Raw genomic sequence first — 72089 nt, 5'->3', positions numbered from 1 at the left:
AAAATTTGTTTAATTGAAACACGTAATTCGTTATAAAACTTTTTAAATTATACGAAGAAAAATCTTTCAAAAAATAGAAAAGTTAAGCAAAGAAAATTTTTTCAACCGAAATTTACGTTTCAACCGATATAATTTTAATTTCTTTTAATGACTCATTTTACATGACCAATTGTTAATAAAGTCAAGAATATGTAGTCAAATTTAACATATACTTCTGTAAATTGTCTCTAAAATCTCACGCGTATAAAATCTGTAAAGTTCTTTAATATAGTAATTTAATACAATCATATATGTATAATGTAGATGAAAAGTTTTTATAATTATTAATGTAAGCTTTTTAAAGAAAAGGTTATATAAAAGCAGTTATACAATGCTGATTTCCTTGAATATAAATAATATTATTAGAGTGATATGTAATTTACGATTTTTTAAATAATTATATATGCTAAAGAGAGCATTATACAAGCCGAAATATTTCATGTATTGATTATGCTGATTCTTTAATATTATTTTCTAAAAAAAATCGTATACGATTTCATAGTAAATTCATATATATTTAACTTTATGATAATAATTTTCAAGCATGAGAAAATATAAGAAATCAGCAATTGAATGTCTACTGGGTATATAAATTTGCCTTTATTTTTGCTAAATAAAATTATTTAATTATATTAAGGATTCTTCTATTGTAATTATTAATGATTTAAGTAAATACGTCTTTATTAGGCAAACAATTAAATTTTCCACAATTTTATTTCTATTTAAAATAATAAATTTCTGTTCACAAAATATTAAAATACACAGTTAAATAATTGAAGAATTATATAAAAAAATTTATGCTAAAAATATTAAAAAAAACATTTAAACAGTGGGGATCTCAGAAAATCTCTTAAAATAAAAACGACCATTTTTAATTCCCAATTATTTAATATGCATTGGAATAATAATACCGTAAGAAACACCTAGTGGCAAAGTAAAAAAAAATATATATTTTATGATTAAGTAGTCATGAATTTTTGTACCATAGAACTATCCCCTCTTCCTACTTTCAATTCTAAAACCATAAATTTATTCTTCCTTATGAAACATTTTATCCTCTCGGACATTATACTGTCCTCGCTTTTCTCAATGATAATTTTTGTATTAATAGTTTTTCGTCGAACCCATGAGCATATTTAATACTTGACTTCTAGATTTATTTCCATAATGCAAAATTTGTAAACAACGATGTAATTAGCGCAATCATTTGAATAGACAATGTTCCACTGACAATACATTTTTCGAGTATTTTTCACATAAGTTCGTTCTTTATGTTATTTCTATTCTAAATACATACACTTTTATATTCTTTTAGTTGTGCTTTTTTTACTTAAATCTTAATAAATAAATTTAATGGCTTTCCACCCATTTTATAGTTGATCATCGTGCGAGTTTAACTACGTGCGAAATATAACTACTTGTTTGACTAGAACTTTATGAGTCAGCACCACGCGGTCACTCTCTATGATTTAGTTTGCTACTCTTATGACTTCCTCTCAAACTTCTAGAATATACTTTTTAACTCGTGATTAGTGGTTATTTCAAAAGATAAAGATTACAAAAAAGAAGAAAAAAGAAACATTAGTTTAACGACGTAATTCCAAGACCAATGTTAAACTCTCATACGTAATTGTTATTACATTATAAAAATATTATATATAAATTAGATATTCCGCATCTTACAGATGTAATTTTTCTTGGCAAATAATAAAATATTTAATTATTGCAAATGCTATTTATAATGCATGGTAATTTTGAAGATATAAAATTATTTATAATATATATTATTATATAATTATTATATTTGAATAATAATATTTTTAAATGTCAGCCCCTATAAAACAAAAATATGTTTATTATAAGAAAAAAATTATTACCATGAATTTCTACAAAAGCTCATATGGAAAACCAAAATTTTTCTTTCTTATTAAGAGTTCTAATTTTTTAAGTCTAGTAATTATCGTCCAAATTGATTATATTATACGGCGATATTTCTTTAAGTAATATAAAATTACATCAAACAATTCGTTGTACTTTATAATAATTCTAAGATTTGAAAAGCAATCAATATTGAACATTTATCCACCATTTATTCGAAAATACTTTAGTGCGATGGAAAAGAAAAAGAAAAGAAAAATTGGAAGCTCTCGTTATAAACGAAAGAAATTAACAAAATTTCTGATCACATATCTAAAGCTTACTAGTATTATCGTTGCTCTTGTCATTGTTTTTGTTGTTGCGCTTGATATGATTCTTCTCTTCTTGTCTTTCTTCCAATGTCCTAAAGAATGGTATTTTATTTAACGCAGCGCCGTAAATGCAACGACTAATTTTAATATGCTCCCTCCCAATCATCTCGCTGTTACATTTATTATGCGAAAGCAGTAGCAACCAACCAACTCGAGAACCCACGGTAAACGAAACGCTTAAATTATTTCGCTAGCCAATCAAGCAACTGCGCACATAATCCATTTATATGAGATCCGTACAAGCGTCGTCTCCTCTACAAAGCCTTTCGACAGACCTCGTCGACGGCGATTACTCGTCACCGTCGAACGGACGCACCGTCGATTATCGCGACAATTGTCCCTCGGACGCGTCGACGACACGCCGAACTCCTCGCTCTTCGCTCGCCGGCATCCCCCGCCACTCAGCGATGACACTCGCTCGCCGCTGTTCTCGCACCACCTTCTCACCTTCTTCCCCTCACTTTTCCCCTCGCCGACCATCAAACCACGACCATGACGTCCTCCTGATCTACCTTGTTCACATCATCCACATCGTCCACATCGTCCACCTCATCCTCCTCATCCTCGAGCCTATCGATCCTGGCTTCGTCCCCCTCCCACTGATCCCGCAACCATAGCTCGCGCTCTCTCTCTCTCTCTCTCTCTCTCTCTCTCACTCTCTCTCTCTTTCTATCTATCTTTTTCCCCTTCCCCCTTCGACATCCCGCAGCCCAGACAGTCGCGATCGAGAGCGCGCCACCGGCGAGCCATGGTACCGACGCCGCACCTCGACTCGCTGCTCCCGCTCAGTACGGCACGACCGCGGCGCGGCGCCCGAGTCTAACGGATGATGTGAGTCAGCCAAAGCCGAGAGCGTGCACCTTTGCCCGCCTCTTTCTTGGCGTCCGCCTCTGGCGGCCGCAAAAGTTGCTGCTAACGAACCTCGGCCCTTCGAAGGAGCGAACGACCGGGAGGCCGAGAAGAGGAGTCTCTGCCTTCGCTATCCGTGCACATCAATGGTGAGTTTGCGGCATGTGACGACGAGGCGAGCGACGCGCGCAGGTCTCTACATGCCTGTAGCACATGTGTGAGTTCGTATTTATGAACCTTGTGGTACCCTAATGCATACGCACGCGGTCTAGGAGGGAATGAGCCGGTGAACGGAGGCCGCGCGTGGCCGCTCCGTTCTTCCTAAGAAGCCGCCATCTCCTCCGCGCACGCACGGACGGACGGACGCACACGCGTGGGTCTATTTTCTCCCCTCCCTCATCATTACCCTTTCCCGTCCCCTCAATCGACGCCACCGCCACCATCCGTCACGGAGGCTCCTCTACCTTCCCCACCCCTTCCTGCCCCATCGACTAATCTCGTTCGTCGAGTTTAATGGGTAGTGTTCGGTGGCAACGGCAGCTGGAGAAGATGAGGAGAGGAAAAGACTGTGAATCGAAGCGACAACCGTCTTCTTTGTAGGTTAGGCGTATTGTGGACGCACGCGAATTCGCCGTTGCCGGTGAACCATCCGGGTGAGCATGAGACTAGTTTCACCCGAGATTTGGTCGGTGTGCAATTGAGTGCCTGACCACGTGTTCAGACTTCTTGGGACTTCGGTGGGGCGATTTCACTCTCAGTGTCGACAAGCCAATAATGATAACGAAGCTGAGCTTCGGTCGTTACATGCGAATGCGGGTTCTATCGTTTAACCTTAGTCGTGGATCCGTGAATTTACGCTCTCGATTCTTGCTTTTGTCTTTTTCTTTCTTGTGCCGAATCTTTCATCTATGTCGAACGTCGCAATATACATTATCATTAATTCTATGTCTCATGATCCGCATAATCGATTCGTGTTCAGCTATTTTAATAAAATCTTGATTTACATATCGTTTGAGATTATATAAATGTTAAAAACTATATTTGAGACGTTCATTGATGTCGTGCTATCACTGCAACGAATACACCATTGATCCTTTTACGGGTATATTATTCAATACGATATTCGAATCATTGGTATATTTGTCGTTATAGTTTAAAAATTCAGCTATCGTGTTCATCCCATTACAAGCCAAGCCACCGATAAATACATTGTCATTCAGCAATGAAAGCATGTTTATCTTGTCGAAGAACATATTCAAGGTAATCGATAAGCAACGTAAAGCTACGTAAATTAAACCTTTGAAGGAAGAAAAAGAAGTGAGAGAAAGAGAGAGAAAGTTGAAATAATAATATGGATCCGTATGGGCTATGTATAGAAATGCAAAGTTCGGTTCTATAGTACACATTTTGTGTAAGATACTTAGAAAAGCGCGGTGGTGTTAAAAATTGTGCGCGGAAAATAATCAACGAATTGATGAAAGGAGTGCAGAAATAAAAATGAATTGAAGCAACGAGAAATGTAGGTGAATAGATATGAGAGTGCGAAGAAACGGAAACGCTTGCTTGTTTGTTTTTTCTATAGTTTTGTAACATTCGTGTATGGTTGTGAAAAATGTACGAAAGATAATGAAAAAACAGGCGAATGTAGGACAAATTTTCTTATTGATACTATTCGAGCTTTTGTAAATAAATTAGGAAAGGTGACTGAGCACTTCTTGATCTTCGAGTGTATTAAGCAATATAAAATATTTCAAATTCATTAGCTTAATATAATAAAACTATAATTATTTTTTACCTACGAGTCTCGATATTTTCATATTCTGTTTGATTATACTCATTTCGAGCTTGTCCGTGCTTTCTAAGCTTTACTTCGTATTATGATTTTTATCGCTAAAAACCCTTTTTTGTAGCTTAATAATGGTAAATATAATCTTCTATCGGGTTATTCTCTTATCCTTTATTGTGATAAGTCAAATATCTCATTGATATAGGCGTACTGATGGCGTATAAAATAAAATTATCTAAACATATCGATGGCATCTATAGCAACTAACAATTCGAAATCGAATTTGAAATTCCTATTCTTATACTTATGGACAAATTATATAACTTAATTAAAATATGGAGAAAAAAATATTCAACGTTTAATTTATCTAAATAAGCTTCATACATAATTTACCTACATTATATTTATAAACGATGATTATCGCGGAATTGAATCTATCTTTTTATAATGAAGTACGCATTATTGTACAATTAAAATAATATATTTCAAACTAATTTTTAAAACATCTAATAATTATCTTTCATAGTAGGTGTTACTATGAATATCTAATTTATATATGCGAGTTTATGTTTAAAAACAGTGATAATTTTGAAATATTAAATGAATAAAAATAATTTATTAAATCTTAGTCATTATTATCATATTAATAAGAATAAGAAGTGTATAATCTAAATATAATTTTTTTTTTATTAAATTATTGTTGCATTTTAAAAAGTTTCCTATCGCCAATAAAAAATCGAATAAAAATAAGCGTTTATTTTCAATGCAGTAGGCTACTAAACAAGATGAAAATTACTTTTAATTAGATTTATTTTATTAAGTTTATTTTATGTTTTTACAAATAAAAAAGATATTTAAAAAAGTTTCTTTAATACATTGTATTTAAAATGTTCATTTTACAAAGAATACAAAACAGATTGAGTTTTTTTTTAATTAAATATTAGTAGCGAATATTTAAATGTATTATTTTAAATATCTATTCGGAAAAAAAACTTAAATTTATTTATGTATCGTTTATGGAAAGAAATACCTTCATCCTTTGTCTCAGAAACAATATTTTATAAACCAGGACATAAAGTTCATAAATTATAATTTCAATCTATAGTAGAATAGTAAACGAGAGATAATTTATATAGGACTTTGCACAACCACACGAACATGTATTTAATGAAAATAAATACATAGTTGTTTATATATTTATTTAAGAAATATATATTCGCGTGCTTGTGTGTGCGCGTGTATGTGTGAATAAATAGGTATCTACAATCATTTGTAATTTTACAAATTGATACAGTTTGAAGTCAACCGTATTTATAAATTGTTATAAATTTTTCGCTTTAATCGAACATAAGTGCATACTTTATATACCTGTATACCAATATTTTATTCCAATATTTGAACCTATGAAATTATGTGATAAATCATATTATCGCATACATAGAAATAAAATCAAATGCACATTTCTATATAACATTAAATTTTTGGCATAAGCTGAAAAAAGAGTTTTAAATTTATTGAAGTTATATCATAACGATTTTATAATAATATTCATAACATTACTAGCAGAATGTAAGAATTTTATTTTTTTCAATAATCAAATATTATGAAAAATAAGGAATACATTCTTCGTTGCAATTCAAATGGCTATATATCAAAATCAAATCATTAAAATGGTAAAACAATATTTTTTAAATATCTTTAATGAAGTATAGTATAGTACTAAAATCAAAATATGTTATATTGGTCTGCATTTATTTCAATGTAGTATGATTATTTTTTATATAAGTGACATTTATAAAGATAATTGTAGTATTGTATTTATAGTATGACTAATAGAACGGACATTTATATTATATAGATTAGTAGAAATTTCTATTACCGAATTCCTTAATAGTATTTTGGGTCTTTAAAAAAATTATTTTTATTTAAAATGTTCACATCATTTACAACAATTTAAAAATAGAACGAAATATTAAATAATTTAATTTAAAGCAAAATAAATAAGTTAACATCAATAGAATCAATAGTTATACATACATAAATAAAATATTCTTTTCTAAAGTTTTTGCGAAATTTTTTTTCAAAATATTAGTAACGTTATTATTTTATAATTTAATGTCATGTAACATTGTATTCTTCAATTACACGTTTAATCCTAATATATTATAATAGTATGATGTTTTATCAAAATAACATAAATAGACATACAATTAAGTAATAATTTGTATTCAATTCATTATCATTGTTAATATATTAAAATGAATTTGTTAAATCAGTTTGTTGCATAATAAACGAAGTCAAGTGAAGTATATTGATTAAAATAGAATTTGACAAAAATATATAACACAAAATTTGTTCTATATCCTAAGGTTCAGAAATATAATGACAAATATATGAAATTCGTATTTAATGCAACGAAACTACATTTTGTATTAATAAAATATTTTTCGTTTATTGTATTTAAATAAGTATTAATGATTCGACAGATTCAGGAAATACAGGAAATTACTTTTGCGAAAAACTTATTTACATTTGAGCTTAAATTTTATATAACATTTGAATCATATAAATAGATATTAATTTTTTATTTCCAATTCATTTATCCAAAAAGTTTGTAAATATATATGCGCTTTTTATTCGCAATATTAAGTAATAAATGAGATGAATTTTCATGAAGAAGTTGCTTTTGAAATTAATCTGATTTGTTTGAAATCTTTAAGATAAAATAAGTGGAATGAATGAATTATGAAGTGTAATTAATAAAAGAATGTCTACGTATCGTGAATGTTCTATCATTCATTTCTCGTAATATCCTGAAAAAAATAATTTTTATGAGGAATGTTAAGAACCGTTATCTCTAAGACAACTTATTGCTTTAGTTTGACTGAGCGGATAGTGCGAAATCAGAAATTTTTATCGCCTAGTCATATATTTTCTCCAAACAACGTATACTTCCTAAAATACATTAATGATACAATGGCTTTCATCTGGCTTCAAATTCTATGAGAGTTTGAACTCGGAAGTAATTACTATTTCTCCGCTTCGGTAACACACGCAATAAATATGTCGAGGAAGGTAGCTGCTGACAACCTATACTACGATACATTTCTTGATATATGTCACGACCGCCACCGATTGAATGAACTTGTAACGAAAATAGAGGAGGACGTAGATGCACGCGGAGTCGAAGGTTATGCATATGAGAATGGCTGATCATCCAAGATCACTAACAATGATCGATATACCTTGCAAGAACACTGCGTTATAGCCAAATTATAGCTGTGTCGCGATGCGATCCGCGGAGCAAGGACAAAGGCTCATTTGCGACAAGAGCTGATTGAGTTGATGAGGCGTGTGCGCAAATGGCTCAAGGTCGCCAATTGAGGTGAATAGTAAAGCGGATGAAGAGGCGTTAGCGTAAGGTTACGGGTAAAGAAAAAGATGGGGAGGATAACGGCCGGGAATAATAATGACGTCGATATCGTCGGACACCTGAGAAATAAGCAGGTTTAGAAGAAAAAAAAACGAAAAAAGAAAATAAAACTAAATAAATTATGAAGTGAATAAGTAAATAAACAAAGCTGTCCGTATCATAGCCTTCGTGCAGCCCTGGAATATGCAATAAGTGTAGGGTCAATTGAGTATTGAGCTTGGCTATGGACTTATCCGAAGAGAGCTGACCCGAGATGTATTTAAGGGTGTCTCGAGTACTTGATCGTGCTCGCGATCGGGATTCCAGAAGATGCAGAGTATCTTTCGAGACAATCAAACGCTCCCCAATGAACAATGCTGCGTTAATTTTCTCTTCCTTATATTTGAGGCAGCAATATGAATTAGCGCTTGGTCACGAGCGAAGTCATTGCATTGACTTCCGACCCCCTTCTCTGTCTTTAGTAAATGACGTAACAGAACCATGTTTGACTTGCTGTGTACATAAAAATAACATTTTTTTCATTTTACGAATTCATTAGAAATCATTCTTATACAAGCGATTCTACTTGTGACTCATTATTTATTTTTAAACTATTTTCAGAAATTTTTTTTTCCTAAATCTTCTGACCGCATGTCAGAAAGAACATTATAATGTGTAACATCATTTTGAGAAAGTTTTCAATATTCTAAGAACCACAAACCATTTAGTAAACTATTAAATAAAATTATAACAGTAAGGATATGTGCGAAGGCGCAAAATTCTGTATTCATTTAATTAACTTTATTACGTTTAAAATATTAATTTCTTCAAGTTATACATTTTAAGGAGATTATGTATTAATTCGAAAATTTTAATGGAATCCTTTTATTTAGCTTTTAAACAACAACAAATTAATGATTAAAATAAACGAGAACATCGGCTATAATCTATCTAAATAAATATATGTATTCACAAAACTGTACTGTTTATTGAGATGATTTCGCCCTTTTTATTATCATTATTTTCTCAATATACAACTCGTAATAATTAATGATTTATATACCTTAGGAGATTAACGATACGAATAAGATAATATATCTAAAAACTGAAATATAATTTTATGGAATTTTCATCATGCAATATGAGCATCATACAAATCCTAATTTATTATTAGTGCCACAGAAACACGCAAATCAATGCACACATTTTTAAATATTAATTCAAATTTAACAGAGACAAAGTTGAATCTAAGCTACTTAATTATTTATGAAATAATTATTGATTTAAATTTTCCATTTTTGATTGGAAAATTATTTCAACACGGTTTAATATCTTTAGGAGGAATGGATCCTAAAGTTCATCCAAACACATTTTAAATATAAAAGTTATAAAATTCATTGTTGCAAAGCGATTAAATTTTAAATCATAACTGTAGTTTTAATTAAACCTTTATAAAATAGTTTTCTTTAATAATCATAAATTCAAAGTCTTAAATAATATTAAGAATTGAACCTTTTTAATTAACGTAGAGTTAAATAAAATATTTAAAATCTAAATGCTTGGTTCTGTTCTCATTTAACATATACTGCATTGCTGTTCATTTTACATTTAAATTATTGAGTCTGCGCTTAATTTTTCATTTATTATTATTTACCTAAAAAAAAAATGAGCCCCTAACATTACTAAGAATCTATAAGATTTGTTCAAAATGATAACGATTATTGCTCATGCTCAGCACAATACAATGACGTTTAAAAATAAATAAAGAATTTTATATATAAAATTTTATTTTTTAAAATTTGTTTTTATGTTTTAATTATATAATATGTAATTGTTTTGTTAATACTGTATTATAATTTAATTTAATTTAAAGTAATTAATACGATATTTTATAAACTAATTACTCGAGACAGATAATTTTTTATTTTTAATTTTTTCAATTATAATTAAAATTTTTTTAAATTAGTAATTAATTATACAAGAATATAAAATGAAAAATGTATAATATACAATCTATTATATCAAACTAAGTAATATAATATACATTGCTAATACAATAAATTAGTCAAAAAATATTTGTCTTCAGAGAATTGTATAATCTAAAATCATAAACGTGTGTTCGCGCGCAGGCGCGCGCGTGTGTCTATTGCTTATTCTTATTTCTCAACTTATAATATTTATCTTTTGGTCCTATTTAATTAGTTTCACTTAAGTACACTTACCTTAATCTCTACACAAACAAAATCTATAGTGTTTATAAAACTTGTTTATATAAAGTGTCATTTCTGAAATAGATTTATAAAATGTTTTAAGGACTTACAGTGCAAACTTATAACGAAATCTGTAATTATGAAATCAGTTCATCGAAAAAAATTTCCATAACTGTGAGCAAATTTATTTAAGCAAGTAATTTCCTTAAGTGAAAGTGTAAATAAGCATTCTTGTTTTATGATAAAAAAAATTTTAATAAATAAAGTAGGCTGACAGTTGCTAAAAATTATGTTGCAATACGTTTCGTTGAAAATGAAACTTTTAAGTATTTTTTAATAAATCTCACATAAATATTTTTTATTTCAATGTTTGAAAAAGAAAGCAAATCTCTGGATTTATTTATTAGATACTCAATGATAATGTCATCTATTTTTAAAAGGTAATTGAAGATTCCCTATCACGTCAAATACCATAATAGTATTTTATCGAGTCATTCGTAATATTACTTTTTTCTAAGAATCTTCTGGTTTTCGGTAAAGTATTAAAAAGATGGTTTACAACAGTGGAGTACATTCCAAATACGTATCGCTTTTTACAGAATGATCGATGATTTATAGAGACACATAAAATTTAATCTTTTCTAATTTGTTTAAATTTGTACTTAATGTTATCGTGCTTAATAAACCTTTTAATAAATTTATAATTCTGACAAAATAATATTTTTTATATTGACCTTCACTTGTTTTACATAATAAATTTATAAAATTATTTTACTTTTATTCCTTGTATTAAAATACTTTTAAATAAAATATATGACCAGATGTTGAAAAATTTACAATCAAAACATTAAACCAAATTTTGAAAATAAATTTATTATACATGAATATTTTTTATTTCCATTAAATGCTAAGAAAAATAGCTTTTACTTTTATATTTTAGAAGGAGAAATATTTAAATAGATTAATAAAATAGTTATATATAGATTAATAAATTATATTTTTTCAATAATATTATAAAATCGCGATTTCTCAATTTTAATAAATATAAAAAATTTATAGTTACACATAGTAATTTCATGGTCTAGTACAAAGTCATAAACTTATTCAAAATATAACTTAATCAGTATATTATTAAATTTTTCATTTGGTTATTACATTTTTAAACACTTCATTGTAAATCTTTTGATATTATTACATTCAAATTTTAAGATCTATAATATATGTTATTTTATTTGTTCTATTTATAAATATGTTATATCTACTTAGAATAAATTAGTAAAGTATAAATTCTATAATATGTCAGTCTTTAAGTATGAGTTTCTATTAATTATGAATGACTTTGTTCTTATGATTATTCTTCATATATATTATTAGAACGTAATAAAGAAAGAGTAGGGCACAGACACAGAAAAATGTAAATCGCAAAGTTAGTGACGTTATATATTCTATTGATTTCTTGCATATTGATTTATACATAACAAATATTTATTATTTAGAATTCAGTTTTTCCGTAGTTGATATAAGCTTAACAAAACAATTATATATAATTATTTATAGAATATTATAATTTATATCAAATTTCATATTTTATTAATGCAATTTTAATAGCATTATACATCTAAGTATATTTCATTGAAGGCATGAGTTAATCTAAATTATTTAACAAATTAATTTAGTAAATAATATAGATGAAGCAAGTTCTCTAAATTATAAGTATTTAGAACATTTATCTTAAAATATTTAGTCATTATTCTTTTAAATATTCGAACAAGGTTTCTATTTTGAATATTATCTTAAATTTATTTTTAGATTTTCATTTTCATCAATGCCATTATTAAACAAATAAAATATATATTTAAATCATTTCCTATTATTCTATTGAACTCCCTATTCTCCCTACGCATTCACTGTATTCGTTTGCAACTACATTTCCGTTTTAGAGAATTTCATATTAATTATATTTTCGCCAACAATTAGCTATTATCAAGAAATTAATACTAACATAAGTATGCATATTTTGTAATTCTTTCATCACTTAATGACTATTTATTTTTAGATTTTATGATTGCATTGTAGAATTAAACAAACAAATTTTCATCTAAATGTAAAGTATTTTTTCTATTTTTCTATCTAAAATAATATTTAAAATGATAATAATTCACTGTCCATTAAAAAAAAAAATTGTTATAGAGTCTTAATTGTTCTAATATATTATAGAATTTTATATTTATCATGCAATGATACAACGAGAAAATTATTAGTGAATTTATTATAAATGCGACATGACTTTATCAATGTTTTTTTCTATATTATTAAAAATAATACTGTAAAATAACATTTAATTTTTATGTGTTTTCTATTGTTGGTAACGAAACAAAAGATTTCAAAAGAAATTTGTTTCTACTTATATTATTTTATATTTAGATACTACAATAAATTTTGCGCTATAAATTGTAGCGTTTTATGATGAAAATTCAAGTCAATTTTTAACTTCAAAATAGATATAAAAGTTATCATTCACGACATTCTATATAATTATGTGATTCATTTTTTAATGTATAAAGTAGGCATTTAGATATAATAAATTATCAGAGTTAACGATAAAAATAAGATGAACAATTTCTTCTATAGTAAACGTGGTAAAAGAATCTTTTAATATTCTAATAATATATTACGCTGCGTAGAAAAAAATTGCTATAGCTTCTTACTTTTTGCTATATAAAATATGATGCTATTCACAGGAGGGAAATAACGTCGTAAATGTGGTAATCCAAAGCTATCTATTCCTCGTAGACTTGGATATTCATTATTCTACGTACATATGTGTATTTGTGTAACCGAAAATAAATCGGTGAAGGAAATCTTAGAAGGAAAATATGTATTCAAAGAAAAGATTGATACTACAATGATAAAGTAATAAAAATTCAAAAGAGTGTTGACGCAGTATTATTTATTCTTTGCATATATTATTACTTTCTCACTCTCTACTAATCTATCTTCAAGGTCTTTTGCTTTCTTACAACATCTTTAATACATTTAAATTTCTTTTACTTTATCTTGAACTTAATTTAGAAATTTCAATATTATATATTTTAAATCCGAAACACGCGGGCAATTATTATTAATATGAATCTATTAAGTAATGTCGACATATCCATATAACCATATTAATACTAAGTTATTTTAAGATAAGCTGATAAAAATGTTAAAGCTCAATTTGCTTCAAAATTATTTGTATATGATATATAATATTCTCTTTATATGACAAATTTAAAATGTATGTTATCTCAACATAAATATTGTATAGAATTTGTTTTGAATTATTTTAATAATTATTATTTCTTTTCTCTCTTAAAGAATATTTCCATTTAAATAATAATATAAAGAGTCTCATAAAAATATATATATTCCAAAGCCTTTTATATTCCATTTACATAATTAATTATCTGAATATTATTTTTTTGTTACTTTGTTTTATTTGTAAGAATTATAGAATTATAGGACTACATATATTTGAAATATACGTATTCAATTTCTCATTATTTTTTCAGAATATAATCCAAGTTCTATATTTTTTCTATTCTATATCAAGTTCTATATCTTTTACCTATGCTAATTTTTATTTATCAGTAGATAAATAAATATTTCCCTTAGGCTCATAAAAATATAATACCAATATATTTACAGAACAAATTGTGATTGATTTCATTTTATATTGTATTTTTTTAATTATATCTTATGTTGTAAATATGCATGATTTTTATGTATTTTACGTTAAGCTATGATATTATGTATGTGATTATGAAGAAAGCTACTTATTGATTCATTTTTTAAGGATATTTTACAAATTTTTTTATCTTTTTATTTAATAATAAATTTTTATATTAGATAATAAATAGTTATGTTAATTTTAACGTTATTATTGAGTATTAAAATATAAATATTTAAGATTTTCTATAAAAAATGTTATAAAAAATATTAATTGCTTCTTTATTTAACATAATTAAATATATAAAATAATCTTATGATTTATACTGAATTTATTGTTAATTCTATGCAGGAAACGTATTATCAATTAGAAATTTGACTCAGCTTTATGATTTAAATATAATAATAAATTACAATAAAATAAAATACTTTTCAATATCAAGTTAATAGGAAATTATAAATGTTGGTGTGAAATATTGTTTGTTATCTGTCAATAGGCAAATAAGTAAAAATTTTAATTCTGACAATTTTTTTTTTTTTTAACGAATACTAATATATAATTTTATTAATAGAACAAATGACATAAAATATAAAAAATGAAACTACTATTATGTTTTTTTCTAATTATTCAATCCATAATTATTAAATTATCTATTACCTTTATATACATTTTATATTATACTTTAAATAAATAATTTTTTAAGTATTGTGTATTAAAATGCCCATAAAATTTGGATAGTTATTTTTAAAAATATTATATTAATTTTTATTTTTGAATTGGATAAATAAATATTCTTGTAAATTTTACCTTAAATTTCAAGCATCTGTAAAATTTTTAATTGATGTAAACCTATATAATGGACACATAACCTACATATAACCTACAGAATTGAATTTGATTAATTGTAATTATTTATTAATACAGAATAAACTATGATCCTTCGGAAGAAATCAATAATTTAAAAAAATCTGTAATTCAAGAAAATTGTTTTGAACGCCGTGTAATATATACAAATGCATAATATAAGTTTTATTGAAAACTTATTACGAAAAAGAATGCTACTCACTATTATCTTTATTATACGAAAAATGATATTCCTGATAATATATACTCTATTCAAAAAAATGTTCTAGACAGTAAATTATTTATATATATCCATTTTTATTTATTAAATAGCGTAAAGTTTTTATTTTTATCTTCAATTAGTATTTGTTTATTATAAATTTTTTATTTCATTTAAAATTTTACTATTATATTTTGGTTAATTACCTATGCACACAGCGATTGATTATTAATCTATAATGTTTTTTAGAAACTTAGCTCTATTATTTATCTACATTTAATAGACTAGTTAGAAGTAAGTATTGAAGATATTGATCGAAGCAAATATTATATATAACCATCTAGTTATTTTTTATAAAAACAGGACAAAGTAATTTAATTTAGTTTATTAAATATCAATACCTAATTTTCTACTATCAATGAATATCTTTTTTTAATATTGTTAACTTTCAGTCTTTAAATAACTGTTTAGTATAAATTTCTGAATCATCGTTATACATATATATTAACGTTAATAGTATTGTTTTTAAATACTAATTTAACATTCAAATTTTTTAAATCTCACTATGTAATTTGATTTTTATTTCTGAATGTTTAAATAAATATGACAATGTTTTTATCTAGAATAATTTATTCTTTACGTAAGACTTGGAGCTACTATATTTTTGTTTTAAATACAAGCGAATTATTATCAATCATTTTTGCGTAAAAATAGTTATGATTATATTTATATTTGCCTTTTTAATTCAATTTCAAATGATATATATTATAATACATAAAATTATGTAGAGATATAAACCTAAAAAAGTAAGGTTTTTAATTAATCTAATTATTTAATATTAAAAAATGAATAATCTTATATTAATAAATTGAAAAAAATAGGAAATTGTAAACAGAAATTTTGAATAAACAGTTTTCCTTCTAAATATTCGATTAAAATGAAAAGAATAATTCTTCAGATTACTTAATGTTGCAATCACAAAATCTTCTTTTGTCTGAAAGTGCATATTGGAATGAAGGATACTGTATGATTAAAAAAAATAGCGTGATAAGGATGCTGTATATGTAAACAAGCTTATAATCTCTAAAGAAATGTAACAATTATAATGAGGACACAGGTGAAGCAGCAGAAAGTTCCGACCAACGCCGTTGGCGTACCTGTCTCTGGAAGATTGAGGAAGTGCAGACGAGGAAAACGTCTGTTTCGTGTCCAAGGTACTTAGCACCGTATCTCATGCTACATAATACTCTTTTACTAATTCTATAGTTTTCTTACACTAAAAAAAAAAAGAAAACAAAAACTTTCTATATCTATATCTTAGCTCGAACTCTCATCTGCCTATCTCTACATTTACGCCGGTGTTCGCTCTTTATTATTTTCTCAATTGAGACTACTCATGGACGTTTGACCTTCTTCTGCTTTATTCAACTAATTGAAAATAAAGGCGGAGGAAATCGATTTTTGGAAATATAACAAAGCTGATTGGAAAAGAAATTGATTTATTAGATTTGGAGACAGATGATAACTTTAATGCTTGTCACTGAATCAAATAATATCTTGACACTATTGTGAAAGTATTTATCAAGCCATAATTTTATTTATTACATAGGTGAATTGAGCCTATAACTAAGAATAAGAGAATTTTTATTGAAAAAAATGGTATTATGATAGACCAATTATGTTTTAAATTAATCTATGTATAGTAGTTGTGTTACTTTACGTTCTTAAAATAATTTATTATTTATTATTATTGTTACATATTTTCTTATAAGATTTTAATCTTCAAATATTTAAAATCCTTGTGTTTAATTAATATATTAAATTTACTTCTATATTACTAGATTCATAATGCATAATGAAAAAGGTAATGCCGCTACATATATAATATCTATTATTAGTGTAAATTAAAAAAAATATTTTTTAAAAAGTAAATAAAAACATTTAAGAATAGTTGGCAATCACTTACGTATGTAATATTTAAAATAATCTATAATGTAAGATAAAAAAAATTCAATAGTAACTGATAACTTTAAAAAATTAATCAAACCAAGTTTGATATTTCATTTTCATTTATACAACTATTAATTTATTCATCTTTTCGCGTATTGAAGACGCAATTTTCATCATAGGATCGATCATTCTACTGTTGTCTTATTTATTTTTTCAAATTATTTTTCGGTTCTGGACTGTAGCATACTATTTTTACATATAATTTAATTTCTATTCATTTAGTATTTCTATTCATTAGCCGTATTCATTAATTTTCTGCCTTTCTCCGTCTCTCTCTCTCTCTCTCTCTCTCTCTCTCTCTCACTCTCATTAATTTTTTTCATACATTTCTAATTTTTGAATTTTTTATGATAATTTTACGTATTAAATTTTAATTTTACAACTCAATTTATATAAATTTTGATTTTTCCGCCTAATTATGTAAATCTGCTTACAGACATTATTACAAGTAATTTCCTTTCTCTTTAGTTCTTCAAATCATAATAAAGAGGCATTTTATTTAGTTTCAACATATTCAATAATATTTATATACAAGAATTATATATGTATTAACAAATTTCAAAATCAAAATAAATAAATATTTAAAATTAATAATCATTTATCTTTTTTATATATTAAAGATTAATGGTTAATCGTAAGACATGATAGAAATAATATATATATATTTATAAACATAAAAAAAAATTGACTTTTTAAATGATTACTTTGTTCTTCGTCTGCTGATTCTGCCAGCTAAAGGAAGTAACTTTATTTTTGTAATGTTTTAATTTTTATTGGTGATAATACATTGTTGATGTAATTGTCAAACGTAGAAGTTTTCCACCATTATTTATGTACTATATTATTGCTGTATATGTAATTCACATTCACCTGATAACTACATGATAGAATAATAGTGAATTATATTAGAAACTCATAAAATAAATTATATAATAATTAAATCATTATTATTATATTAAAAATTATTTCATTAAAAAAATACAAAATCATAAATAGTATTAGTAATTAATAATATTAGTTATAAATATATATTCCAGTTAAAACTACGTGATATATACAATAAATGATATCACCATTAACGGATTATTTTATATTATTTAAAAAATAGTTTTTTTATTTCAAATTCTTATAAGACAATAATTTTGTTTATCTTTATAAAAATCTATTTCTGAAAATATTTTTCATTTCGGATCTACTAAAATAGCTTAATATTATACTTCAAAGAACAGCATTAACGTAATATATTCTTATTTGGGTTTCTAAACTTTTAAATAACTTTTTTATTGCGTTAATATTATTTATATTATTTTGTAATTGTTCAAGCAAAAATAAGTATAAAATTTTATTATTTAAACAATTAAATTGTTTATCACTTTAATTTATAAACAAATTGTATTTAGTGTATTAATTAAATCAAACATCATAACCATACAGATATAAATTCGCTGTATATTTCATTAATTAATAGAAACAAAGGGAACTATAAAAATTCACAATCTACAATTTTACAATAAGGACAATTAGTATTTTCAAACTTCTAAAGTATTAATCACAGATGTACTCGATCCTTCGATCTTTGACATCGTTGTGCACATGCGCACTAATTCTGTATTCATATAAAGACTAAGCAAAGGAAAGAAAGTAACTACAACAAAATGCGGAACATGCGCACTACTACAATATTCACATAAAAACAATACAAATAAAAGAAAGTACCTGCAACAAAAGCTCTTTCCGCTACATTGTGTATACTTCGTTTCACAACTTCATGTCAATTAATATATTTTCCGAAAGAATAAAGATTGACACTTTTTCATTTGCAGAAAAGTCACTTATGAGACATAATAAAGTCAAAGATATCTCAATTTTATAATAAAAATATTTTTCTTTATTATATTTGAATTTATCTTATAATACAAATTCTTGTATTCTAAAAATAATTATAAAGTTTGTTTAACTTAATAAAGTTCAATATTTTATAAATTACATAGATTACATAAGTGAATAATAAATTAATTTGTGACAATAAAAACTTGAAATTGTTTATGCATATTAGAATATTATTTTAAATATATTCTGATAATTTCCTTCCTTTTATGCTAATGAAAATAAGATTATAAGTGTATAATTTTATTATATAAGTATGTATAAAATTAAGAAATAACACATATAAAGATTTGCTTTAATCACATAAATTTTTTAATTTTTCTTTATATGAATTTTTAATTTTTTGTATATATTTATTTTCTTAAATTTTTTTATATAGTATTTTTTAAATTTTTTTAATTTTTCATTATTTTACATTTTATATTTATCCACAAAACAGTTTTGTAACGTGTAATTTGATTGAATAATCACATTTCTTTAAATATAATAAACATTGTTATTATTGATCAAGGTCAATCATGCGCCTTTTAAAACGTTTCCTTTAATAGTACCAAACATTTTTAATTTAATATTTGTTCAATATAAATTTAAATTTTATGAATTCCTAAAACAAATTATTACATAAGATTTTTTAATGTTTAACATAAATGTATGTCTATGTATATATATATATATATATATATATATATATATATTATTAATTCAGAATTTTCTATCATAATTTTATTAGAGCACATTATTTAAGAAAGAATCGATCATCAAATAACTATTTGCAATAAACACTGCTTTATTTAGATGTTAAGCATAATACTTTAATAACATTTTCTATCTTACTCTTTAATATTATTAGTAATAATAATAATAATAATGACAATAACAATAACAATAGTAACATAGTATAATATTGTACTTCACTAATGTTATGTATAAGAGTATATTAGTTTTTAAAAAGAAATTCTCTTTGTTTTTTTTTTGCAAAGCTCTAGACGTATTAAATTACAAAATATATATTAATAATTTGATGATATTAAATAAGTCAATTTTGTTATAATTAGAAGATATTCATATTCTATTTTTGTTCTAAATTCAAACTGTTTTGAAAAACATTGTAACATTGTTTAAGATTGTAGTTGAATATAATTATTTTTGTATTCAAATTTATTTAATATTTCCCAAATAGTTAAATTATACATTTTGCTCATAATACTCTATTTTATGTTTAGCATTTATAATATATACAATATAATATTGTAAGATTTACATTACAACTAAAATTATACTTTTTTGAAAATTAATAAAAGCTTTTCCTTATTACTATAAATATTTTGTTTTATAATAATATAAAAATAATCACTATCATTTCTAGTTTTTACATTAATTATGATTATAACAAAAAATATTTTAAGTATTCAAAAATTCCAGAATAAAGACAATAATTAATATTTTAATTCGTTATTCTATTCACAAAACTATCCGTACATTTGTGTTAAAATATTCAGTGCATACAAAATGATTTATGAAACATGAAAATTTGTTTAGATTTGAGATTATACTAAATTACCATCTTCTATTTAATGAAGAAACTAACTAGTATTTGAGATAGAAATTTTATATAATATAACTTATTTTTAATAAAAAATATTAAATGAAATTTAAAGCATATTGATTGTCAAGTTCATTAAGTTACAATTTGAATTATTTTGAGAGATTAGCTTTTACACATGTTAAAACGTATTGATTTATTATTTTATTTATTTTATATTCTTTAAAGTCTTTATTACATATTTCAAAAAGGATTTGAATATTAAAAATGAAAAGATATATTTTAAACATTGTAAGAAAATCGACGTAAAATTTCATTTTTATAAACCATAAAGCATGAAATCGATAATCGAATAAGTATTCAATGTATAATAAAAATCAGAACTAAAGTTAATGAACTCTTTAATGAGAAAAAATGTGCCAAAAACTTAATAACATTTTGATAATAATACATATAAATTATGATATTTTTCTCGTCGTATCGTTCTCTCTCTCTCTCTCTCTCTCTTTCTCTCTCTTTCTCTCTCTTTCTCTCTCTTTCTCTCTCCGTCTCCCTCCGTCTCCCTCTTCCTCTCCTCTCACTTTTTATCTATGTTAAATTACTCGCATTTATCACTCATCATTTGTGCAAAAACGTGACAAGAAAGGTAGTATTACTTTCTTTGAAATACAAAAGGCTTAAATTTTTTTTGTAATTCTGAACTCGTAAAGAAAAATTATTAATACTTGATTGTACGTACTAAAGCTTCTTCTCAATTTGTAGCTCTAAAAATGCTGTCTCAAAAGCATTCGGAGCCCGCTTCCGGATCGGAGTCAAGCGATTGTAAAAGCAGCAGCGATGGTGCAGCTGCGGGTGGCAGCGGCGCCGGCGGCGTCGCAGTCACCCTCACCTGCTACGACAATACTCAAGAGTTTTTATCAACTGGTCGAACGGGGCGACGGAATGCCATACCCGATATACATGGTCGACACGCTGATACCGACACTGCTGATCTACCCCAGAGGCTCGAAGCCCTTACCACAGGTGAACTGTTTATTTCTTACTACCAAACGATTTTATTTATCAAATATGAAAAGAAATAAAATCACCTAAGAACAAAATTTGTTTTTCTTTCTTCGGATATACTTTATCAAATTAAGATATTAGATATAACCCCATATCGATCTCACTAATATTCCACATTTAACAAAACAATTTTTTCTCCGTAATGTTAAATCTTATTTTTATTACGTATAAAGACGTAATATTACGTTCTTTATATTATTTTATTATTTTACTGTGTTTCTCCTAAATTTCTACTGAATAATAAAATATATCTTAAAAATTTTTTAATACGAAATTTAATATTAGAATATTTAACGTTGGAAACTAATGTAAATAATATTAATATTAATTTTAAATATTTAATCGTAAAGTGAATATCAAAGTACAGGTTTTCATTCCAATAGAATATGTATTAGGAATTTTGCCTATATTATTTTTGCACGGAATTACAAATTTCAATATAAAATATATATATATATATATATATATATATATATATTATCAAATTACAAAAAGTGTTAAATTTTATATACATTAGTCACCTTGTATCAAAAAATAAAGCTAAAATGAAATATCTTATGCTTTCTGCATCTATTTTTAATTTGGAATAAAATTTTCATTAAAAAAATTGAATTACTTTTGTTTAAAGAAATACTGAATAAATAATGAATAAATGTTAATATTATTAAATCAGGACAGGTATAAATTCAAATGATTAAGTAACTAATAAAATATTCTTTTTAAATCATTCGTTCAATTTTATTTAAAGTATCTTAATATCGAATTTTTATAATAGTATTATAATTATTAAATTTATTTATATTATTCAAATTATTTTCAATATTTCTTATTTTTAATAGCTTCTATGTGACATGCTATCTAAAATATAAAAATAAACTATAATCTTCGATACTTCATTCTTAATTTCCTTCATATTCTTGACTGGAAATAAATGAATTGTTTTTAATGCTATAATGTGAAAACTTGATACGAGGTTTTAAATATTAAATAATTTTTTGTACGAATAAAGTTATCAAATTTGTTGATTTTAAAAATTAGAAAATGTTTATTAAAACATTACTTTATATAATTAATGCAATTAATATTATTAGATGTTGCATCTGATTTTGTATGATTCCTATAGAACATTAACTTAATCTTATTATTTTATAGTTTTGTAACTGAAAATTATTTATGTACCACTCAAAACCCAATTTAAATAAATTAAATTAATGGACAAAAATATATTTTACAAAGTTTCTTGATTAATAGCACCATATAATATGCTATTATAGAATTTTACGAAAAAATAACTGAAATTATTCACACATCGTTTCATGGTATTTATTATTTTTAATATGATAGTAGTCTTAATTTTCATAATTTATACAAATATTATAAATATAAAAATATAATAAATAAAGAACATGTTTTCAACTAAACTACTGCAAACCTCGTAGTAGCATAACTCACTTATTGATTGACCTTTTTTCTAGATATTATTTCATTTCTTAAGATAATAGTACTGTCCTAACCTGGCATAATTGAATTTTAATAGTATTTTATATTAAGTTGATTACAGATTCATTAGTTTAATTAATATAAGAGCTATAATAAATTAAAAATAAAACAATTAAGTCAATAGTTAATTTTAATTATAGAGTTAGATTAATTTTGCTCAATATTTTATAGTTGGCTTAACTGTAGTTATATTATCAATAATTGTCCAAATTATTAAATTTTTAAAATCCAATAGAATCATTCACCTTATATTTGATTATAATGTATTTTTTATGGATATTTAATTAAAATATCTCATTCCTATATAAAGTCGTAAACGAAATACATATTTAAAGTTTTATTTGTTAAGAAATATGAATTTATGCTAACAAAAGGAATTATTAGAATTATATTACATTATATTAGAGTTGATTATTTATGACGAATAAGAAAATATAAAAGAAATTTTTAATATAATTAGTAATAAATTCTAAATAGAATAATCATATATGTTAAATTTATAATGCAAATGAAAAAAAAAACTTTCTGAAACATTTTGTATTGATCATTTTATAATATTTTGCATAACGTAATATTGATTAATATTCAATCGGATGTTTCATTAACCTGAAATATTAAATGATTTAGATTACTTAATTTACTTCTTATATTTCTGCGAATTATATAAATTATAATGTTAATTTAAGTTTTTATCAATTCATTGATAATATATAGTGAATATCATTACTTAACGTGCTATTATTTTTCACCACTTAAAAATAAAAATACAATTGTCTATTATAATTATAAAATTGTAGTAAAAAGTTTAATGTATATGCTTTATATATTAACTTTGTAAATAATGGTTGAACAAAAATTGATGATTTATCTACATACATTTTTAATTCGATTAAATTTATGGAATCATAAAAAAGAAGAAACATAAAATTTAACATTTTAAACGTAAATATCGTAATTATTTCACTATTTTCCAGTATTTATGTAAATAATAGAATGTATACCGAATGTTATTATTTTAAAATGATACAAGATTATTATTTCCTTATTTAATTTGAATGTTCGTCAATTAATGGAGTATAAATAACGAAATATATATAGTTTCAATTGGTTAGAAAAAATTAGTAGTTGAAATGAAAAGTAAAGTTAAATTTTATTCTTTAACGTATATCTTTGACGATTTAAAATACAAAGCAAATACAAGAGCTTTATACGTTTGTAGTAATATGCTTTTATAAAAATATTTAACATACATTAAGAAATAATAAAGAAACTTATAATTAAGTTTCTACTGCTAAAGTTGGCTCATAAGAATTTTTATGTAATAAAGAGCTGCAGCCAAATGAGCGTAAAGAAAGTATTCACGATAATACGTCGGGCGCAGATAAATGTAAAATCAATAATTCTCCACTAGCATGCGAATTACTAAAAATTCCAAGCCGTTCCTTTTATATAAAAATAAAAGGACGAACACACATGTATCGGGATAGAAAAACAATGTCTAATTTATTGCAGACTCGACAGAGGCGAACGGTACGAGAAGCCAACCGGAAGCCGAGCCTACGCAACAGAATGTCGGTTGACAAAAGCGATGCTCCACCTGGGGAATCCATTGAGTAAGCGTGGTCAGATCCCGGCCCAGGATGTTTCCTGTCTGGAAAATGGCGAGAGCGCAAAGGACGTGCAACCGCGAGTTTAAGTGTAAATAACGCAATCATGAAGAAACTCCATCATAATAATCCTTTATTCCTTTCTCCTCTTTTCATCTTCCTACACATCTCCTTTACTCCTCTCTTCTTTTTAAGACCATTTACCATATTACATTCCCTTTGCTCATGCGTAGCGGATAGTTGCACGGAAGCGCAATACTACAAAGTATTATTCACGAGATCTATATACATGAAGCGTATATATAAAGCCTTTGAGGCCTATATACGCGTGCATGTGCAGATGCGTGCAATGAATTTATGAGGAAGACTACTTTCGATGATTTTCATCTCTATGTTTATCTTGCATACAGTGCCATTTTGTCATCTTGAATCTTAAGACGATACACATCTGAAAAAAAAATTAAGAAATGGGATATTTGTCGCTTTTAGTACAATTAAATTTTTTTATTAAAATTTTCCCTATAATTACAGACCGGCATTTACTATATACAACTTCAAGAGCAATGTTCCTTTAATTCTGATCGATCACGAGAATCAGAGGAATATTTAATTAAATGCGGGGATCAATATTTTCCTAATATTATAAGCAATTAAAATCATTAAGACATCTGAAAAGATTTTAGTTCATAAGAGTTGTCAATTACACTTTGTGAACGTGAAGTTGTTCGATTATTAGTATAAGTATTGTATAATCATTTATATATTTTAGTAGCATATTTACATAAATGCATGTACACACACACGCGCGCACATCTACATTAATTTATTAATGCAAATTAATAATTAACTTAAGCTACTTGTACATTTTAATGCACAATTATTGATTTAATTTGTCGGGTATTGTTTAGATGACTGCTTTTTATAAACACTTAGATAAAATATATTTTTTAATCTTTAGAGATCTTTAGAGCTTTTTCTACATCTTTATATTTCTATTTGTACGAAATAATTTTTGTTATTTTCCTATTTTCCTGTATAATATATCAAATGCTTTTAAATTTTCTACATGAAATTTCAAAACATTATTTTTAAAATTTGTCAGTGTAGAACAAAGCATACCGGAGGTCATTTATATATAAATTATCTATGGTAATTTGTGCTAAAGCAACGAAAATAAATTGTAAATCGACATAAGTTTCATAACTGAAATAACAATTTGTGCACATTTTGGCTAAACCATTTTTTACATATTTTTCTACATGAGACAAACGAAATTTAATTACAATAATATAGTAATATAATAATAATGTCTGTTTTATTTTAAACTAATTAAAGTTTTATATATATAATTTTTTTTCAATTCTATTATAAAAACATATAAATATATGACTTTATAAAGAGATTTTGAACGCTTTATATTAATCAAAAGACAAACAGCTGATAATACAACTTTTAAAAATAGTACTTCTTTTTAAACACAGTAAAAAAAAGTACAGTTAGTATAATTGTCACTTTTGGATATATTAAACAATTATTCAAGCATAGATTCTTTATTTTCTCATTATTTCAAAGATTTAATACTATTAAGTATCGAATAATGTAAGTACTTGTTAATATTTTATACGTTTGGAAATTAAAATTTTTTCTCTTAGTAAATTTCAGTGTCATCTCTGTGATCTAAATCAGAATTTGTAATTTAATATTGATAATAATATAATAATATAACCAAAAACGTAATATCGTATATATCTTTATGAAATTTGAATATATACTTAATTTCCACGTTAACTTGAATTACTAATAACTATGTTACTTTTATCTTCATTATAGTTTTATAATATATTTTGCAATTAATAACAGATGTTTAAGCAATTTTAAATCTAGTGAGAAAACACATAATTTCATCATATCTTCATAATTGTCGTAAATTTTATCAATTTATTTTTGTTAATAAAATATATATTTTTATAGTGAATTGTTTTAAAATGTTAATTATTAAACTATTGTTGCAACACTCTGAATCTGTTTATATATATGTGTGTGTTTACATACATATACAATACAAACTTTGATGATTTTTATTTTATTGCTAATTACATAAAATTCTTAAACTAAAATTACCCTTATAGTAACAAATTTCTAATACATATATATTCATATATAGAACATCGATGTTATCATTTGATTAAACTGTTATTACATTTAATAAATTAATAAAGTTTATTATTATGCAAAGTTTAGTTTTATTATCAGCCATAAATAATTGAAAATGCATTTATAAAATTCAATGAAATATAATTTTTTATGTATCTTTGTTGTTGTATATTTAAAAGTATGTAAGGTAAAAAAAATTTTTTAATAAAATTTATAATAAAGATATATAATTAAATTATGAAATTTAAACTTTTAAAATCGCGTATTTTTATGAATGCAACATAAAATTTATATTGTGTACAAGTTTAATAAAATAAGCAACGATACGAATATTTTTTCTATTGATTAAATAAGATAAACATAAAAATAAAAAATATTATAGAAACCACTTTTGTAGAGAAATTAAGTTAGTATTATACTGATAGCCTATTCAAATATAAAAATATTATCTTTTATTAATTATTATACTTAGAAGTTATAAAATATCTAGATAAAATTTATTTAAATGTATTTGAAAAATATCCCAAAATTGTTAATATTCATTTTTATAAGGAACATTAATCTATTAATAATGGTTAAGCATAAATTTACTTTTAATTTAACATCATTCTTAATTCAATATTGTAATTGTCATAACATATTAACAATGTTTAATTTATCACATAGTGACAATTTATTATTACAGAATGAAATTAAATGTCTACACACAATTTTCATAATTTTCTTAAAGTTGTAACTCCTATAATAATTCATAATAGCTCTCTTATTTATTTGCTGTCTAGTTTCTGGTTTTCATTTTCCAATGTACATCCATAACCTAAAAGATATATAAACAAATACAATAAACATAATTAATTTACTTGTCTACAACTATAAATTTAATTTCTCACCGTATGTTAATGTCTATTAATTGAAATTATTATTATTGTATCATTAATGAAGGATTAGTTAAAATAATAATAATTTCAATTCAATAATAAATTCAATATATAAATAAATAAGTAATCAAAAATTGATTATTATTAACGAATATTTTTTGTATATGTTATGTGCATACATAGAATTTCAGTTGTCTCAAGTGGACTTAATTATTTATCCATGTATTTTAACATAAAATGGGTCAAGAATTTTAAACACTTATGTCTGTTCTATTACACTGTTATAAACTTTGAATTTAAGTATACGAATGTGTAAACAACTAGAGATTAAATTAAATACTGGTATATAAAATATTCTATTATATATTAAGTTATTACTAATATGCGAAAGAAATGTGATATTAAAAATGTCTAATATTATTATATTTATGCACGATGTAAAGTAATTTAAGTGTAGTGTATTTTAATAGAAATCTTGTTTTGTACGAAACAGTAAAACAATATTTATTTCCATCAAATATGATTCTCAGTAGGTAATAAATAAATGTAAATAATGAAAATAAATGTATGATAAATATGTAATCTAATTAATAAATGATGAATTTATTTATTTTTTGTATTTATAAAAGTATTTAAATAAACATCATTTAGGATTGATTAATGTATTGTATTTAAGATATTCGTTTTTAATGTTTACGAGTAATAGTATCATGACATTGTTAAATGAACAATCCAGATCTCTCTTCTCTAAATGATAATTATTAGAATTCTTTAAAATAATGACAGATGATAAATATTAAACTATAATAGTTCGTGCCAATTATTCGAACAAATTATTGAAGTGGTCTGGTCTTTTCACTGTAATGGATTAGAAAATTTAAAAACAAAATACTTTTTAATTTATTAAATTAATATTTATAATAATATGCTCATACATTTTTAAAATCATATAATATATTTGTAATAATATAATCAATTATTCAGAAGAAGTTTTCATATTGTTACAGTATTTGATGAAAAATATAAATGCCGTAAATTTAAATTAATTTTTTTTTAATCTATGTACACGATTTCGAAAAAATTTGTATCAAATAAAATTAATTTATGGCTAATTAGCTACTATAGAATGTAGAGTCAGTTTTTCCCTAATTTTGAATTAATAAAACATAAACTAATTTGAATAACGTACTATCTTTATAGCCTATGTCCACTAATAGTTATTATTTTGCATAAATGCACTCACTAAATTCGTGTTAACGGTGAAGAAATTTTATTTAAATCATTTTTATAGACTTGTTATTTCAACCGAAATAGACAAGAAAACTTTATGTAAACAATTTGTTTGGAAAATCGGACATTTTTTAAACATCACAGTGGTAAGGCCACAAAACATCAATAAGCGGCAGTAATTTATGAACTGATCCTGAATACAAAATACATCTATGACATCGAAATCATATTTAATATATTTATATTATTTAAAAGAATTGTAATTATATTTAATTTTCATGTTCTTATGAGTCTACTGTTCTATTGTTTATAAATGATAAATTGTGCGAATCGAAATAAATACTCAAACCAAACAGTATTAAATAATAGTACTAATTTCATCATCTCAATCCCAATCCTTCTTCAGAATTTTAGAATAAAAATTATTTTAAAAATTATTACTAATACAAAGGAAAGTTTTATTCTATAAAATTCAGAATGTGTTGGAAAATGGTTAATATTAAGCATCGAGTTTTCTAGATTGTCAGATGTTTTCATCAATCTACCAATATGCCACAACAAACAAAAAAAGCACTTTAGTGGAAGTTCCACCATAAACGATAAAAGAATAATATATTTATGCATATCTTATCTTAAGATAGTTTAGAGTTCAAAGATTAGTATTATAATATTATTATGACCCAGTACACATATAATTTATTTATAGTAATGAATTATAATCAAATCTCAAAATATAATAGATGTACAATGAAATAAAAATACTAAGATATTATAGAGTATCTGTACATGGCCAAACAAAATTCAAAGTTTTTGAACTGGCGAAGCTTTGATGATAGCATTGACAAATACTACCAGAGCAAAAAAAAAAAACGAACCAATAGATAAGTACAACTTGCAATTTGCTCGAACACTGAGTATACATTTAAAATGAACAGACACTAGATTCTAAACACGTAAAATTTTATTTTAAAATTGTTGTTTAATATTGTAAAATTCAAATTATATATCCAAGCTATATAGAAATCGAATTTTGATTAATTAAATCAACCGTATGATGGTTAATATTTAGTAATATAATACAAGACAATCACATTCTAATTTTATTTGGACTATCCTGATAAATGCATTAATACTGAATGTTAAAAAGAACTTCGTTTTTTTCGATTTATATTAAATTCTCATTATTAATGTACTACAATGTTGTTCTTATGGATATTTAAAACCGAGTGAAAAACAAATGAAATAAATGAATTAATTTAGTCTTATCCAAAGTTAAGTCAAAAGTGTAGTCAGCAATTCTAAGATGTGGACTTTAGTTAATACTACAAGGACATTGCTAATCAAAGTTTATTGACACAGATAATTGCTCAATGTTGAAAAAGATATCAAAGATAATTTTCACAGGTAAATGAGTCAAGAAAAATAAAACTTATTGGTATTATTAATCTTAATTTGTCATTTATCGCTGTATCAATTAAAATATTTAGTAAATTGAATTATCCTTTTATTAGGAAGTATCGTGGAATCGTAGTCATATGAGTGGATGAAAGATATCGAAAGATTAAATTACGAATTATTAGTTAATAAAATTATGCAATTTCTAATTTCTATATATTATTCTGTAATTATTAGCTATAATTTATATAATTTGATATTTATTTAAATTAAATAATGATATATTCAGTATTGATTCTGTTAATCGATATTTTTATTATTTTCATTTATTTTGTATTTTGTATTTTTAATAATTTACTGTAATAAAATTGATATACAAAATCATTTTTTATTAAGATATATTAAATATACAAATTAAATGATAATATACAAATAAAGTAAAATATAACGATTCCAAAAAAAAAATTTAATATAAATAATCGACAATTTCAGTAATATCTTATATTCTATGTAGATTTTTTAAAAAAACTTTTTAGCAAAAGATATGTGATACCGTATGTTATTTGAGAATATTTACAATTATATTATTTATAATTTAAGAATAAAACTAATATCTTTAATTATCTAATAATGCCAACAATCTTAATAATAAATTTAATTTCATATATTAAATAAATAAAAAATATTTGATAACTTATTTTATTCTATCCATTGATAAACAAGCAATTATTTTAGAAATTATTAGTCATTACAACAATTTATTAACTATGATTTTCCATTTAAATTTATATATGTAACAAATTATTCTTTACACGTTTGATTAAACTTAATACAAAAATAAATAAAAAAACAAATTAGATAAATGCCTATTCATAGAATATAAAACTTGAAAATTATTTTATGACTTAATTAACTTTAATATGTACTTTTTATGAAATTCAAATGATTTTTAATTTTCTACAATAATAAAAATTAAATAACTTGACTTAAAAATCTCTTCAAAATTAAATGAAGTATTTACGACAAACATTTTTGAAATACAAAATAATATTACAAATAAAATAATTAAATATAACAATGACTAATAAGTTATACTATCCTGTTGAAATATTCAAATTATTTAAATTATTCAATTTATTCAATTTAATAACAGTCAAATTAATTTTAATATATATATATAAAGTTAATTAACGCTCCATCTCTTCAGTTGAATCATTCCATAGAACTTCTGATAATTTGAAAGATTAATAAGATTTTTTTCTAACAAATTCAATTCACTGAATAATTTTGAATAATGTATGAAAATTATTTAAATATTTTATGTTATTAAAAAAAATCTCTATTTTTATTAAATACAAATACACTAAATTAACAATTCGAATATTAAATATAAAGTGCAAGTAAAAAGATTTATGTATTTTATTTAAAATATTAAATGGATTTTAGGTCAATTTAATCAATTAAATATTTATTTTTAAAGAAATTATGGTATAAATAAAGAATATTTTTAAAAATATATATTTTTATTGTATATGTTAAAAAATACAAATGAAATATATAGAATGAATTTCATATCACTCTAATTATAAATATGAATACGTATAATCTGATTGAATTTTTTAGTTCTGTAAATAGTCATATAAAACTAAATTTATGTATTAATATTTCGATTAATAAATATTTAAGAAAAAAGAAAGCTATTGATTAAAAATATTTGATATAACGTAATATTATTCTACTGTATATATACGTAATACTCAAGCGAAGATACTCCTAATTTTTCATTATCACAGCTTTAGTAGTTCCAGTTTAAGAATATGTAATTATTACTCATAATCTTCATTATATATTATATAATGTAACTGTATACAATATTATAAATTTAAGGAATTTTATAAATTATTAAATACAATTTAAAAATAAATAGTAAATAGAACTAAAAAAATATTTTATTTACTAAATTATACTAAATACTAAATACCTAATCATTTTTTTAATTCATGAAATTTCTACACTGACATGAGCATAATTAAAAATAATATTAGAAATACACTGTCAACTGTCCGTGGTATTGTACAAGTGTAAAAAGCATTAAACACTTTTTGAAATTGCAATATAAAACTAGGCATTAAATACTAATCATCGAAACTAATAATTCATGTGTTGATTTGTTTGGATTAATTTTTTTCAGTTAATTAAACGCACTAAATAAAGTAAAAAACAATTAATATTCCGTTAAATTTCTTTTAACGTTTCAAAATTCTATAATTTTACTAACAAAATTTTTATTTTATTTTCTCATTATATCAAGTATATATGATTCTTTCTTAAATTAATTAAGTCTTCAAACGATAATTCTTTTGAACAAAAATTGTTAACAACGCTCAAAGCAACAAATTAAATTATTCTTATATCCTGTTTATATCTATATATACTTGCACAATTTCCTCCGTAAATATATATATAATCCACCTACTATATCTTACTAATGAATCCGCTAAATTAATTCAAAATATAGAAAAACAAAAATAAGATTCTACTTCACTTTGTTCGTGTTACTAATTTCTTTTATGTTTATAGTAATATATTGCAATCTATTCATAATTAATATTATGAATTTATGTTGTTTAGAATATTACTTTAATCGAGTCTCTACTTTACTACAAATTTAATAAAAAAATGCTCTTTTTCTTTTTTTTAATAAATTATATCAATAAATAATATGAATTAAAATTTATGAATTGAATTTGAAACATATTGGAAATATATTGTGTATTTGATATGCTTGGAAAATTGATGCATCATACATTATGAAAACAATTATATAGGAAGATTCGATACAACAGATGAGTCGTAATAATACAAATTTAATAAAACAAAATAATTCATTTTGTTTATTTGAAATTGTAACTTAAAATTTTTGAAAATTAAAATTATAAAACTATTTAAAATGTTTTGAATTGTTTATTGACATGCGTTATGAATAATTATTATTTTAATGATGTAGAATTTACTTCGGGTTTAATCTTTATATTTAAACTTATGCAATTTGAATATCTATATTTTATTTGATAAAGCTTTATTAACTTTATATCATTTTTAATTCCAAATATAAGAAATTAAGAACATAATTTAAGTCATACTTTTTTATTGTCGTATTTTAAAAAATGTACTGTTAAAAATAATAATAGAATCGAATGTTAAATTTTCTAGTAATTAAATGAAATCATATTCTCTTATCCTTGAAAAATTTATAATAATTGATCTTGTGACTTATTCTACATCTCCTATTACTTTAAATTAACGAAGCGAGAAGTTACGAAGAATTGTAACAAAAAGGTAACTTTATAACTTACGTATCAATTCAGTCGACTGCGTGTCGTCGTTTACTAGATTATTATCACGACACGCGCACCATTACGGCAAACTCTAAATATTAATCAAATAAGCAGAACAACGCAGGGGCAACTGTTTGAAAATACATAGCGAAGCACTGATGACAGTCGATTTTCGACGTTGCGCCTTACTGTAGTGACATCAAAATCGCTACAAGGACAAGAGTTGACTCACTGCCACCGAAGAATATGAAATATGAAGAGGACTACATTGTGAAAATATCATTACCATTATGTACAAGTGTGAAGGTGCCTCGATGGATTCGTTTTTATCCTTGAGCATTTGCTCTCGTTAATCAGTAGGATTTAATTTATATAAAGTACAACGCATTTGGTAAAGTGCCTCTTCACGCCGATATTACTTTTTTTGCTTCTTGAACTCGATGATCGTTATGAATTTTTATTTTGATTACTACGTTTTTCTTATACATCTTACTGTAAAATAATACAGAGTAAATTGAAATATCGCCATGAAATGAATTATATTTTTAAAAATTAATTTAATAGTGGCAAATCGTATATTTTTGATGATTGATAAATTCTACATGAAACCAAATAAATAAATTCAGTTAGTTAAAAACAAAAAAAAATTTCGTAATAAAAAATAGAGATATATTAAAAAAAAATTTAATAATAGAATAAACAGAAGCGCATTCATAATCGTGTGATATTATAGAACAAATGAAAATTAATAAGAAATCAATTCACAATTATATGAATATCAAAGGTGATAACTTCAATAGACCAAAATAATGCTAAGTAAAACAAACGAGTGATTATCATTATGAGGTCATATCGCATTGGGCCCAATAAACTTTTGAATTCTCGACAATCCGTTTGGGCTATCACAAGAAAGTCTCCAATACACATGAGCTGCAGGTAAACTGTGATCCTTCTTTGAAAGAACTTTTGAGAAAAAATATTCAAATTAATCATGTACCATGCTTGTTGCTGCATAATAATTTATTGCAAGGAAAATTTATGAAAAAAAAAACGTACTCCATACACTAAAATCAAAGTCGACTATCGTATTTAAAAATGTTATTTATTATTCATTGATGAAATTTATTTTTTGAATTGATGAACATTATTCATCGTTCAAGAAATGATTTGATGCATTAATTAATACATATAAATTTATATAAAATCTAATTTAGCTAACTTGATTGAAATAACAAAAATATAATTATAAAAATAAAATTTTCTTGTAAATGTCTTATGCTTTTAATTACTAACGATCAAATTATAATTGATAATAGATTAGTCTATTTAAATATAAAATAATATAGGAAAAGTAAAAAATCATATTTATAAAATTATATTAAAAATATGTGGGTATCATGTAGATGTAAAATTATTTGTAACAAAATTTAATAATATATTGTATATTTGATTTAATATTTATAGTAAAGTATGTATTCAAAAAAAAATTTGTCAATAAAATCAGAAATCAATGATTTAAGATATTCAAAGTAATTTTGAAAATCATAATAAGCATTGAAAATCATATAAATGCATAATAGACTAATATTTTTATAAAAACAGTATGATATGTTGAAATTATTAATATGCTTATCCCACTAATAAGTGTAAACTTTAGTTAGAATTTATAAAGAATATAAAGATGTGATTTTTCAAAATTATTATTTCATGCAAATTTTCCAAAATATTAATGTTTTTTCAAAAAATTTTCAGCATTTATTACTGATTCGAGAGATAAATCTTATAAGATAGATGTTTATGGTTATTACGATTATTGTCATAACTTTACAATCCATAATTTTAATAAATTTAATATAATAATATACAAAACCTGTTTTACAACTTTTGTTATTGACGAAGCTATTTATAAAATTTTAAAATTATTTTATCTACTTTAACATACTCGTTTTTGTACCTAATGAACGATACTTCGAATTTATGTGTAATTAGTGTAGTCAGAAATAACAATGAAAAAATATTTACAATTTTCATTATTTATATATTTATAAGTATATGAATAATTATAATTTTCATACAATTACTATTTGCATTATACAATTACATGGATTTATTACATAAAGAATTATATACGTATTAAATATATAAAAGCTTAAAAACAATTAATTTTCAATTCAATTTCAAATATAATTAAACTTAATTGTATTTAGTAAAATATTATAAAGAAAATATAAAAAAACTTATAAGAATTAGTAATAAATTTGGATTTATTATATGTATTATTGGGGATTTTTGGTGATTGATTTTAACTATAGTAAGTAAAAATGAAAAAAAAAATCAAATATAATTTAAAATTTCTTTTTAATGAAATCCTTTATATATATATATATATATATATATATATATAATATGTTCGTATAATTAACAACTCTTCTTTGCATTTTTCATTAAAAACTACAGGAATTTCAATAATATATTTGTAACTAATTACAAAATAAATAAGCCAATAAGTAAACTCTTCACAAGCATAATGTCAAATATATAAGTATAGATAAGTATAGTGGCAAAAGTTACATCGCAATTTCTTTGCGATGAACAAACAGAGGCAAAAAGCTTAAAATAGATGTAAAGGGGAAAACACGATTGAAGCTTAAACAAGCTTTGCCTGTACGATTATGTTTGGTACGGTAATACACAGCATTAAATAAATAATCACGCGTACGAGTCTTTTTTTTCTAGTATAAATTGTCGTTTACAGCAATGCTTATTGAATCATCACTATTTACCGAGTTTTATATGATCAAACTCGAGATTTGCAAATATCAAGTTCGTCTTATACTTTCTACTGCTCAACTATGTGATTCAATAGTCTCTGCTTCGATTGAATTGAATTTTTTAAATGCTGATTTACGGAGTCGCTTGAGGAGACTTATAATTTCACGTCATCAAAGAGGACTATAGTGAGAATAACAATAATTTTCATGTGTCAATTATATTTCAGATTGTCAAAAATTGATTTGCTGAGGCGTGCAAAATTCAAATCCTGTAAAATGAACAGTGAGTTGCTTATAACTTATTGACTTTTTATTATACTTTGTAAGCTTTTGTGGTAATTAATATTCTATATTAATTACCGTCTGATTTTTAGTATTTATTTTTAATAAAATTTAAACTTCCTGTCAAGACATAAACAGAATTATTTTTGTAATTCTACTTCATTCATTAACTATATAAAATATTATATTCAAATATTTATATTTTGATTTTATATTAGTCAGTAAATAATAGAGTAATAGCAAGCCTTAAGCATATGTATAAAACGACAAAGCTTATTAATCAATATATATATATATAAATTATTTATATATTTTAATGAAAATTAGAGATTACTGCTTAGAGATTGTATATTTTCATATTTATACTTGTAGTAATATAATGAATGTAAAAATATAAAATTACAATAAGACGCTCCAAATTTAATAAATCAAGTCTTATGCTAATATCTCCGAAAATATAAAAATGTTGCTACGACATATTTAATATAATAAGAAACATATTAAAGAAATTAAAATATTAACATATCGATATTATAAGAATATATTCAAATTACATACTGTTTTCTGCTTTTAATAATTAAAGTATCCAGGCCGGACAAATCGAATATCGGTGCCAATTTTGTTGACAGAACTAGAAGTTTTCACTGTGCTCTAAGGCCAATTATCATATTGGCTCAATGTTTTGCTGTTTTTCCAATCAGCGGCATTAAATCAGACAATGCAAGCGATTTAAGGTTACTAAAATTATTAATATTTATGCTACTCCTTTGAAAAGAAAGTTTGAAATATTTATATATATATTATAACTATATATTTCTACGGTATTAATAGATTGTAAAATTTATATTATAACTAATCGCAATTGTTACAAATAAAACAAAATTTTGCGTAAATATTTAGTATTATTTGAAACCTAATGATTGCCGCAATTATAAGAATAAAGTAATTAATAAGGATTATGTAGTATAAAAATTACGAGAAAATAATTTGAAATTGAATCAATCCTATTTTATTTACTATTTCTTATTAATTTATTTACTCATAACATTAACAGATTCACATGGAGCAGTTTAAAAATCTTGTATTGCTGCATATCTACGTTAGGTTCCATAATTCTGACATTGTTTAGTGTTTATCGTTTAGCGACCAGCTCCATCACTTCTAGTAAAACAAGTAAGAATTCGAGAGCATTTAATCAATAATATTTTTCAACGGGTTTAAATTAATTAATACCATATATCTGTTTATGCATTGAATTATTTACATATTTATAGCTCTGTTTTAAAATTTTTCCTTCAGCCTATCATTTTTTAATTAATAGACATTCGTTAAAAATATTGTATTTTTTTTTTAAATAAAATTATACTTTATTATATAAATCTATATAATATATGTATATGGCTTTAATTACCTAAATGTATATAATTAAAAGAAGTGCTCACGCTCACATTAATAAATAAGAAATGAAACAAACAATTCAGTAGATATATTTTCTGTAGAATGATTTAAATTCCTAAACAATTTAAGAAATTTGTTTTAATATTAAATAAAATTATTAATTTCGAAGCGTTTATCGTTACAATTTCACTACACCACCTCTGTATATAAGTCATATTAAAAAGTATGAATAAATTAACTCGTATAAAAAAAGGCTTTGATTTGATTACTTAATGCTTATTCGAAAAAATAAAAATCTCTTCGGTTCGCCAGATCTCAAAATACATTTTAGTTATACAAGTAATTGTGCGAACGCTTAAAACGACATACGTAATTAATATAATTAAGCAAATATATCTGGGGATTCGCAGGCAATCTCGTATTCTTTTTCACGGCCGGAATAACGGCACTGCTCTTCCTCAAGCTCGCCCGCCAATGGCCCGGATTTGCCATCTCCTGGGAAAACATGGAGCGGGAACTGGCAGCGAGACACAATCCCCACCGGACCACCACACCTACCCTTGCCCTCAAATTTAAAATCTTAAGTATTATCGTAATGGTCCTGGCTCTAGGTAAGCCGCATATAATTATGAGCAAATTCGATTTAACTCCGTCCTTCGATAAATGTATAACCACGTGTTTGTTGTAATAGATCTCGACCCCTTCCCCTTCAACGTCAACATCTACTTTTTACATTTAGTCTTTGATTATAATAATTCCTCTTTCCGAGACTGTGGTATTTTATGAGTACGTCCCGATAATATTGAGTAGTAATTTAAAATTACTTCTAATTAACGGGCTAATGAACGCTCTAAAAAAATAAAACATTGATTCCTAGAGTTATAACCAAGAATTATGACTAAAATAAATAATTTAATTCGGAATTCAATAGACATAGTCAATCTGATCCCAATCGAATATCTTAATTCTTACTAAAGAGTACGAGTAACCTACAAAATTAAGAACACTTATGCTATTAAGCATAATTAAGCATAAACAAAATTATTTATTTTAAACCAATAAAATTTTTGTCATAATTTCATTTCCGTCTTTCCTTGAAATATATACATCATAGTGATAAAAATAAAAATACCGTCTCGATTAAAATTTAAGCTTTTATTTTCTCTTTCTTAAAATAATTTAATAGTATTGATAGATGAAATATTGTTATGGCACTAGCCATTATTAACAAATTAAAATTAGATTTACAAATATCCTTAACTATATATATATATATATATAATTTCAATTTCAATTTACGGTATGATCTGCATTTTCATTCGTCAGTTATATAAATTTTCCTTATTAAGTTATTTCATTATCCTCGTAACTAGTCTTGATCTTATCAATATTTACAAAAAAAAAAATGAAATTGAGCTGAACTTTAAAAATATGATCATATTCGTCAGCATAGATAATTGTATAATTATATCAAATTACAATCAATCAATTATATAATTAATTGTATAAATGATCACATGTCAGTGGAGCATACCCTCTCAATATTGGCTGGATATGTTAGTGCCTTGGAATGTGCAAATCTTCGTGGAGATACCAACATTGTTGCTACATACTTTGCGCTTCAATTTCCACAAGTTTGTAAAAAAAATGTTATATTTATTATGAAATTGCCTCTAATGATTTAAGTAATTTTTATTTTGTCACTCTTTATTAGATGTTTACAAACTCAAATTATGCATTTTGGAAAGGATTTATTGTTCAATTTGTTAATATTCTCAGTACGTTTTCTTGGAATTTTATGGACTTATTTCTTATCCTAATTAGCGTTGCACTTACCGACCAATTTAGACAATTGAACAACAGACTGTACTCAATCAGAGGCAAGGTATATCACACGCAAAAATATATTTTACCATATGTTTTAATTATCGACAATAATATCATAATGGATGTGTATACATTTCTTTCATAATCAGAGTGATTTAAATACAAAAACATTAGGTTGGATGTCTACAAAATATAAGTTGTTATATAATTTATGATCAATTCATTTTGCCGTACTAATTAAGTTTAAAAAATATTATACATTAATTTGTAGTATATGTATAATTGAAACTCATTATTATTGGTAAGGTTAGGTTATTTATTGAATCGATGAACAATTCTTATATAATATTCTAAATAGAACTTAATAATCACAATATAGATAATTAATAATTTGTTATCCTCATTGTTAGACTCCTTATAAATATTTACATTTTTCTGAGAGAGCATTACTTAACAGGATTATATGACGATAGTACTATTATAAATAAATAATGTTATATGAATAGAGTATAAAAATTGTAAGAAAACTGTATTTTATTTAAAAAATTTTATTATTGCAACGGTTAATTTATTAATAATTTATTTATTAAGTTTATTTAATCATGTTCCTTCTTCTTCAAAATTTTTACACATTTAGTGTAATTTAAATAATTATTAAATTCTGGTTGGATGAAAATATTATTTAAATAATTGAAAGATATTATCGATTCAATAACAGGCATGCATTTATAGGGAAAATATATACCGCATACAAATTTTAAGCTAATATAATCATAAACCTAGAGTTTAAGTACACTAGCATTTTGTGCGATGACGCACTGGCCCAACTAACATCAAAATTAGCATTGTTTCATTGTAAAGGCAATGCCGGAATGGTGGTGGGCCGAAGCCCGAATTGATTTCAATCGGCTGGCTACAGTGACGCGACGCATCGATTCCCAAATCTCCGACATCGTTCTGTTATCCTTTGCTACTAATCTCTACTTCATTTGCATTCAGCTGCTCAACTCTTTCAAGTAATGTCAAAACTTTACTTTTATTATACACACTTTGTTAATCATAGTCTCTTAAGATAATAAAACAAAATTAGCGTTAGACCCATTAGTCAAACAATTATTTTCTAAATATGTGCTATGTTAAACCTAAGTCATTAGAATGTACAATATTGAAAATACTAAAATTTAGAGTTTCCGATCATGTGCAAAAATTAAAAAATTACAAAGTTTTAATGAATTACCTACAAATCTTGATTTTTAATAAAAAAAAAAACATCCTAATTTTTATACTTCAATTTTATAATTTTTGTTTTTTAACATTGGTGTAGATTATGTTGTAAAACCAATTATATAAAAATATAAAATTTTCAAATTTTCAAATTCATTTCCTTCAAATTTTCAAATTTATAATTTTAAAGAATTTCCAATGACAATAATGATAGAGTAATTTTGTAGTAAAGTAAAGTAAAATAATTAAGTAAAATAATATTGATAGAATAATATTTTATATGATATAACTCTCTCTTTCTCCCCTCCCCCTCCCCATCCCTATTTCTGTGTGTGTAAATCAATCATATAAATAGTAGGTATTAACTGATATCTACATTTATTTTCAAGTTTTACGATTAAATAAAAATAAACCTTATTTTTTAGTTAAAGTGCAATAAGAGTGTCTTGTTCTCTTAATAATAAGAAAGCGAGAAAAAAAAATCGATTTTCTTAATCTATCAATGACAATTTTATATTGTAAAACTGAAATTATTGTGTATTTATTAATATTTCTTATCAAATGATAAAATGGGGTGTATTAATAATTACCATTGGTCTGTTAAGTGAATTATTCACCGAGTTAATCACATTACATATTATGCTGGATATTAATCATCATAAGAATAGGTAGCGTAAGATCTTTATAGATAAGTCAGAATAATGGATATTGTCTTATCCTAAGCAAAGACTGCTTTCATAATTTTACCACTCAATTGTATAATGAAATTTTTCAAATTAATCTTCGATTAGTTATTCTATTAGTGTACACAAACAGGAAATAAAAATCATTTTTTAATATATTGGATAATGTAGTAAAATAATTACTTAAGCTGTATTCAGAAGAATTTTAGCATTCTAGTTTGTGTTAAAAATAATTATCATTTGTATTAATCAGACATAGTTATTGTATTAGATAATTTTACTTTTCACAGGCCAATGCCAAACGCCATTCAGACTGTATATTTCTGTTTTTCATTTGGCTTCCTTCTTGCAAGAGCATCGGCGGTCTCTTTATACGCAGCCACAGTCCATGATGAATCACTTTTACCAGCTCCTATATTATATAGTGTTTGCAGTGCAAGTTATTCGACAGAAGTAATTATTTTACAATAATAAATTTTTAATCTTCAATTTTTACAAAATTTTTCATCTATTTTTTTCTAAGATCATGAATTACGATTTCTTTTCTATATATATATATATATATAATATTCTTTTTTCTTTCTTCTACTTCTATTTAATTTTCTATATATATATATATATATATATATATATATAAATTAATTACAAGATATTTAAATGTCATTTAGTTAAAACAATGTCCAATATTTTACTAAGCTAATCAAGTAAAATAATAATAATTAGGTTAATATAAAAAATATATATTGGTAAAAATAAAAATTTTGTTCAAATAATAATTATGACAAATTTGAATTATCAATTATGCGTGTATTCGATATTTATCGAGTAAATATTAAAATTAAATAAAGTTTTAGAAATACCAGAATAGTTTAGTAATCAAATATTGTAAAAATTAATGAAGATAATATTAATGTAGGTTCGCAGATTTTTAATACAAGTGACGACGGATACCATTAGTTTAACGGGAATGAAGTTCTTCTCTATCACGCGTAGTTTGATACTAACGGTAAGTCCGTTGAAAAGTACCGTCGAATATATTAATATTATTTAATGTTTAAATATATTTAATATATATTTAAAACTTTTTGAAACTTAATTTACTTTTTTATTTATAGTATAATTTTTTTCATGTTATCAATCATGCAATAATTTAATTAATAACTTATTTTTCAAGTTATAAGTTCAAAATATTCGCCTCATTTTCTACTTATTGCTTACATGAAAAAATTATTTGAATGCAGATGTCCTTAAACAAAATAATAATGTGTAAAAAAAATTCATTTTAATTTTAATTTGAAATAAATCATACAGAAAGGACATTTTTACAATTTGGATTTAAAGACAATTCAAATCATAATTTTTGTTCAATCTTATATTAACGTACCCTATATAAAACAGTTAGGCTATAAACAACTCGACTTGACTTATAAATGATATTGGTATTCTAGGTGGCCGGGACAATCGTCACATATGAACTTGTCTTGGTACAATTCAATGCTGTTCATGTTGATCATGAACCGAGTGACTCCAACATCACTAAAGTTTGTGAGGTGAAGCAAACATTTATATTCGAATAATATAATTTTTGTAAAATATGAAAGATATGCTGTAGCATCGACATTAATTTTATTCTTCTACTATTGTAATATAGCATTTCATCGAGCCATGACGAGCACATCAAACGATTCTCAACCACAATTTCTTCTTCTTTTTTTTTTTATCAAAGTATGAACATGAATACATGAAAAAAACAATTATGAGTCTATCAATTCTATTAAGTTTAATAAATTTATTCGCAGAACATATTGAGTGAAATGCTTGATTTCAAACTCAAAAATATAATAAAATTAATTGAAAAAATATATCAAAACTCAACGAATTATCATAATTATCTGTAATTATATTTATTCGTTTAATAGTAAACTTATTAAAATAAACGGATGTATAAAAAACGAGCGTATATATTTTATTAACCGAGTTATTAGTTAAATAAGTTTTTTTTTTTTTTAAGAATTCAGCATTCTATATATTATTGTAAGTCCGTTAAAAAATAATATAGGATAGGATTTTTAATTTTGATATTTGTAGTAGATTTTCAAAAGCAATTTATTATGCATATTTTATTTTTAATACATATCCTTAAATAAAAGATTTTAATTTTATATATTACATTAGTATTATTTTCACTAAAATTCTTATGATATATTAAAGTGCTATGTACAGGTAAAGAGACTTTTTCATTCATATTTAAATAATGAGTTTTTTATTGATTTCATCATTTGCTCGACCTTTTCTTTTGACTGTTTTGTTTCAATACAATCGTTTGACCTGATTTAAAAAACTTATATTAATAACATCATTCATTATACTTAAAAAAAAATGACAAACACTTTTTCGGTTAGATATCTGATATTCAGTTTAATTATTAAAACTAATTTCTTTGAAAAGTCTTATAAATAATACATTTTGTGAGAATAGTAATTTGATTGTATGGTCGATAAGTAATGAAGTACTAGTATTTACATACAACCATTTTTGTGACATTTGTATTATTTTTTACTTAGAAAAATTATATTTCTATATCTATAAACAAAATTACACCAAATCATGAAAGATACTTTCTGCCCGTTATTGGTTTCCCGTTATTAGTTATCAAAAATGTGATTCTTTTAGATTTGGATAATTATTCTTCATTTAATACCTAACAGTATATTATTTTTATCTAATACACTTATTGTTTGTATATTCGAATAAAAATATCACTCTATATTAGCACTTTTTTTTATAATTATACCTTTTATTTCTAATAGCTATTCTCTTATTATATATAATTATGAATTAAATAGAATTGATATCTTCTTTTAAAGAAGAACTCGTTTCAATTTTTTTTGAATTGTCTTTGAAATTATATTCGTGTACTCATAATAGAGATTTGAATTTCGCGTTTGGTAAATTATCTAACCATTCTAATGAATACGACATAAATAAAAGCATAATTGCGTTATATATAATATTAATATATAATAATAATTTTCAGAATAAAAGTACTTTATTTAATCAGGCAATTTATTATCCTATTATATTAAAATTAATAAAGTCGGAACTTAAGTAATTATCTTGAATTCTAAAGTAATTAACAGCTCACTAAGTTACATTATCAGATTTATAATTCCAAATCATATTAATGATCAAATATTTGCAATTATTATTGAATACATTCAATAAAACTTCTAAAAAATAATAATATTTATGGATAAAAATGTTTGTTATACTTTTATTTAATGTAATAAAGGTTGATTCATTAATAAATTTTATACACCTTATATTAATTCAGAATTTCGTTCGTTTTATTATAAAATAATTCTCAAATTGTATAACCGATTAGCTTGAACATTTTTTTTATAAATCGCCTAAAGTTAAAATATTATTTATACGACACAATAATTCTCATATATAATATAATTATTTATCTATTATATTGTCTAATTAAATCCGTTATAGGTGCAATTTTAATAAAAAAAAAATACGTAAAGTACTTACAAACCATGTAGTTGTAAATTATTGTCAAATAACTATTGTTCAAATTTCTACCTTACACACGTATGCATAAATATATAGAACTAGTAAAAAGAAAAGTGAAGTAGAATGTTTTTAAATATAATATAATAATTAAGCTATTTTATATACTTAATGTAATATGAAGTAATAAATAATTTCTTTGCCTATACATTTCATTAACTTTATTCAAAATCGTTTATTAAGTACTTTTAAATACATTTGCATAAGTATTTCAATTATTTCAATGTTAAAATTTCTTTTTAATTAAAATTTATTTGAATCATTAATTTTGCCCTTTTTAACTACAATACTTTAAAGGATATACACGATATAAATAAATGGATTAATGAAATTTTCCTTTTATATAGATAGTTATCTAAATTACTAATTAATGGTAAAACATTAATTAATGTCAAACCATATTAAATACTGAATCTATAATTATCTTTTACCTGAACATATAACATTTTATTTACTCATTAAAAAAAAAATGCAATATAATTAATATGAAATGTAAACTAACCTTAAAATAAAGGTTACTCAAATATTTCAATATTTGAAAACTACCATAATTGTCATAAAATAAATTTTTATAAAAAAATGATAAACGTTACATAAAATAAATAGCATTTTGAAACAAAACTGATAAAATTATTTTAAATACATTATTTTCATATTAAAATAAAATTAACGGTAATTTTTACAATATTTTCAAAATCAACCATCCATTCCTTACAATGCATTTCTTCAATAATAATCGTTAGTTTGATTTGACTAAAATACTATCGGGTTTTATTCCATAAAATAATATATATATATGCATATTTATAAAAATTATCGTACTATAACTTAAAAACACTCGTTTGAATATTTTCCAAATACATACGAAAAGTAACGTATTTTATTTAACAAATTACTTGAATCTTAAAAACCTCAATATTGCTTCTATCAAATAAAAATTATTAATTTCATAAAAGTTTAATTGTTCGAAACTTAATATATATTTTTTGTTAGATTTAGAAGACAAAAATTAAAAATTCATCAAAATCCATTGGCTTTGAGATTGAAATATATTTTTTTTATTTATACTATTAGTAATATTTTTTACGTAATATTTTAATTAAGCAATTATATATTGATTTAGATAAAAATTTTGTATCCATTATACCTTCATTTTAGGAAATAACATTTCATGTAATTTGAAAAACTATCTGATAATATATCCAATCGAGCATTTAATAAAAAATATGTTTTGATGGTTCATAGTAAAATATTCAACAATGAATGCATGTAAGTAACACCTATCAATGATGCCAAACTAATGAATAAATAGTGAAAGAATCTGTTTATTTAATAATTGAATACAAATCATTGCTGAAATTCTAGAATAATAATTGTTATTAAAGATTAAGATTAAGATTCTATTAAAATTTATGAAAAAATATATTAATAACTAAAATATGTGTAAGTCTTGTTATTTCTCTCTTTTCAACTTCTAATGAAATTCCGCTTTCAATCTCGTTGCAAAGCAATATTAAATTGTAATAAAACAACTTCATATGTCACAATAGCTCCAGCAACCTTAAGTATAAAACATAAAAGATATCTGTGATTAATATTATATTTATGTTTATGATTATACTTACTGCAAGCATAAAATTTCGAGTGATGGAAAAGAAACGATGTCCAGTTAGTGCCACGTCATCATTACAAATTTGATTTTGTAATCGCTGTGCCTTAAAATTACATTTAAAAATGCTTAAATTATTTTTATAAAAGAAAAGAATCACGATTTATTTTTTACCATTTAAAAATTTTTTAATATAATTTTATCAATGAAATCTATATATTATTAGCCTTTTTTGTAATGTATTTAATTGTTCCAATATAAGTGTATTATTCTATTTGTTTCCAAAGTTAAAATTTATATATAATTGGAACTTGAATACTATTTACCTCAAGACAATAATTGATCGATGGACAGTTATATAAAACTGGTAAAATAACTTTACATTGATCGTTGATGCGAGCAGTTAATAACGTTACAGCCGTTGTTCGCCCAATTAGAAATATAAATGATCCGAAGAAATAAATGGAATTCATTATTGGATTTTCTGAATTGTTGGGTCTTTAAAAAAATAAATACAAGTTATTTTTGTAATTAAACAAGATAGACTTTAAATACTTTTAAGAAATCTTAAATTTAAATAAAAAAAAAAACAATATCAATCTCATCAAACGGTCCAATAATATAATTAAACATAGTTCATAAGTATTTAAAAATATTTTACAGCAATAAAATTAATTTTAGAAAGTGATAATTGAATGATAGTTTAGACAATAATGTATTTCTAATGGTTCCTACTGATATAAAAGTATTTCCTTTATTGCCATAATAATCCATATTATTATCATTAGGATGTACTATTGTTTCTTTTTAAATCTAGTTACATGACTTGTATCACTTTATTTATTAATTAATGCTGTATTTCAATTAATTGTTTCTTATTCTGAATATAAGGTAATATAAAATAGGTTCAGAATTTACATATTTACATTGATTATTTCATCAAAGTATCTTCTTTTATATATTATATAAAATATATAAAATTTTATGTATTATATAAAATCATATATAATTTATTTCATTGTATCAAAAATAAATATTACGAGAAGTAGATTTTGATTGATCTAATAAAAGAATTTTAAGTTAAATGTATGAAAAACCAGTTAATATCATTACATATTATATCAATTTCAATATTTTTATAAATGTATAAATATACATAATTATAGTAAATTTTATTTGAAGAAAATTAAATAGAAAATTTTCTGTTTGTTATACTTACGATAAACCATTCAAAAGTTGAAGGCAAATAAAATATATATTATTAGTGAAAGATAAAAGCACAATTCCCGAAATTTCATTATCAATTTTTTTTACGAGAGTGCTCAATATAGCATAACTTTGACGAAATTTGTACCAATCAGCAATTGTTACGCGTTCTGGTGTTATTCTAATAATACGTTCATTTAAACATTTATATCTTTCAGCTATGGCTGTTGAAATCTGAAATCAATTGTTTTAAATAAAGAAATATTTTTATTTATTTTGTTAAACACAAATTTATCTTACTATCATTATAAATAAGTCTGTAAAATTCCACGTGAATGTAGCTATTTTACTAACCACGAAGATGAATAAGCCTAATAAAAAATTGTAGTCGACTGAAAAAGGTAATAGAATATGCTTTTTCTTAAAATAAAAAAGTTAAGATCTTATTGTTAATATTTTATTAACTAGATGATGTTTTAAAAGATTTAAAAGATTTAATTTTTATAATTCGTTTTAAAAGATACGAAGAAGTTTTTATAAGTACTTAAGAAAAAATTACATAGAAATTATAACACTTTCAACAAAATAAATGAATTATTACAGAATATCAATGTTAAAATGAATAAAAATGAAATTTTTTATATTTCAGATGATATAAAAGAAATATAATGCAAGAACCGGATGATAATCTGATGTTTTTGAACTTTTTTTTATATTGTACAGTAATAACTTATAATATTTTCGTCGCATGTAATAATTTATCGAACCCATCTTAATTTAAAAACACTAGATTATATTCTTATACAAATTTAGATTGATTTATCTCATTGTTAGAAATGAAATTTCAAATAATATTTATAAATATTATATATATATATATATATATATATATATATATATATAAATGCGTAACTACGTAATGAGAAAAAGAGAAACGGAGGATATTATAATATTTTTCACATTAAATACTTATCAGTATCTTATCAATTAAAATTTTTAATTTTATTTCATTTTAAGCTTATTTTTAATGTACAAATATTTGTTTTATTACTCCACCTTTAAAAATCTTATTATTAACAGTTACAAGCGACAGTATGACTGAATACATCTATTTTTATTAATAGTTAAAAATATCTTATACTAAATTAAATTATAAAGGTAAATTATATTAAGAAACCATGAACTTATGTACCTTATTAAATTGTCAAAGAAAAAATATAAAATTTCAGCGTTCTGATATTTTCAAGCACATTTAAGTAATGAAAGAGTAAAGGTGCATTGGAATAAATTTCTGTATTTCAAAGAATTTAAAATAAAAAGCATTTATACCTATAAAACTAAACAACTTTTCAATGTTCGCGATAACTTTATAAAATCCCATGTTTATAATTTATATGATGGAGTATGTTAAAAGCAGTAAAAAAGAATCTGTAAATAATTAAATAATATAATTTAATATACTGTTTTGTATGATGAAGTGATGTGACTTCTTTGTATAGACAAAAATAAAATCCCCGAAACTGTGGGATCCCCAGTCCGCTAGGGGAACATTTTTTACCATACTTAGAAGGTGTTCCAGAAGGGCGAGGCTTAGGATCGTCCAACTAATTATTGTAAATCTCCACCGTAGAGCGGGTTTCTTCCATTTTCTGTCTTTATTGCAACCACTGAGATAAGAAGACGATAATATAAAAATTCGAAATAAAATTAAAAGTTAGACTTAACTAATCTAAAATCTAACTGCATACTATTTCTATTTATCTTAGTATGTAGCACAAGTATAGTTATAAAAGTGTAGTTATGAAGGAATTGGCATATTTATTAATGATTACAAAAATTATACGTTTTACATAAAGCTTACGCAATCATTATTTTTTAACGGCATGTTATATTCTTTATATACAGACACTTAAAACTATTTTTAAAATTTTGTGGGCATAAAAATTTTAAAAGAAATGTATACAATAATTTTATAACATACATAATGATCTTTAAAAATCATTCCTAGAAGTAAATAAATTGATTTAATAGAAGATGAACCAATAGCGTATTTTATTCATGTGAAATACAAGCTAAATATGTTAAATCAAATCCGATTAAAATTAAAAAAATTGTCAGTTACTCATCAAGTATTTGCTCCATTGCTCTCCAGTCATATTGTATAGAAATCCATCTAGGACAGAGCCGCAAAAACATAATATTACCGATCAGGCTGTTGCCATAAAATACAGCTCCTATAGTAGCGTCAGATATTCCGCCTGAAAATAAATATGAAAATCTTATAATAAATAGCAGAAAAATTTTATATTGAAATTATTGAAACAAACTAATGAAAACTAACTTACAGTTTTTATATAGATTTATAAGGTACAAATTACATTGGAATATCATGATTTAAAATTATAAAATTATGGGTAATGATTTGTACAAAAATTTCATTTATGAATATTTTTTCACGTCAACTTATCGTTCTTCATTCGTATATTTTAATACCAAGGAAGTACATCTCGAAATAAAAAATTTATAAAGCAATCTCAAATCAGTCTTATTGATTTTAATTTTGAATGATATTAGATTAAATTAATATATATTATTTTAACATTTCTACCCACACATGAAACATACACACAATTATATTAAATTCATATGAAAAACCTAATTTTTTACTTTATTATTAATTTTTTTTAATTAATAAATATAGATGTAATTAAATTAAATAAAGGAAATTTTTTACCAACCTTTTGTTTGAAAACTATCGGTGTTAAGTGTCTTCAATAGATGTACAACAGATATTAATGTCATAATGAATATTGTAAAAAGTATGCAGTACGAATAGATAGTTCGAGGTGAAAACCTTTTGAATGAAAATTTTTTGATATTTACAGCCCGAATATGATTAATGGGCAGAATACCAAAAAATTGTGATAAAAATAAAATGGAACCTATTGCTCGATGGAAACATTCCGGATCCTGCAAATTTATTATCAAATTAAAGTTTTTACTTTTATGTAAATTATTTTAATTTATTAAGAATATTAGAGTAGTTAAATTGTTTTTATGTAAACCAAATTTTGCTTTTTCAATAACTAGTTTTAAATAATTAATTTATATTTACTAATTATTTACATATAAAATGATACATATGCTTGTGTTAACAAAAATTATATAACTTCATAAATAGAACACATTACCAAGTGAGAACCAATTTGTGGAAATGTATAGTAATTTATTATATTTGCAAAATTTAATGTATACTTTCATTTATTTAATTACAAAATAATTTAATTTTATTTAATTATTTTCACTTACGTTGTCGTTAGAAAATTCTTTACGATTATACTGCTTAATAGGATGAATTTTAAAAAGAATCGGTAATCGGGCAAGTTGAGGCTTCTTTTTCCTACCTCTGGCATTTCCAAATAACGACAGCATCTTGAGACCAAAATTAGATCTTATTTTTTCAAAGACATTGTTATAGCTTTTACGCTTCAAATTTCCTATCATTACCTTTTTGTCTTAACATTTAGAATGTTTAATTTATTAAACTATTTCCTAATCCGGTGTGTGATCTAACTTCATAGCATTTATACCACAAAATGACTTTCATACGTACTAACATTTGACATTGATGTTTCGCTTTAATTAATGATCTTTTGCTTTTAGTTGACATGAGAAACTCGAGTTACCTAGTACTGAAAAAATAAAAGGTTAAATATAACTATTCATAATCAACAGCGCTCGAGTATCAATTTATTATCTGTCAAGTAATTTTTGAAAACATAATTATTTAATCAAATATATTGCATTGCTATATTGTTATATATTATTTGAACCTAATAAGAAAATATATAAAATATATATATATATATATATATATATATATAAAATATAAAATATTTTAAAATTTATTAATTTTAAACTAAAAAGTAAACAACCCCCTTGAAACGTGATAAACCTATTTTCAATTTTTAATAGCTAACGTCGGTTATATTAATAGTAGTGTCAACTTGTAGAAATCCTTTAATTACTCAAATGGCTACAAAAAAAAATTGGTGTCGTCTGTAATTACATAATTTCCAATAATTATAAGATAATTTGAAAATAATTTGTTACGTGTCAAGGAATTAATAATATTCAACGTTAAACTAATCTTATTTTATTGATAATTCGATGATTACTACATAAAAAAAATTAAACGAAATATTTTTTTTAATTTATAGTTAATATGCATTTGTATTATAAAACAATGTAAAATGTATATGTCATTACAAAGCTATTTTTAACATTCTAACAGTCATTTTTAAAATCAAAAAATCAACGCTTTCTTAATTTATTGACAGAAATTCTTAAGTAGTATTGAAAATTTATGAAGTATATCAGCGAAAATTAAATTCATCAAAATATACTGTCTTATAATTAATAATTTAATTTATCATTAAATTCTAATTCTTTTTTGTAATGACTAGTATTTTTAAGCAGTAATATTAATTTTGACTTTAAAAAAACAATGTATAACTTTCGTTACAAGAAAAAAACAAAATTAATATTTGTAATAAAATAATAGTAGATTTAATTAAAATTAGATAAATTATTTAATAAAAATATAATTCAAATAAACTATTAAATCAATGATTAAATGAAAATGTTAATTCAATACAAGTAATATTAAAAACGTAACAAAAAATTAAATATTTTATATTTCTAATTCTTTTTATACAAAAATTTAATAATTCATCCTTAATAAAATATTTAATATTATTACTTTTGATTATGACAGATGTTTCTGAATAGACTCTAAGTTATTACATTAACAAAAGATCAACACACAACAAACAAATTTTCAGTCCTTACCTTTTTATATAAATATAATTCCATTAAGATACGAAGGCACTTTATATTGCATTACCTTTACAGATTATTACATATATAATTTTATTTACAATTTTAGTGTTTTCATATTATATGATATAATTACTTCACTATAAGATATAATAAATATGTTTATAATTATCAAGTTTGTAATCTCATAGGATATTTGTTAGACTATTATTACAAATTCACAGATAACGGTGACTAAAGTAATTCCGTTATAAAACTATATTATGATAGATGCAAGCATATATGATAACATATGTTATATTAATAATACAATAACTATTAATATGGTACAACATAAAATAAATGAAAAATAATTCAAATTGTTCATATTGATAAATATCGTTCATTTTATCGATTAAAAATCTAATTACACTTTTATTTTGTAAAATATTGCTTTATTAATAGAATAAAGCTTATTATTATGAGAAATTAGTTACTAATCAATGAGAACTAATATTTAAAATAATAATTTTATAATTGGTTATTATATTGCTTGAAAAAAATTAATATAATTATTTAAAACATTTAATAAACTTAAATAACACGACGAAAGCTATTGCATTTATTATTGGTGTTAATTCACATTTTATATTTACATTTAATCACACTTATATTCTTTGAACAATATCCGAAATAGGTAATATTATAAATTAATTGTTGTAATATGTAACATGTATGTAACTGTAAATATGTGAGATTTGTATAAATATTATTGACAAAAATTATGCATTTATTGTAAAATATTTTTAATGAAAAAAAAGAATAAACGATTATTCTAACCAAAAATTATTAGTCTTACTTATGCATAATATCTGATTTTGTTAATACAAAATATTTAAATGTTATAATTAATAATATTTTTACTTAATTACAGTATTAATAATAGTAATAATATTTTATGTATATAAACTTAAAAATACTTCATTATTTTATACTTTATATCTAGTAAAAGAAATATAAAATTTTCTGGCATCACCACGGGTATACCTATACTACGTGAGTTCATATATTACGGTATTATTTATGTAATAAGTTAAAAAAAAAACGTGGTAAGTGCATTTCAGATAACATAAATCGATAAAGCATATGAAATCTACGACTTTTTTCTTATATAGTTTACATTTTATTTTTACAGCCTCTTGAAAATAAAAGATAATTTTTGATCAATACTTTTGTGCCAATCATTAATATTCAGAAATATAAATAAGTTAATTATTATAATGTATTATTAATAAAAATATTAGAGAATTAAATAAAAATTTTAATAATTATATATTATATTTAAAGTTGGTATATTGTTCTCCATTGAATTTACACTCATATTATATTATTGTATTATTATTATACGTTAACAACTGCTTATGGATTATTTTTTAAATAATGTAATCTTGATAAATATCTCTTTATAGATTGTAGATCTCTTTATAGATTGCCATGTCTTTATTGTTGCCTAAAAAAATGTTTTAAAATATCAGATTAAAAACTCTTAGAAAGAATAATATCTAAAATTTTTTTTACAACGTTGATTTAAGTAAAAATCAACCATTCGTATATATATATATATATACGAATGGTTGATTTTTACTTAAATAAACGTATAATATTCATTATTATTATTGTTATACGAATAGTTCTACTTTTATATGAATATAATAAATTTAATGTATGCGAAAGTTACGGTCATTTTATTAACTTCATTAAATAAATTTTTAAACAAAATATTTTAACCATGAAAATCCATTGCAACGGTACTTTTATTGACATTGTAAAGACGCAACGAATCACATAAATCAGCTTTCTATATGAAGAATTACTGCATAACTTGATTCTTCTACAACAAAAGAGTGGCAATTAGAGGTCGCCATTACATTTCACCAGATATTCTCACGTGTGCATAAGTAGCAACACGCATAGCATACAGCAAAAAAGTAGTGATATAAACGAAAAAGCACGAGGAAGAGAAAAAAATGTCAAAGCAGTTAATAGAACTGTATAATACTCCCCACCTCAATGCATTACTACACACTCTCGCACCCTTCTCGCATGCTCATAAAAATTACCATCTGCCCCTAATTCGATCTATTTATCTAGTTATTTATCTATCTGGCTATTTCTTTTTTACCGTAGATTCGGAACTCCGTGGCATCCCTGAGAAGCTAATAAACTCTACTGAAAGGCTAGAATGTACTTGACAAATAAAGCAACATAATTTGTGCGTTTACTCATAAAATTTTGAAAACTACGTGTCTTGCATCATATTAATTGCTTCAACTGTGAACTCATTTATTTTAGTAGTCGAAAGAACATTATTAAATAAATAGCTGCTGGCAATGATATAAAATAGTGAGATTTACACTTTCTTATTCGTCTGTTTTTACTTATTCTGCATAAAAATCGATTTTTATTACTTTTGAAAGGTGCATTTTAAATTGAAATAATTCTTTATATTTTAATTTGTTTAATATATAATTTTTAAAATGTTTTAATTCGAGCAACTCGTAAATTATTGATAAATTCTTCACCTAATTTGTTTAATAAGGAAAGGGATCAAGGAAAATAATATTATACATACAATAAGTGATATAACAATTTTAAGAATGTAAAAGTCTACAGAATATATATAATAATATATAATAATAATGTTAAAATTATATTGGCAATATTTAGTAGTTCTTTCTATGCAATCGTTTTTATTTTATCATTTTTTCATAGATTTTTTAATTATTTCATAATTGTATAAATAATCTGAGGATAGTGAATAAAGCCGAAAGTGGATTAATGCAATTGTATGAATTAAAATACATTAAAGTAATAAATCAATGTACTTGATTCTGAACAGTTGGATTGGTGTAACTCTGTAAGTATTCAAACGGTTAAACGAATGATAAGCGAACGAAAAGCTTATTGTGATTATCGGAGACAATACTCTACAATCCCCACTGAAAGCTGCTTAGTCTTCATGTCCACTTAGTCATTCAAATGTCCACAATTTCTTTTTCACCTTTCGTTTTACTCACAAAGATTTCCCTCTCAGTTTTGTTTCTCTCGCTTATAAATACTTTACAAAAATATTAAATACAAATATAAATTAAGAGTAGAACATTTTATACATTTATGTACATACAATATAAAAATATTATTATATAAGTGTGTACTATAATTCCAGCTGCTGCTAATGATTCTTTTGGCAAAATGTAGATTATATATTGATAATTACACATAAATTATGAGTATGTAAACATGAGTATTCAAATTATATAAATAAAATTATTTTATAAGACCTATAAGTAAGCTCAGCAATAAAGAGATATACAGATTTCAAATGTTTTTGTAAATTTACTCTATACTTTATATTCCAGCAATAATATTTAATAACAACTTATTTATAAAAAAAACTTGTATAAATGCAAAAAATAAAACGTTATTCGATTTTGTTATAAATAAAATTCCTTTCTATTGAATGTAAATTTTTAAAATGATACAATACTTAAAATCGCTCTTTTATATTATAATGCAAAATGATAGTTTTCAAATAAATATTTAACTTCAATATTGGTTTAAAAAGTCAGAGTATCCTAAAATTTCTGTAATATATGTATTTTTACTTGAATATTGCTCATGTTAATGTTTAAACATAAGTAAATAACATAACTTTAAACATAAAAGTACATAAATTTTCAGCTAAAAAGCGATTAAATTTGATACAGAGATTTTTAACGTAATTTTTAGAAACAATTATTTACTATTAATGGTATTGACATAGAAAACATGCATGCATAAAATATTAAAATCGTTATTTCGAAAAAAATAACTAGTTTTTTTTAATATTAGTCATTGAATGTACTATTTGTGAAAATTAAAAGCATGTTTTTAAAAAGACAAATTAAAATTGTTATTATTTCAATATTTTAAATGATATGTAAACAATTCAAGCAAACCAAATTAATATAAACATAGAAACAAATAAATTTACTTAATGAAATTATAATGTTTTATGTTTTATAATTAAAAGTATAAATTTTTTTTTGTTTGTTAAATTTAATTGTAACCGACGTTAATAAATTTTAGTTTAATTATGTAAAAATAAAATATAAATAAAATAAAAATATCTGTATTAATTTTTATAAATTCTTTTAAATTAAACAAACTTGTATTTTTAAATATTAACATTTGTTTATTTTTTTGAAGGAATTCAATCTTTTGTAATAAACAACCAAAAAACGTTCTTTAATAGGTTAAAGTCATTAACAAAATTTACATGAATATAAGAAAGTAATAAAAATGTAAAAATATAATTTAGTCCAGTATTTTGGAATAAAATTTTAAATCTCAATTTTTCATAATTAGTTTCTTATGAATACAGTTAAATTTGTAAATAATGATTTATTTTAATATGATTTAAACACTGGAATTGTATTGATTTCAATGTAAATTCAAATTTATAAAAAAATCATAGGGATTATTTAAATGAGAAATGAGTAAAGTTAAATTCATCTACTTTTTATATAATTAAAGTGCACATTATAATTGAATATTTAGAAAATAATTATAATTAATTTTTAATTTTCATTTACAGAATTAATTGACTTTAATTGACTTTGTCTTTTGCATTATAATAAATATTAAATTACCAAAGCATGCATATACTTAATCAATTCTATTCATTAGATTAACAATCAATCCATCTTGAGGTTTTCCTTATTTCCAGCCTTCGTATAAGAAATTATATTTTTAACGATTATTTAACATTAATAAAGAGATTCCTTTAGTTGCTTAATTGTTTTTAACTAGAAGTATATTTACTGAATTAGTACAGAAAAGTTTATTTTCAAATTTTTTAATTTTAATTGGATTAACTAAATATGAATTATAATGTAATTATTCTTCATCATAGCCTTGGATATATACTATTTAACATTGTTCATTTCAATTTAAGATCAGTAATATACTTTTTTATATTATCGTTAATTTTGAAATCGTTAGACAAGATTTATTAGAACTTATCAAACTAGTGTACATAATTTCTAATAAGAATACGAGGCAATTTTAAACATTACAAATAAAGCACTGTAATAATTTATTAAAATATGATCGTTTTATAAAAGAACTACCACATTGCTCTCTGAACACCACAAAGTTTGTTATAATCAGCTAAGTGTCGAAAAACAAATCTGGAAAGCCTCCATCTGTGAACAGTGCCATATGCTCTTGAAGTTATAACACAGCGAGGTGTCAATTGCCTAAGAGCTGATTGTCGAGGAATATCGTTAAAAGCTTCGCTAGCTAAGTCCTATAAATATATTGTTAAATTAACATGTACTTTTTAAATAGACGATTATATATTAATTTTAATTCGTACTTGTATAGACTTGGGTAAAATGTTATTCCTTTTCATGGCAACGTATCGTAGTCTTGTAACAGCAAATTCTTTCACAAGGTTTCTTCTTTTAATATCTCTAAGTGTTTTCGGTTTTGTATATAAACTTCTTACTTGCTGTAACTAAAATAATACGTAAAAAATTAATTTTTATATTCTAAATATATTTCCAAACATATTTAATAAAATTTAGACAGCTTTAAACTATTTATTTCTTGAAATTAGGTTCAATATTTGAACTCTAACCTATAAAATAATTCTATTGAAATTATATGCAATTTCATATTCAATTGACTATTAATTAAAATTATATTTCTTGTTTAATAATAGTAAGGACTAATTTCCCTACCCCAAATTTAATTACTGTAGAATTATTGCACATTCTCGATATAGCAGTAAATATTACTGCCATGAGTGATATCTTTGCTAACAATAATTATTAGCAAAGAATTAAAACCATTCTGGTGCGCTGCAATCGCACAGTTGAAACCCGAAGTTTATAATACGTTATCTAACAAGACGCTCATAATAAAAATTGTCCAATTTCACGAGACGTCTTCATAAAATAATTACATGGGTTGGATAAATAATATAAGCAAAAAATTATGATTTCCAGTTTCTTTATTTCGCGCTCAATCGTTATTACCATTATTTGTATGTACAGAGAACTGTCACAAATAAAAATTATATATTTAAAACATAATTTGAATTATTTGAAAGTACTTGCATGCGATCAAGAAACATCGGTTTAACCTTAATTATTAAACTCCAGAGTTGGAAGATAAAAGAACAACCATAAAGTACTCGATTGTAAGATAATTCAAATGTTTTTTTAAAGCAGTCATTCTCTCTCCATAATCAAATGATTGAAGAACGATTAAAAATCGTTATCGAGATGACTTCAAACGTGCCGGTGCATTCAGTTCGTTTTTTTTTTTATTTTTTCATTTTATTATCCAAGGATTAGTTATTAAAAAGTAACATTATAAAAATTTCTTTACTTTAGATATATAATTGTCTAAAAATTAAATTGGAAATTTGAAACAATGGAAGATTATAAAAAGGAAATAAAATTCAAGCGCCTGATGCCCAATTCATGTTATTATATATATTTATATAATATACGTTACGTTTGTGTATGTGTGTTAAAAATGACAGCGACGACATTTAAAGTAAAAAAGTAACAACAAACAATAAAAAAATGAGATGTTTCTCAATTATCGCTGATAATAGGATTTATTATTTCCGTATAATAATTAGAAAATATAATTAAGCTGAGCTAAATTATTATGTCTGTTGATGCCTTCTATTCTTCCAGTTTTTTTGTGAAACAGGTGTACACAAATGATAGATATATAGCATCGGCGGCGCGCAGTTAACAACAGCACGTGTATTTTCCGTCCATGCTCCCGTCGCTCCCAGCCTTCCAGCAATATAATAATAACGCGAGGCGAGCGAGTCCTTCTTTCCTGCGAAACTCCTTCCTATGAAAGAAGTGTCGTCGGAGCCGCCTCGGTAGATGGACAAGCCGATTAGCGGCAACGGAGTTGCCGTTGCACCTCCTGCGGTGGCGGCAGCCCCGGGAGAAAGAAGAGAAGGCGCGGCGCAGCGGTGGCGGCAATGATGGTAGTGGTGCTGCTGGCGGCGACGCCGCCGCCGCCACTTGACTCCGGGAGAACAGAGTGTCTTCCGGTGACTCGATTGCGCGGAAACTAAGACTACTTCTTTTTCTGGGCCTTCTCGGCGGCCTTGGTGACCTTGCCGGCGACGTCCTTGAAGTTGACGGACTTGATGACGCCAACGGCGACGGTTTGACGCATGTCACGCACGGCGAAACGTCCCAGGGGTGGGAACTCCTGGAAGGCCTCTACGCAAAGGGGCTTAGTAGGGGTGAGGTTCACGATAGCCGCGTCACCAGACTTAATAGCCTTAGGGTTCTCTTCAGTGGTCTTGCCAGTACGACGGTCGCACTTTTCCTTAATTTCGGCAAATTTGCAAGCAATGTGAGCCGTATGACAATCGAGTACAGGCGTGTAACCATTGCTGATTTGACCAGGATGATTAAGCACAATAACCTAAATGAAAAGAAAATAATAATAATGATACATGATACTTACACCTGAAACATATTGGAAGGATATTTTTGGGTTTTCTTTAATTTACCATAGATAACGCTCGTGATTTTTAAAATAAAGGTATGTATACTTGCCTACATCAAGTTTCTAATATTTAAAATCCATGGGTCATAATTATTTATCTTTCGAAGTTTATAAAATTTATAATCTAAATTTCATTTTAATTCTTAGATTATTTCTGAATCAAGTAACCCCCAGTATCTTCATTAAACATTCAAAATATTTTAGTAAAATCCATTGCTTATTAAAAAATGAAGATTAATTGTTATATGGCGTGAATATTATTCCCAAATTTTCCATATTCAAATACAATAAATTATAGTGTTATAATAATATATAGTACTTTGTACCAATCTGAATTCATAATTTAATTAGAATAATATACTATATATCGAAGTACAGCTAAAATTAATGTTTTCATAGAAAAAATAATAAAATTACATTCTTACATGTTTCTCACTCCATAGCAACAAAAATGATAAAATTTTAATCAATTAAAAATTACTTTATATTTAACAAAACTACTTTTAACTTATTTAACAATTAATCTAATATATAATCCATATGCTTGCTTGACTGTAGGATTAAATGCATCGACTATCAATACACTTAAAAATTTTTAATTTTATAAACATACAAATTCTATTACTTAATTAAATTAATAATGGCTTATTTTGAATTTTATTTTGAAAAATTAATTATAATAAATTATAAATTATTATAGATTATAATGATTAAAATAAAGAATACAAAATATTCTCAAATTAACAAACAAACCAACTATTATTCAATAAACTTTTAGTCAAAATCACGAACGTTCAAAAGCGATTGCAAATACATTATTAATATATTTCATTTTTTAATCAGTAAGAAAGCCTTATATACCTGTGCAGTAAAATCGGAAGCACCCTTAGGTGGATTATTCTTTGAATCACCAGCCACATAACCACGACGTAAATCTTTAACCGAGACGTTTTTAACGTTAAAACCAACGTTATCCCCTGGCACTGCCTCTTGTAAAGCTTCGTGATGCATCTCAACTGACTTAACTTCAGTTGTAAGTCCAGCAGGGGCAAAGGTGACAACCATGCCAGGTTTTAACACACCAGTCTCAACACGGCCGACAGGTACCGTTCCAATACCACCAATCTTGTATACATCCTTTAAAATAAAATTAATTTATTCGTTTAACTTAGTTTAATTAATATTTTTAAAATATTTGTTAGTTAGCATAGTCAGACACCTTCAACCATCAATGGATGTTATCCTCTGGTGGAAACCGCGAATGAAGTAAAAATTGTATCATCATTTTATTTTACAAATAAAGTTTGAGTTTGCAAACTTTCGAACATAAAGTATTTGATATAAATTTCATATAGAAGTTTTAGAAATATTGCAATTTATATTTTAAAATTGTACCTGAAGTGGAAGGCGGAGGGCTTTGTCAGTTGGCCTGCTCGGTGGCAAAATAGCATCAAGAGCTTCGATGAGGCATTTACCATCAGCCTTGCCTTCTTTACGTTCAACAGCCCATCCTTTGAACCACGGCATTTTAGTCGATGACTCCAACATATTATCTCCATGCCATCCAGAAATAGGTACAAAAGCGACGGCAGCCGGATTGTATCCAATCTTTTTAATGTACGAGGACACTTCCTTCTTAATTTCCTCGAATCGCGTCTCGGAGTATGGTGGCTCGGTGGAATCCATCTTGTTAACACCAACAATCAATTGTTTTACACCAAGAGTGAAGGCGAGCAAAGCGTGCTCACGAGTTTGACCGTTCTTTGAAATACCGGCCTCGAATTCACCGGTACCAGCGGCGACAATTAATACGGCGCAATCGGCCTGCGACGTACCCGTAATCATGTTTTTGATGAAATCTCTGTGTCCAGGGGCGTCAATGATGGTAACGTAATATTTCGACGTTTCAAACTTCCATAACGCGATATCAATGGTGATACCACGCTCACGCTCTGCTTTTAGTTTATCCAATACCCAGGCATATTTAAAGGATCCTTTACCCATCTAAAAACAAAATAATAAAATAAATTATTAATAATTTGTCGGATTTTTCATTAAAAAATATTAATTTTTGTACTAGGAAATCAGACGTATTAGACCATCAACGGAAATGAATCCTCTGGAGGAAACCACGAATGAAATAATAAATATTATCATCATTAAAACATGAATAAAATAAAATTATTTATGATAATTATAATTTAAAAAATAAGTAAATATTTACCTCCTGAGCTTCCTTCTCAAACTTCTCAATAGTACGTTTGTCTATACCACCACATTTGTAGATCAAATGACCAGTGGTGGTAGATTTTCCAGAATCTACATGTCCAATCACAACAATGTTAATATGCACCTTCTCTTTTCCCATTATGAATGTGTTTCTATATTAGTCCAATTAAAACTAAACAAAAAGAAATTATAGTTATTACGAACAATAAAAATAATTATAAGTTGAATACAACTATTCACTTTCTAACGAATTATTCCGATATAATTTACTGAATCCAGTTATTCTTAATTAAATCTATTTATTTAAATTGCAATATTGTAAATTATATCGAAATTTACGTTTAATATAATTAAATAAAAGAAAAAAAAATTAAAATGCACATTTTCACGAATTTAATGAGCAAAAATTCATCTAACATCAGAGTATATTTAGTTAACAATCAATAAGTGCATTGTTACACTGAAGACACGAGTGGCTTCCCTTACAGGATTAAAAATTGAAATTAAGCAATATCGTTTGTAAATGAAGTACTTGTTCCGCAAATTAATTAAGCTAATCCCAAATTAAAACAATATACAGAATGTTTATAAATTAGACTAAACTACATCCACGTGGCGTGCGCTAATTTTGTGAATATTCTCGAAACGGTAGCGGTGAACGCCATTTTGTATCTTCCGCCTAAGAACAGAGAACAGCGTTGCCGTAATATTCACTGCTTTTTAGGTGACGCGCTTTGCTTCGTTGCCACGTTTTTACTTTCAATCAGTCTTTCCCTTCTTGACTACATTAGAAAACATCTGCTACTGATTTTTCTAGACGATTTTTTATTTAAATAATATAATAAATTATGAAGGTAGAAGAAAAATTTATATGTAAGTATGTACTAAGAAAATGAATGGACGATCGAAATGTTCCATGAATGGAATTCGAAACGCAATTGCGAAAGGGGGGATGAACTGTTAAGCCGCATGCACCGGAAATTTTACCGAGTGAACTTCAAATTTATACTAAGCTTGGAATTACTTTAATCCACGACGATGACGATGACAAGCGAAGATTACGAAATTAACTAGATTACGAACCAATCATAACTGTTTTCTAAAATCGGCACCTGTGAAACGAATGCTAATTCGCCATACGGTTACATACAGGATGGAATGTTTGCATATTCTTTATGAAAGATGCGATGTAAAATGATTATATTTAACAAGATAACTACAATAATGCATAGACACGCTAAAATCGGCAAACTAGAAGCCATTATATCTAAGGTGAAATATATTTATTTTCAGAACAAGTCGACAATCTTGCAGAAAAGGCATTCTTGACAAGCGAGAAGCGCCATTATTACATTTCCGGTTTCTTTAGCGATATTTTTGGTGCTCTTACTTTCTGTATATTAGATCACGATTACGTCAGAATTACTAGGATCCCAGATTCTTTTACAGGTTTCATTCACCGCTCAAGTTCGGTACTTATCACTTTCTTCCCAACGGCTCGCGTAAAATTATCCTGAAACAATAGAATGTACTCCTCCTCGTGCGATAAGTTCTCCCTTTCTATCTTTATCTTCCTCTCTCCCTAACTCCCATTAGCACACCCAAATTCAGAGCGATTATGGCTTTAGGTCTAAAATTCGTACCATACCTCACAACTCTTTTACAGCGATTATATTACTACAAAACAGAGCTCTCTGGTATGCTACTTAATAAAAAGACGGATTGAGAGAGAAAGATAGAGTGAGAAAGCGGGAAACGGTGAGGGAGGAAATACAAGAGAACAAGAGACAACGAGGAAATTGCCCGTGTCGATAGGTAATTGAAGCGGCGTCACAAACCTCCTTGGAAAAGGACGAAACAGCAACAAGAAGAAACTGGTCGGTGCGGTAGGCTCGGCTGACCATGCGCACCGTCACCAAAGAATCGCTTATTTACGACCAAAGAACGTGGATGATCGGAAAAATACGAGCTCAGACGCGACTTACGTATCACGAAAACGCCTGATTTTTGTTAAAAACCCTCGGATGACAAGCTTACGCTTAACGGCGGGCGGATTACACCGAGAGCTTCGAGAAGTCTGCGGTGCCGACGAAGAGTCCCTTACAAACACGCACGCACGACACGGCACGACCACTCACCTCTAGATGCCACAACAGAAAGAGACCGTCCGAACGGAGTGAACATGCGCACGGGGGGGGGCACCCGGTTACTCGGTCTCCGACGGCGACGCGCGCGCCATTATCGACGAGTTCGGAGGAACTCCAGAGTCTACTCGAGCCCAATTTGCAAAAATTAATCAGCTGATAATTAGGAAGATCGAGAGATAGGACCGATCTGTAACTCCTCTTGGTTAAATAATGCCTGATTTTCCCATTTTTCCGCTTTTTCCAAGGCTTAGGGTCTGGCTACATCACCAGCCGCCAGATGTCGCGAGAAGCACAAGCGACGTTGAAAATAACCGAGGATACCCATTGCGCATGCACGCGATTTTATTTTATATATAGGCCTCTGCAGCTCTCATTCTTTCTCTCTCTCTCTCTCTCTCTCTCTCTCGCTCGCCCTCCCGCTCTTTCTGTACCTCACCATGCGTGCGAGCGCGCGCCAACTACCCGCCTAAGGAACGCGTTCGCTCGCGCATGTGACTGTGATACACGCATGAGTATGCGCGACAGGAAAGACCCCGCCGTCGACTCCCGGTGAATCTCGTAACAGCCGCTAGTCGCGTTTCTCTGCGGCCTTTTACCCATTACCGAGACGATGGCCTCTCGTACACCAATTTCGCTACGTTACACCAATTTAGACGCTCCTTATATTTACTAGCCCTCTCACATACATACGTAAGCACGCGCGCGCGCGCGCGCGCGCATATTCAATCCAGATCGCCCCGCCCCATCCTACCCCACCCTTTCCCGTCTCATTACAGCCACCCGCCGCAACACGCCGCCATCCGCTTCCCGAAACTACATACTCGGGTCCAGCATATTCCATGATAAAAAGAATTTTATAGGCAAAGAAAGGACCTCGAAAGTTGCTTTATTGCCTTCGAGTTACAGCCCAACGAGCGTAATAAGAGCATACAATTAATGGAATCATGAGAGATGCTCGCTTATTTTGACCTTTTGTTTATTCCAGATTATTGAAAACTACAGTTTTAAATTAAACATTAAAATATGCAACAATTTCATGCACAAATAATAGAATTACAACTCAGCAATTAACAAAGATTTGACGTTAATTATTTACGGGAACTCAGTCAATATTCTTGATTAATATCATGTAACATACCAAGGTTTGTTCAACTTTCGATAACAAAGTTTTTATCACTTTATTTAAAATTTATTCTTTAAAATTTGATATTCCGTGATTGGATCATTTTCATTACAGTTTTTCCTCGTGTAGTACACAACACACGACAAAGTTTAAAATATTTATCTTCTCGTTTGAACTTGTCAAAAATTTTCAAAGTATATTTCGTTTATATAAAATAGTTTATCTAATGTATATCACTCTCTAAACAGTTAAAAAAAAAACAATTAATTGAATTGTTGAATAGTAAAAAATAATCAAATGAATATGATAAATTCGAAGCAGGAAGATATAAAATATAGTGACTCCTGTAAAGCATGAGCTAAATTTTAAAAATCTAAAAATTGAAAAATAACTGAGCAAATATGAAAATGCAATTACAATTAAAATAAAAGTCGCGGAAATTAGTTTATAAAATCTAGAACACAAATGGTTTACTCTAAAATTTTCAATAGCAAAAATTAAAATGATGCAAATACAAAAGTATAAAAGATATATATTTTATCGTCGGAATATTGAGTAACCGAATACTTTTTCCATCTTATTATCATTTATTAGCAATCTTTTTTACTTTTAATTTCTTTTTTTATCTACTGTGCCTTTAAACATTAATGGTCCTGACAAATTTGTTTATAATTGTTTTTATATTTATACAATTGGAATGAGAAAAATGCTATCAAATTGTTTCATTATATTGTTATGTTAAACAAATTTCATACTTCATTTAAATATTAAAGTTTTCGTTTTATACATTATATAAAAAAGTAATTTTTTTTAGCTAAAAACACTATAATCCTATAGTTTGCCTATAGCGCAAAAGAAACCATTTTTTTTTTATTTTTAACTTAGCGTACGACTATTTATTCATAAATTAACCAATTGTCATTATTTAAGATATGAAACCTATTTAAGTAAGAGAAATTGCTCTATGACATATAAAAATAAAGTAAAATGTTGACATTCTAAATTTATTTGCGTCTAAGCTTACTTTCAAGACTTCTGTATAGTTAAAGAATGATTAATTATTGGAATTTAATAAATTTCATATAATTACAATACATTTGTTTTTTTAATTCGATTAGAAACAAATTAATTTTAATGATATAAAACAAAATTAAATTTAAAAATTATCTTCTATTTTTTTATAAAGATCATGAATTTTACTATAATGCATAGCATTATTACACGCATTAAAATGCATAAAAATGATAATATAATTCGAATTTCGTTTAAATAATATATGACAAATTTGTATTTTAATAGTAAACAATAATACAATCATATTAATGTTAATTTTAAAGCTGAAATTTATTCACATAAAACATAGAATTATATGTACAATATAAACCATTGAAATGTATACAGAATAATATAAAATGTTTCAGTGTGATATAAAATTTAAATAATTATTTTTCATTTAAACAAATGTTATACTACCTATAACCACTATATTTATATTATGATACCAGGAATTATTAATAACATTTATTCTATGAGATGTTATTCATGATATAACATTCATTATAATATTTATTTATAAAATAAATTACTAGTTATTTATTTTATTTTAATTATTTATGTAAAAAGATATCCCTATTTGTTGTAAATAAGTTATTTTGAATAGTATCGATTTTGATCTAAATGAATGATAGTATATATAAATTTATCCACATTTATATTTTAAGGCATATCCGAATATAACATCTTCTGTCACGGATAAAATAAAAATATATACCCACATATTGAGAATTTTATTAACTCTTTTTCTTTCTTCTTTGAATGTACATTTGTTTATAATTTTCTAAAACATCTTAAATTTTTTTTATTCCTAAATTCTCAAAAATTCATTGAAGTTTTAATACTTATAAAACAAAATCAAAATTATTTTTTCCTTTTTTTTAATATCAATTTTGTTCAAAAATGCTTATTTAGTATTGTACAAAATTAAATTTTACAACAATTTTAGTGATAATTCGATCGATACAAGCAAAAAACAATATAAGAAGGCGCTAATATAATTTAATGAGTTCCGATAGTATCCCTTAAAGACTTTAAAAAAAAACATATAATGAATGTATATTCCCTTACTATTTTGTAATTTGACCTTATAATCTTTACTTTATAAAAATGTCCTTGATTTAATACATATCCGCGCATAGATATTTTGTGACACATAATGGAAATATTACAAATTCACTATTATTAAATCCATATATTACGTTAAAATATGTAATCATTTTTCAAATTATTCTTCAAATTCAAATATAACAGGACAAAAAAATTTATTTATAAAATATTATTGTTTAGCTATCAATTAAATTCTTGCTTATAATTCACGTATATAAAGACAAAATCAATTTATTATTGTATCATGATTACGACGAAGATGATGATGACGATGATGATTATGACGACGACGTTGATAATATTAAACGATAATATTAATAACAGCAATAATAGCAACAATAATAACAAAAGCAATTAGTAGATACAATTACAATAAATAAAAATGTTTCTATTGCTTTAAAAGTCATTTAATATTTTAATTTCGTAGTAATTCGTCATTATCTTTAATTATTTCTTTATCGTTAATTTATTAAATAAATAAATATTTTATTATTTATTGTTATCAAAACGATGTCAAAATCTTGTTTATAAATAATGATCTCAAATCACATACAGATTTATTATATTACTAAGTGGTAAATAATAAATAATATTTCTTAATCGATCCTTATGAAGCTATAACTTAAACAAAAATAATTGTATTGCATTACGAAATAATTTTGTAAATAATATTTTCCGTTCGAATAATTCAAATGAAACTTACGATGAAATTGACACTTAGTTTTGTAGTCTTTTTGACCTCGGAAACTTTGTGAATGAGATAAGTTGTAAGAACTGTTGATTATACAATGCAGTAAAAATTCTACATATATATGAAGCCTTATAATCCGCCTTATATCGACCTTAAATAGATCATTCAAAATGAATTCATTCATTTCAATGAAGTAAGAATTCATTAATTTCAAAATCAAAAATTTCATTTCTACAAACATAATGTAATTTGTAAAAATATTATCTTTTTAATACTGAGTGATAAATACATTATATGTAATGTGATTGATACAAATTTCTTAATAAATATAAATTAATTTAACCTGTAAATATAAATATGAGATAAATAATTTAGTCTATTAATATTATAAAAATGAAAAATCAAATAAATTTGTAATTAAATATTTTCAAATATTTATACTCGATGATTTCAATTCATAAGCGCAACCGAATAAAATATAATTTTCTCAAATTATTGTTTTTTATATACGAATTGATGATGAATTTTTCCTCCCTTCTTTTCAAAAGACTCATTTGGCTGTCAATATAAATTGAAGACGTTTTTCTGTTATGAAATGACAAGACTATCTATTGTCCTAGTTACCAATATGGAGGAATTTATCGTGAAGCGTCTTATTAAAGCAATCACGAGTACGCTGTAACTTTTATAAAATTATACGAATTTTTCAGAAATAAGGCACTATTATTGTACCATTAATTAAATCACGATTAAATAAAGGATCTCCCAATTTTAATATGCGAATGTAACGCACATATTTTTGTAAAGTAATACATTTTTCAATAAAATGAATTTAAAATCATAAGTTAAAAGTAAATACAATACAATGAAATAAGTTTGTGAAGTATTGTACACAAATAACTTTATTATTAAGACATAATTTAATGACATCGCTTAGCTGAGTTTTGAAAACAAGGTCCAAATACCATTAAGGAAATACAATAAAAGATTCGTCGTATCGACTGTACAGCTAATTCAGGGTATTAAAGAGAAAGGCAAGTATAAGGCCCAAATTCAACAAGGAACTTAGTGGCTAGAGTAGGACATCAACGGTTTTCGATATACTCGTGTTACTACAAAACATATGATTACGATGGAAATTCCTTTCTATACAAATTACCACTATCTTATTTTATCATTTAGAAGACATGAATATATTGGTAAGAAAGTGTTTGATTGGCCTTTTGTGCATTTTTTTTTAATTTTGATTTTTCTACGGATTGTTTACGAATAATTCTATTTAATAATACATTCGAGTATATAATCAATTGTTATGTGAGAATTGAAGAAATATATACGAAGAGTATAATCGTTTAAATTTTTTTTTAAAGCCAAGGTATAATAGTCGAGATCAAAACAAAGGAGAACAGTTTTTTCTCTAAATATTGTTTTATTTGTAACAATTCCATACAGATTCATTTATTAAATATGTTTATTTCGCTTGTTATAAATTAAAAAATCAGTTAAATAAATTTAGTGATAAAAATTGGTAATAATATTACTCTTATCTTATATTTCATTTATAAATATCACTAATATCGCTGTAAGATTAAACTAAATTTTAACTACAATTTTCAAGCATTAATACAGTATATATATTATGTACTTTAATATTATGTATTTTATTTTTTAATATATCTTACCCAATATTTAACTAACCAATAACACTCACTGGATATTAATTTTGATATCGAAGTTTAGGAAATTCTTTAAAATCGAGCTTATACAAGTGTATGTATAAGCCAATACGCGAAATTTTTTTTATAAATATAACACATACGTTTTATTACTTTGTTCTATTTAAATGATATACAACATATATGAGGGATACCCGGATGATAAGGAAGGCGTAAGTGTCTGGCCATTGGAAAAATGTCGATTCCTGGCGTTAACAGAGAAAGTATATCTGCCTACTAGTTTACCGTCCGTGTGGGCACGTAAGAATTTCGCAAACGGACTCGACCGCAAAGTTCTCGATCGAAAGATTGCTCAACGTGCGGACACCTGCAATTTCCCGTGTCTGCCAAGTAAAAAAGATGGACGAATGATGGGACAAAGCGGGGGGTGTCAAGTAAGGGCGGTAAAACGTCGAGCCCAACCACGTTGGGCCATTTAATGCGCGCGGCTTTATAAAGTTGACGACACGCGTCTTTTCCACTAATGTCACGCAATCGGGAGCATTGGCTCGACGTCGAAGGAGGGCGCGACCCTCTCATTTGGCAGTCGCGCCAATCGCCTCGGGAGTTTGAGACTCATGTAGCCGCCAACCGGACAGCTACGCCTTCCGGTGGTTGCTAGCACGTGGGCTTTGTTCACGCAAATGGGTCGCAAGTTTAGTATTCGAGGTCTCGCCATTAGTGCTTGTTGCGCATAAATGCGTGCGCGAGATACATGAGTAGCGACTGGGTGCATTTCCGACTTGCCCTCGGATTCGGATGCTGAATATGCGCGGACTATCAACGCATTCACCAATTGCGAAATGATGCTCTCTTCGAGTGTATTGGGTGAGGAAGACGGAGATTTAGCTCTCGAGCGACCACGTCTATGTTGGGTTATTAAGTTTTATGTTTCATACAGTCCTCTAGGCATTCGATCTCTGTAAAGGAATGTCGAAATTTTTGTTGAATGTGTATTTCGCTTTGGAAGAGATTTTTGTCTTATCACGGATAGAAATTTAATTGTCGTTTAAACGATATGTCAAATTAGGATAAATAAATCGTTTCAATCATATTACAGTTTTGAAGAAACGAAGATCTTGAACTTCTAGGAAGAAAATTTTA

At 25.2% G+C, this 72089-nt stretch overlaps 5 protein-coding genes across 5 annotated transcripts; 2 read left to right on the top strand and 3 right to left on the bottom strand.

Moving 5' to 3' along the window:
* The first annotated feature begins 16422 nt into the window (after nucleotides 1-16422).
* Nucleotides 16423-25225, top strand: LOC105366232 (uncharacterized). Its single transcript, XM_011504597.1, has 3 exons — nucleotides 16423-16531; nucleotides 21520-21780; nucleotides 24835-25225. Exons 1-3 carry the CDS (start codon nucleotides 16423-16425, stop codon nucleotides 24900-24902), a joined length of 438 nt encoding a protein of 145 aa, XP_011502899.1. The 3' UTR covers nucleotides 24903-25225.
* A 9525-nt stretch (nucleotides 25226-34750) lies between these two features.
* On the top strand, nucleotides 34751-43825 carry LOC105366231 (gustatory receptor for sugar taste 64f). The gene is made up of 12 exons (XM_011504596.1): nucleotides 34751-34860; nucleotides 36923-36978; nucleotides 37561-37711; nucleotides 38032-38150; nucleotides 38786-38986; nucleotides 39900-40009; nucleotides 40090-40260; nucleotides 41064-41218; nucleotides 42400-42562; nucleotides 43026-43115; nucleotides 43558-43659; nucleotides 43761-43825. Exons 1-12 carry the CDS (start codon nucleotides 34766-34768, stop codon nucleotides 43776-43778), a joined length of 1431 nt encoding a protein of 476 aa, XP_011502898.1. The 5' UTR covers nucleotides 34751-34765; the 3' UTR covers nucleotides 43779-43825.
* Nucleotides 43826-47179: 3354 nt separating this feature from the next.
* On the bottom strand, nucleotides 47180-52143 carry LOC105366198 (gustatory receptor for sugar taste 64f). The gene is made up of 10 exons (XM_011504549.1): nucleotides 52011-52143; nucleotides 51813-51935; nucleotides 51242-51473; nucleotides 50626-50761; nucleotides 49965-50152; nucleotides 48804-48895; nucleotides 48517-48737; nucleotides 47624-47795; nucleotides 47314-47403; nucleotides 47180-47248 (listed from the first exon to the last, which is right to left on the bottom strand). The coding sequence occupies exons 2-10, from the start codon at nucleotides 51933-51935 to the stop codon at nucleotides 47180-47182; spliced, it is 1323 nt and encodes a 440-aa protein (XP_011502851.1). The 5' UTR covers nucleotides 52011-52143.
* A 6311-nt stretch (nucleotides 52144-58454) lies between these two features.
* On the bottom strand, nucleotides 58455-59170 carry mRpS14 (mitochondrial ribosomal protein S14). The gene is made up of 3 exons (XM_011504548.1): nucleotides 59108-59170; nucleotides 58741-58881; nucleotides 58455-58671 (listed from the first exon to the last, which is right to left on the bottom strand). The coding sequence occupies exons 1-3, from the start codon at nucleotides 59168-59170 to the stop codon at nucleotides 58489-58491; spliced, it is 387 nt and encodes a 128-aa protein (XP_011502850.1). The 3' UTR covers nucleotides 58455-58488.
* An 805-nt stretch (nucleotides 59171-59975) lies between these two features.
* EF1a-F2 (elongation factor 1-alpha F2) lies at nucleotides 59976-65278 on the bottom strand. Its single transcript, XM_011504547.1, has 5 exons — nucleotides 65132-65278; nucleotides 63142-63318; nucleotides 62313-62921; nucleotides 61779-62054; nucleotides 59976-60833 (listed from the first exon to the last, which is right to left on the bottom strand). Exons 2-5 carry the CDS (start codon nucleotides 63283-63285, stop codon nucleotides 60477-60479), a joined length of 1386 nt encoding a protein of 461 aa, XP_011502849.1. The 5' UTR covers nucleotides 63286-63318; nucleotides 65132-65278; the 3' UTR covers nucleotides 59976-60476.
* Nucleotides 65279-72089: the final 6811 nt, after the last annotated feature.

Source organism: Ceratosolen solmsi, unplaced genomic scaffold (genome assembly GCF_000503995.2).
Source record: "Ceratosolen solmsi marchali unplaced genomic scaffold, CerSol_1.0 scaffold148, whole genome shotgun sequence".
Lineage (NCBI taxonomy): Eukaryota > Metazoa > Arthropoda > Insecta > Hymenoptera > Agaonidae > Ceratosolen > Ceratosolen solmsi.
This window is presented reverse-complemented; position numbering and strand designations above follow the sequence as displayed.

Coding starts and splice junctions, on each gene's coding strand:
- LOC105366232 (XM_011504597.1), top strand. CDS start 16,423: ATGAGGACACAGGTGAAGCAGCAGAAAGTTCCGACCAACGCCGTTGGC. Junction 16,532..21,519: donor ACGTCTGTTTCGTGTCCAAG/GTACTTAGCACC, acceptor CTCAATTTGTAG/CTCTAAAAATGCTGTCTCAA. Junction 21,781..24,834: donor GCTCGAAGCCCTTACCACAG/GTGAACTGTTTA, acceptor AATTTATTGCAG/ACTCGACAGAGGCGAACGGT.
- LOC105366231 (XM_011504596.1), top strand. CDS start 34,766: ATGAGGTCATATCGCATTGGGCCCAATAAACTTTTGAATTCTCGACAA. Junction 38,151..38,785: donor CATCACTTCTAGTAAAACAA/GTAAGAATTCGA, acceptor GGGGATTCGCAG/GCAATCTCGTATTCTTTTTC. Junction 40,010..40,089: donor TTGCGCTTCAATTTCCACAA/GTTTGTAAAAAA, acceptor ACTCTTTATTAG/ATGTTTACAAACTCAAATTA.
- LOC105366198 (XM_011504549.1), bottom strand. CDS start 51,935: ATGCTGTCGTTATTTGGAAATGCCAGAGGTAGGAAAAAGAAGCCTCAA. Junction 50,762..51,241: donor CGATAGTTTTCAAACAAAAG/GTTGGTAAAAAA, acceptor ATTTATTTTCAG/GCGGAATATCTGACGCTACT. Junction 47,249..47,313: donor CTCGAAATTTTATGCTTGCA/GTAAGTATAATC, acceptor TTTATACTTAAG/GTTGCTGGAGCTATTGTGAC.
- mRpS14 (XM_011504548.1), bottom strand. CDS start 59,170: ATGGCAGTAATATTTACTGCTATATCGAGAATGTGCAATAATTCTACA. Junction 58,882..59,107: donor CTACAGTAATTAAATTTGGG/GTAGGGAAATTA, acceptor GTATTATTTTAG/TTACAGCAAGTAAGAAGTTT. Junction 58,672..58,740: donor TTTTACCCAAGTCTATACAA/GTACGAATTAAA, acceptor ATATATTTATAG/GACTTAGCTAGCGAAGCTTT.
- EF1a-F2 (XM_011504547.1), bottom strand. CDS start 63,285: ATGGGAAAAGAGAAGGTGCATATTAACATTGTTGTGATTGGACATGTA. Junction 62,055..62,312: donor CCCTCCGCCTTCCACTTCAG/GTACAATTTTAA, acceptor TTTATTTTAAAG/GATGTATACAAGATTGGTGG. Junction 60,834..61,778: donor CTTCCGATTTTACTGCACAG/GTATATAAGGCT, acceptor CTTTTCATTTAG/GTTATTGTGCTTAATCATCC.